This window comes from Mytilus trossulus, chromosome 8, assembly GCF_036588685.1.
Source record: "Mytilus trossulus isolate FHL-02 chromosome 8, PNRI_Mtr1.1.1.hap1, whole genome shotgun sequence".
Lineage (NCBI taxonomy): Eukaryota > Metazoa > Mollusca > Bivalvia > Mytilida > Mytilidae > Mytilus > Mytilus trossulus.
In genome coordinates, this window is record NC_086380.1 from 45,462,005 (window position 1) to 45,534,093 (window position 72,089).

The 72,089-nt window shown below is 31.9% G+C and overlaps 4 protein-coding genes across 10 annotated transcripts in view; 2 read left to right on the top strand and 2 right to left on the bottom strand.

Annotated features, from left to right (window-relative positions):
• Positions 1-549: 549 nt before the first annotated feature.
• Positions 550-9,814, top strand: LOC134681020 (uncharacterized). 2 transcript variants are annotated; one of them, XM_063540385.1, is made up of 4 exons: positions 550-625; positions 4,069-4,253; positions 5,267-5,647; positions 8,952-9,814. In XM_063540385.1, the coding sequence occupies exons 3-4, from the start codon at positions 5,282-5,284 to the stop codon at positions 9,648-9,650; spliced, it is 1,065 nt and encodes a 354-aa protein (XP_063396455.1). In that variant the 5' UTR covers positions 550-625; positions 4,069-4,253; positions 5,267-5,281; the 3' UTR covers positions 9,651-9,814. The 2 variants fall into 2 exon arrangements, with proteins under 2 accessions (XP_063396455.1, XP_063396454.1); XM_063540384.1 differs by lacking the exon at positions 550-625 and adding an exon at positions 3,393-3,513.
• Positions 9,815-19,544: 9,730 nt separating this feature from the next.
• Positions 19,545-26,213, top strand: LOC134681944 (uncharacterized). 2 transcript variants are annotated; one of them, XM_063541570.1, is made up of 2 exons: positions 19,545-19,635; positions 25,230-26,213. In XM_063541570.1, the coding sequence occupies exon 2, from the start codon at positions 25,238-25,240 to the stop codon at positions 26,078-26,080; it is 843 nt and encodes a 280-aa protein (XP_063397640.1). In that variant the 5' UTR covers positions 19,545-19,635; positions 25,230-25,237; the 3' UTR covers positions 26,081-26,213. The 2 variants fall into 2 exon arrangements, with proteins under 2 accessions (XP_063397640.1, XP_063397639.1); XM_063541569.1 differs by lacking the exon at positions 19,545-19,635 and adding an exon at positions 24,484-24,597.
• A 3,669-nt stretch (positions 26,214-29,882) lies between these two features.
• LOC134681021 (uncharacterized) lies at positions 29,883-40,284 on the bottom strand. Its single transcript, XM_063540386.1, has 2 exons — positions 40,122-40,284; positions 29,883-32,988 (listed from the first exon to the last, which is right to left on the bottom strand). Exon 2 carries the CDS (start codon positions 32,936-32,938, stop codon positions 31,556-31,558), a length of 1,383 nt encoding a protein of 460 aa, XP_063396456.1. The 5' UTR covers positions 32,939-32,988; positions 40,122-40,284; the 3' UTR covers positions 29,883-31,555.
• Positions 40,285-51,462: 11,178 nt separating this feature from the next.
• LOC134681945 (uncharacterized) overlaps positions 51,463-72,089 on the bottom strand; it is a 29,940-nt gene continuing 9,313 nt past the window's right edge. For 4 of the 5 annotated variants that reach the window (XM_063541571.1, XM_063541572.1, XM_063541573.1 and 1 more), the window contains exons 2-9: positions 71,691-71,842; positions 70,504-70,575; positions 69,441-69,482; positions 68,510-68,565; positions 65,155-65,233; positions 57,024-57,152; positions 55,231-55,308; positions 51,463-51,628 (exon numbers count right to left, since the gene is read on the bottom strand). In XM_063541571.1, coding sequence (XP_063397641.1) covers positions 51,506-51,628; positions 55,231-55,308; positions 57,024-57,152; positions 65,155-65,233; positions 68,510-68,565; positions 69,441-69,482; positions 70,504-70,575; positions 71,691-71,842 — 731 coding nt within the window. In that variant the 3' untranslated portion in view covers positions 51,463-51,505. The remainder of the gene's footprint in view (positions 51,629-55,230; positions 55,309-57,023; positions 57,153-65,154; positions 65,234-68,509; positions 68,566-69,440; positions 69,483-70,503; positions 70,576-71,690; positions 71,843-72,089) is intronic. The other variant, XM_063541577.1, reaches the window with a different exon arrangement.

Below are 72,089 nucleotides of genomic sequence, written 5' to 3' on the forward strand. Positions count from 1 at the left end.
TAGAGATTATGGGGGGGGGGGGTGTCAGATATACTAGCAGCTAACAGTTACAGGAGGACCCTTAAGGCTTTATAGCTGACAATGCGGTATGGGTTTTTGTTCATTAAATTATTGAATGCCGTTATGTGACCGGGTGTCTTTATTGAATCGTTATTTACTTCTGCTATTTCAGTGATATCCGGTGTAAATGGTCTCATTGACAACTTTGTCACATCTTCGAATTTGTATAGTACATTTTTTCCTCAACATGGTGAAATTTCGAAAATAAGAATACCGAATTCGAAAATGATCATTGATCATCATTGATGATACAGTAACTGATCATAACTGACATTCTAAAGATATCTTTAAGTTTCTTTTTGCCAATTCCTTCAGTCATGTCATTTATTGATGAGGGCGTCGAATATAAATTATAATTTGATTTATAATTTCAACCGAGACATATTGTATGCCTCAGATACAAAATTCTTAATTTAGGAGGAAAAAGTAGTGTCATTTCCGAAATAAATCGTGATATATCCGATACAAACCGACATTTAGACATGAAAAGTAAACTTCCGGTTTGTGCTCGTTCTGATTTTTTGGTGAATAGTGTGGAAAAGCTTAGTTGTTTTTGTTTATTTATGTAGGTACACATTTGGAAAAACTCATGGCAGTGCACATTGCACTTAAAAATAAATAAATAACAAATAACAAAAAAAAACCTAGAAAATAGCGAAATCAATAAAAGGCAAATGCGAATTAGGAAATGTATCCATAATTATAGGGACAGAAATATAATAGTCCCATTTCAGATCAATTTTAGACAATACAATATTTTATGAGCACAAACACATTTACATTAAATGGTTATGGCATACAACATTAAGACAATACATTGACAATAGTTAAATTGATTATAATTATATTAAAGTGACACAGGAACATATATATTAGATATACTGTTCCCAGAGTGACAGCTAGTGGTATTCACAAGGAAGAAAAGAAAACTATAATTATCAACAGCTAACACATTATTAATGTTCATGAACAATTACATAAAGAACACAAAATAAAATTCAATAAGGTTGCATATTAAAAGAAATATATCATAATAAAAAAAAAATATGATAAGGCATAAGAGTTACATGTACAACCTACAGCTAGGAAATAGGGAATTTTTTTTACATTGAGTGTATGGGAGCAACATTCATAGACAATCTGACTATAACCATGATAACAGCTAGCACTGAATGAAGAAATAACATAAATGTCTTTAGGGTATGAAATCCAGGTCCGTTCGCCCTGATTCATGTTCACCCTAGCACCTGTTCGCCCTGATACACCTGTTTGCCCAGAGTTCATTTTCCCTGATTTTTTTCTTTTTCCAATAGTTGTCTAGTCACATATTTTAAGTATTCTAACAATATACAGTCAGAGCTCAGACATAAACAAGTCCATTTTTTTTTTTTGACTTAAATAAGTCGAAACAGGTATTTATTATAAAAATGTAGTTTCAATTTTAGACTTATCTAAGTCAGAAAATGACAGACTTGTTTAGGTCTATTTATGTTGGTGAAAAAAACTTAATATTACTTTGTGGCCAAACTACACCATCTATGACAGCTATAGTCAAGCAAAAACCTGTATGAGAGTTCACAAGGACTTGAGCTATCTATATTTAATTATCTAATTGAACATCCTTACTAAACACAGATGTTTAAGTGTGATTCCAGGTGGTTGCATTGTAAGGTTAATTAACATTTTCTCCCATTTTTTAGACTCTCATTCATATTTTTCTTTAGAAGACAAAGCATTGGCTTTCAATGTTGTCATTATTTGATTTAGATGCATGACCTCCTGATAAATATGCGTGGGTCTTAAAGTTAACCAATTTTGATCACTCATCGACTTGTAGGAGTCAATATTTGCAACTTTTTTATTCTGGTTTCTTGTTTAACAATATTGGACTTATTCAAGTTGTATTTTGTCTTACATTAAAGGGAGATAAATCCTAAAACTTACAAATTTAGACCTCTATGAGTCAAAAGCAGATTCAGACTTATTTATGTCTGAGCTCTGACTGATATATATGTTAAAGTTTGTTGAAAAATTGACAGAATATTTATTATATCATTTTCCTTTTGATTTGCAGAGTAGAATACTTTGAATGCAATGTATTAATTTATCTCTATTTATATTTGTTAACAAAATAATTGTTTTCAGTCAATCACGAATGTATGTATTTCAACTGAGACTAGTCCCAGAGTATTATAATAGATGAACTTGAAAATCCGTTTCATGATTTACAGTTTGTATATCATTGTTTTAATTAATTTCAAGCTGAATATATCATCAAAACAAAACGATTGTTTTTATTATTAGTCATTGAACAATTAATGATCCTAATGATCCTTTTTTATAAAAGCCATAAACTTTTAGATATAAGAATATACATGTACAATGTATACCATAGAAATATCTGAATAAGTTTGTTTAACTACAATGCCCTGAATATTAATATTTTAAGTAGGGCTAACAGACTCTATGGGCGAACAAACTCAGGGCGAACGGACACTGGGCAAACATGTCATATGGGCGAACGTACCCAATACCGTACATGTAGTGATGTACATTGAGGTAGTCCAAATTATTATGAAGTCTTGGAAGTCTTTATCTTTTTGGCTTTGACGCCTTACTAACATGAATGAGGAGTCACAACAACAAAGTAAAATACAATGTAGTCTTTCAAGAAGTCATAATGTTTGGACTACATGTATTTACATATAGGTATAAAAGGTAACTGGAACCACACATATATTTTTATTTGGTCTAACTCTATGATTATGTATATATATATCAAAATAAAATCAGATAAAATTTATTTAAACTTTTGAAGTCAATAAAAAAAGCATACAACATGTACAATACAGAATCTACAGCATGTACAGAGCTTTTAAAACTGATATACTAAAAGTATGTAACAAACATAACAAATAGAGCTAGATAAACAATGTTACAACTTACATGTACATGAAGAACACAGTCTTGTACTTTTTTGTACATATACATGTCAGATTTACATTTTTTGACAAAACATTATGCTACTTTATTTTTTTCATATATATATGTTCCGGACCATATTAGTATTTGGACCATACATGTACGTGTATGGTCATGACCATATGCGTATACTCATATGGTCCGACCATACGCGTATGGTCGGACCATATGAGTATTATACTCGTTTGGTTATTAACGGGTCGGACCATTTGAGTATTTGGACCATATAGGTATTTTTCAAATGTATAATAGAAATAATACGTATTAATTTTACATTTCAAAAGCTACATAAACATTAAATATTGATGCCACAGTTGATCTTAGTTTTCATCGCTAATTGTATTTGTGTATGCTTTTGTATACTTAGAATGAATTTCACACGGTACCATACATGTAGCCTTTCTGCGATTGCTTGTTTTGGCTGTGTGCAGTGAATGTGATATCGACTTGGACAATTCCGATGTGTCTACGGTGTTTTTTTTAAAAACTCTAGATCTCCAATATCGTAAAATGAGTATCATAGATCAAATTAGATAAAGGCAGTAGCTATTTCATGGCTCATAAATGCTATTTTACGGGTCTTATAATTAAATTAAAATAGGAAGTATAGAAATAAAGAATAGAAAAAATAAAGAAACATACACTTTTAATATTTTACTTTTATATATATATTAAAAAATATCATGATCTTTAAAAAATAGCATAATCTTTGCCGGTGATGTCACCTACTTTAAACAATAAAATTCCTTTTACAATATGTACATTTGATTTTGACATCTTCTTATAATTGTACTTACAAAAAGTAAGTAATATTAACTGTGTGTGAAACTGGTTTTTTTTATAATTTTTTTTTAATATATAATGAAATGACATTTTAGTGACGTAACAACCAGAAGGGTCACACCTAATGAAGAGTTTAAAAGTATACTTGTTGATTACCCCGACCATACGCGTATGGTCCAGATACTCATATGGTCCGGAACATAAACATCATGTTCAAAATGTACATGTATGTTCATATTGTAGGCAATGCCAATGAACTGTGCGAATATGAAAGAGTAAATTGACTAAGTGGCAGTGTTTAGATCAACCTTGAAATGAAAGAAAAGAAGAAAACAAAAATGGACAGTTCTCTGTTTACTCCGAGTGGTCAGCTTCTATCCAAAAATCAAGGAACCAGATGATATATAGTACATTGTAGCATCAACTGGGTGAGTTAATACAGTACCTGTATGTATGTCATGTACATGTATATCATGTATATGAAAGTATGAAGATGTGTTAGGATTGGCAATGAGACAACTTTTCACCATATAAAATTGAACATTCTTATTCTGCATACTATTAGCATTAGGTTTAACAACAGGCATATAAAAAATGTTAATTTTATACTTTTTTTTATTCTTGTTTATTATGCTCAATAATGAATAAATGGATATGTTGGTTAAATATATTATTAATTGAAATTTTAAATGTAGCTTATAGTTAACCAACAGAGCAAAGACTGGTAATCATTGGTGAAGAGCAAGTATAAAAAAAAATCGAGACAGGGTGATATTCTGACTGTTGCCTTGCAAATAAAATATTTAGCAAATGAAAATCAAAACTAAGAGTGATGATTTAATACAATGCAAAAACATTTGTAGGTCAATGTAAGAAAAATATAAGCTTTTTTGTACGAGATTGAGAAACTGGGGAAGAATGAGGTTCTACCCAGCCTTTCCCCAGTTGGTGCCGAGTTCAAAAAAGTTTATATTTACATTGACCAAATATTGTTTTTATACTGCAAGTTAAATTAATACATTGATAGTTATTCAAATTGGAACTCAAATTTCAAACTTATTTTCATCCCTTAATGAACCCCTGACTGTTGAAAAAGTGTTCCATGATGTGTTGCATGATGAAACTGACATTGCACAAACTATACATGACAAATAGTTGCAGTATACATTGTACATGTAAATATGATATATTTACCACATACATTTGAGAAGCAATTGGTCAAACAAATTTTATTTAGTTTTATGTACATTTTGTCAGTATGTACATGTAGTTTTCATTTGTTATAATCAGCACTTTTATTTTGTATTAGTACAGATCTTTTGAAATCTTGCTAAACACATGAAATAATTTCAATTTTCCTTAACAATGTTTGAAGTAAGTAATTTTTTGACGTGTTTATATTTCTATACATGTTTGATCATTTTTATTTTATACTTTTCAGAGATGTAATGCACTGATGATGAACTGTTCAAAAATGACCATTTCCAAGCATACTGCACTGTGGATGGCGTCCTTCTCCACTGTTCTTCTTCTATTGCTGTGTCTGTTTTGGAATGATCCAGTATTGAAGAGTCAACAGTATATTGTGCCACCACCAAGACCTTATTATTTGCCAAAAAAATCTGAAAACGTGAATATAAACTTAAAATCATCTGGTTCTTATAAACTCACAGAAGAAAAAGAAGACATAACTGAAATACTAGATGGTGTTAAAAGTATGGAACACAAAAAGTCCCTGTTAGTTACACTGATCAACAATGCTTATCTCCCATTCACCTACAGCTGGCTATGTAACACTAAAGACATGAATATTCATAAGCAGGTAGTCATTATTTACATAATACATGATACATGTATTATCACAATTTATAAAAAAACGCATGTCGAATGGAAAAGTTACTACAACATCTATGATTGCAAATGATACAACCATCAACCAGAGTCCAAAAGACTATAGGTCTTGTCACTAGCACTTTAGAATAGAGCAAAACTCAAACTGTATGGTCAACTATTATATATAAAAGGCCCTGACATGACAAAAAGTTGAAATAATCTTTTTAACATTGGTTTGGTTTCCAATGATATTAAATGATTATAGAAAGATTTATTACATGTATGTCTAAAATCATTAACATTTATGTTTATCATACCCTCTATTTATTCTTTCTTATACATTTTTGTATATGATAATTTCAATGTAGAGATTTACAACTATTTAAAAGCTCTAAGATGACTTATTGATAACAAAAACATGATGTACATTGTATTGCGAGTGCATTGTCTATATGGACTTGTACATAGTAGATTTTGTACTTGCAATAAAACTACTCTGAAAAAAAAGATATGTTTCCATTTGAAGCTTTTCCATCTGAGTAAGTACTTAATTCATTTAATTAGCACTAGTTTATTGGGATTTCAAGTTTTATCTAATTTTTCAATGTTTTAGTTGCATACAGTACATGTATGAACATTTATGTTTTTCTGCTTCAATGTTTTCATTAAAACATTTCAAAATACACACTTTCACTTTCATAGAACTAATAAACATGTATATACAGTGTAAACTGCCTAATCCACGACCTGAGTATTCCAACATCCTGATTTAACCGACACATTTTCATAGTCCCAAGATATGCCTATCATTGCAGAAAAATCTGAGTATTCTGATAACCTGCTTAATCTGACATTTTTTTCTGGTCCCCTAGTGTGTCGGATAACACAGGTTATATAAACACTGTATGTAGATTATATCAAAATTTGTATTGTAAGACTCTCTTACAAATGTACATGTACCATACAAATCCTAGTTTAAATATACATGTATCAGCTTTACTTTATCTTAATGTACCTACTAGTTATTTTAACAGCAAAGCAAGAACTTAAAGTCTCTAGTCTTAGAAGCTACTGATACGAATTATAGCAATGTATTAAAGGCTGACTGTGTAGTTCATGAACATTTTTTATTACTTGATATTCTTAATCTTATTATCTCATAATGCTTTTGATTTTTACATGTTTCATGTACAGTTTTATTTGTTTACACTTTGCAATGATGAATTTTGACCCAGTAGATTGCATTTTAACAAATAAAATGTTTGCATCCCTTTTAGTTCCATTAGACTTGTTTTAGGTCTAGATTACTAGAATTTCTTTTGCAATACCCAATTTTGCAAAGGGTGATGTGTTTTTTAGCTCACCTGACCTGAAAGGTCAAGTGAGCTTTTCTCATCACTTGGCGTCCGTCGTGCGTCCGTCGTCCGTAAACTTTTACAAAAATCTTCTCCTCTGAAACTACTGGGCCAAATTTTACCAAACTTGGCCACAATCATCCTTGGGGTATCTAGTTTAAAAAATGTGTCCGGTGACCTCGCCATCCAACCAAGATGGCCGCCATGGCTAAAAATAGAACACAGGGGTAAAATGTATATTTTGGCTTTTATCTCTGAAACCAAAACATTTAGAGCAAATATGACATGGGATAAAATTGTTAATCAGGTCAAGATCTATCTGCCCTATGAATTTTCAGATGAATCAGACAATCGTTGTTAGGTTGCTGCCCCTGAATTGGTTATTTTAAGGAAATTTGGTAGTTTTTGGTTATTATCTTGAATACTATTATAGATAGAGATAAACTGTAAGCAGCAATAATGTTCAGCAAATTAAAACCTACAAATAAGTCAACTTGACCAAAATTGTCAGTCAACCCCTTAAGGAGTTATTGCCCTTTATAGTCAATTTTTAACAAATTTTCGTCAGTTTTTGTAACTTGTACAAAAATCTTCTTCTCTGAAACTACATGGCCAAATTTAAACCAAACTTGGCGATAATTATCATTGTGGTATATAGTTTGAAAAATGTGTCCGATGACACCGCCTATCAAACAAAATGGCCGACATGGCTAAATTTAGAACATAGTGGTAAAATGCAGTTTTTGATTTATATCTTTAAAACTAAGACATTTAGGGCAAATCTTTCAAGATTTAAATGTCCATCAGAATAAGATCTATCCCCTCGCAAATTTTCAGATGAATCTGACAACTCGTTATTGGGTTGCTGCCCTAAAATTGGTAATTTTAAGGAAATTTTGCAGTTTTTGGTTATTATCTTGAATACTATTATAGATAGAGATGAACTGTAAACAGCAATTTTGTTCAGCAAAGTAGGATCTACAAATAAGTCAACATGATCAAAATTGTAAGAGTACCCCTTAAGGAGTTATTGCCCTTTATAGTCAATTTTGAACAAATTTTCGTCATTTTTGTAACTTGTACAAAAATCTTCTTTTCTAAAACTATGGGCCATATTAAACTAAACGTGGCCACAATCATCACTATGGTATCTATTTAAAAAAAGTGTCTAATGACCCCACCTACCAACCAAGATGACCGACATCAGTAAATACAGTAACAGGTGAGCGACACAGGCTCTTGAGAGCCTCTAGTTTTATTTTGTGGTGTTCTTTTCAAGTATCAATCTTCATAACAATCATGCAATTTTTAAGTTGAGTCATTCACATAAAGAAAGCTCAATGATTTTTTTCTTTTTGAAATTCATCTACTTGCTGGGTGCATACTATGAATTATATAAAAAAAAAATTCAAACTACCTGTTTATCAATGAAAATTGATGCAAAGAAATGCATTACTTATTATGGAATTGTCTCCCTTCCATGAAATTTCAAAATGCATTCCATATAATCTTTAGATCTCTTTTGAAAATGTCAATTCTGAACATGATATAGAAAATAATTTCTCCTATATAAATGATTTTAAGGTTGATTGATCCTGAATTTGTTTTATTTATGTGGTGGATTATATTTGATTCTGACTATTTGACAGGAAATAACATACATGTATTTGAATTTAAAATTCTTGATATATAATAAATATGTACAGTATCCACAATATTGAATATGTGTATAAAGTTTTTTTTTAGCACATTTACTATCTATGTTAGATTTTTTTTTTAAATCTTTATTGAACTGTCACATATATCTTTCATAATTTTATTGACACGTAATGTGAGGAAGAGTAAAGATGTCTTGTTTATTCATAAACTAATGCATAAAAAATCAACTGTCAACTTCTTATTTTGATGATCTTTTTGAACTTCTTAAATGTATTTCAGGTTTTATTGATTACAACTGATGGTGAGTCCAAAGACCAACTGAATACATTATGGCCAGACGTCAAAGTGGTCGCTATTTCAGGGATGTCATCAAATGGAGATCAAACCTATAGCCATGCTGGCTATGTAAGACTTATGATCAGACGAACACAAATATTGTTGAAAATGTTGCAGAATAATATAGAGATATTCCTGTTTGAAGTTGATTGTTTGTGGATAAAAAATCCTGTCCCAATATTAGCGAACAATACAGGTTTTGACATTTTGGTAAACCCTGTTTCTAATAGACCTGGGATAGTGGCAGGCGGTTTTATATACATGTTTCCTACACGTGCAACAAAATATTTATGGAATGAGCTGAATAATAAACTGACAAAATTAGAACAGAGGATAAGGAATTTACCTCCGGGGAGAGGTATTTCTGAAGGTGAAAATGACCAAATATATCTATCAGATTTAGTCAAACGAAGAGTTGATGGTTTAAAATGTAAAACTTTGCCACTGACAGACTTTGCAGATGGTAAATGGTATACATTACCAAATAAAACAAAGACAGCATCAGATCCTTATGTAGTCAACAATAACTGGGTGAATGGTAACCAGAACAAAATTTCAAGAGCAAAAGCTTGGGGACATTGGTTTATCAGGAAAGATAACTCTTGTGATACAGAACAAGTGAAAACAATTGTTAAGCTTTGATGCAACTTTGATTTAAGTAGAATATACAGAAGAAAGTGTAATAATAGTTCAAACGTCATTTTTTAAAGAAATTTAAAAGAAATGTATCATCGTTTTTTACATATATATTTGTTTTGTAAGCAGAATTTTTCAAATACTTCAAAATTAGAGATGAAAAATAAGTAATTTTTACAATCAAGAAATCCATCTAGTCATTTACTTAATTATTTGTTCATCAAAATACATTTATCTTTTTTTTTTTTTTTTTTATATATTCTCTGTTTTTACTTTTTCAACAAGAAAATGTTTATCAGTATTATAATTGATTGTTGAGATTTTTTTCATTTAGAAAATAACACTTAAGTTTGGTAAACACTTTAAAACACAATACATGTACAATAACTACAATGTATTTAATTATGACTGTGATATTGAGAAATCTCAACAAAAAACATTTTTAAAGCTATGTTTTTACAAATTTATATGTGATTTGGTGGTAGACTTTTAACAAGAACATGTAAAAGTGTTGATATACATGTATATTATATATATATGTATCAATATACAGGACATGTTTATTCAGTACAATTTACTTAACTATATCACATTCTTCTGTTTTTAAATGATTTTATTTTGTATATATCTAAGAATTGAATTCTTTTGGTAAATTTATTGGGGTGAAAAAGCCTTGACTGAAGCACATTTTGCATGAATCGTGGATTGATTCATTCTGAAAATGTGCACATATAAAGAGCCTATTATTTGAACTTGTAATTATTTTTATTTATGGAATTTGCATAATTTCTAGTATTTTAAATTTTTAATAAATTTCCACATTTGTTTTGTACTTTAATGTTCTGTGCTGCGCACAACCCTTTTTATTACAAGAAGATAGTATGTTTTCAATAAAAATGTTCTGTGCCACGCACAACACTATCTATACAAAGTACATTGTATGGAAAGTGTTATGAACCGCTCAAAATATTAAAATACCAAATAAACATGTAATTTATCAAAAATTTCAAGCATAAGAAAATGTGCAAATTCCATAATTAAAAATAATTCCAAGTTTAAATAATAGCCTGTTACATGGTCAACACTTTTATAACCCAATAAAATTACTTCATATATTAGAAGTATTCAATACTTTATTTTTTTTACTGTTTAAGGATCATGAAAACAGGATTTCTATCCAGTTTTTCTTTCTTTACCTGTACACTTTATCAAGGGAGCTTGTGCCATAATAATTATAATTTTCCGCGTTTCAAAGTATAGAGGAAAATTATTGTACTAACGGTTCTTTCAATATATGTATGGACACGTGATATTAATTGTAGTAAATGTATTACGTGAATGGTCATTTTGGTGGGTTTTATTTCCATATCAGACCATTCTCTCGCCAACTTCGAACTGGTCAAGTTCAGATTTAATGTTGGTTCATTAATGTTTGATTTTTTCTTGTTTTTTGTACTATATATTGGTATTTTTGTTTGCTATTACACATTTTGATGGTATTTTGTTTATGTAAACATAAGCTAACTTTCAGTATTGTCCAAGTACAACTCTTGAGACGATCTTCTGAGCATTAGGGTTTGGACACAGGTTTCCATATCGACTTAGGTAACTTGGTTGTTGGTTTTTTCTGACCGGCGGGTTCGTTTATGACAGAGTCAATGTTTTCATTTCGTATTGAAAGCATTGTTTATACATATGTATATAGATATTATTTGCATAAATATTATGTTTGTTATGATAGATTATAATAAAATCCGGTGTCTTTCTAGTCTTGTGGGGGATCAGCAATTATAAATTGTGTTTGATATATGTATTGTTATATATAAGTATAGTGTGTACATACATTTCATTTTGAAATGAAGGTTAATTTCAGAATTACAAGAGATTGCTGTTGGCCAATCTAAATAACATATCATAATGAAACATACATGTACATGTAATCTAAATTATACTGGAATGTTGAAAAAAAGTAAGCGTAGATTCAAGTTTTGGTATTAAAACAGTTCTAGATGGTATATGCAAATGTATCATAATTATGCATGATTCATGAATATTTGAAACATTCCTAAAGCTATTTTAAAGAACTGAACACATTCCTGCTCACTATTAAACTTAGTTATTCCCATCCATGATTTTATGAGGCCATGTTCTGACAATATTATATTTCTGGACAAATTGTTGATTAACTGAACTATTGAACTATTGAAATGGCATATGTTACAGTTACAGGGGAAATTAAGGTCGCTGCTATCGTCAATTTGTTTTCTTTTTGCAACATCAAACTATAACAAATTTGGAAAAATGCATTTTGACCGATTTTATTCATAAGCTATAAAACAAGTACATTGACCTATCTTTTAAAAATTACATTTTTAACACTATGAAGATCATTTGTATAAAATTTTTACTAACAAATCACTGATAGATTATTTTCAAAAAATTTATATATATACAGGACATAATAGTGCAAAATGTACAATAACTTCTTGTTATATCGTTTGCTTGAGTGCAATTTTTTTCCATATTCAGTTGGAATATTTGTTTATATTTTAATTCTTTGATTAGTCATTCATTTTATTACATTGCCTTTAAAGCATGTAAAAAAGACACTGCAAGGAAAGATATCTTTTATCTGTGTATTTTTACTTTCATATTGATGCAACATTATTGCCTTGCAGAAGTGAAGTTACAGGATTTCTTTTTAAAACATGTGAAATTGTCAGTTTTTATTTGAGTGAAAAATCACAATATTCAATGCCAACCAATGTAAAAATTATTAATCATTATAAAATGAATAAATTTATAGGATGAACATAATACCAATCAGCATTAAATGTGTCACATGGGCAATTCAGGAAAATAATGTTTACATCTTTGTATAATGAAAAGTATTCAAAACTACTATTTACTGGCATGGTGATTGTGGTAGCTTGTGGTCACTATGTATTTAACTGTTATTCTGTTGACCTTGAACGACTGTGATAAATAAAAACAACAACAATATATTATATAGTGTAGATTAACAGTATTTTATTTGATTATTTTCCTGTTTTGTATTTCTCAGGGATCAGTTTAAATGTACAGTGTTAAAAATGAATTTTAGTGTAATGTCTTTTTATATAAATGTATATGTATATGTGTGTTTCTTTTCTTTAAAGGTCATTATCAAATTTACTATTTATATTCTATAGTCTCCCTCAATGTTTTCTCTGAAACCATTGTAACAACTGGACAAATTTCTTCCAAACTAGGTCTGAATGATCCTTATGACATCTATTATAAAGTCTTTTTAGCTCACCTGGCCCACAGGGCCAAGTGAGCTTTTCTCATCACTTGAGGTCCGTCGTCCGTAAACTTTTAGAAAAATCTTCTCTGAAACTACTGGGCCAAATTTAACCAAACTTAGCCAAAATCATCATTGGGGTATCTAGTTTAAAAATTGTGTCCAGTGACCCAGCATACCAACCAAGATGGCCGCCACGGCTAAAAATAGAACATAGGGGTAAAATGCAGTTTTTGGCTTATAACTCAAAAACCAAAGCGTTAAGAGCAAATCTGACGGTGTTAAATTGTTTATCAGGTCAAGATCTACCAGCAATGAAATTTTCAGATGAATCGGACAACCTGTTGTTATGTTGCTGCCCCTGAATTGATAATTTTAAGGAAATTTTGCTGTTTTGGGTTATAATCTTGAATATTATTATAGATAGAGATAAACTGTAAACAGCAAAAATGTTCAGCAAAGTAAGATCTACAAAAAAGTCAACATGACCAAAATGGTCAATTGATCCCCTAAGGAGTTATAGCCCTTTTTAGTCAATTTTTAACAATTTTCACGTTTTTAAAGTTTGTAAATTTTCACTTACATTTCCACTGAAGCTATTTCAAAGTTCATTATAGATAGAGATAATTGTAAGCAGCAAAAATGTTTAGAAAAGTAAGATCTACAAACACATGCCCATCACCAAAACACAATTTTGTCATAAATCCATCAGTCTCCTTTGTTTAATATTCACATAGACCAAGGTGAGTGACACAGGCTCTTTAGAGCCTCTAGTTTTGCCAATCAGACACTCAGTCAAGGATTTTAATAGGTAGAAAGTTTTGAATCTCTTTGACAGTTTGCATATACTGTGTGTATTGAATTGTGTTTCATGGCATAGTTCCATTATAAAGTCTCATTTTCATTTTTCCAGGTATGCATCCCCTCCTTTCTTTAGCTAGTAGTTACTGTTTTCACAAAGGTTAACATCATATTCAAAACATTTAATGCTGACAGTATAAAGAAACTGATGGTTTATTGTCTCGCCTTCAATAAAAGTTGCACAATGTTAACCATGGTATGCTTATCTGGTAACACTTAGACTATTTGCATTAAGCTGAAATATTTCAAAAGGTAGAACATGTAGATAATTCATACCTTGTATATAGATGCCTTTTGTTAGGAAGTTCCCGTTGTAATATGTTGATTGTTCTTGACCTTATTTTTAGCCCCTGCTAAAAAATGTATAGGTTATATTTGTCATGTAAATCCCAATTTTAATGAGTGAAGGATATTTAAATTTGGTATATGGGATACTTGCAAGGTCTACATGTTTGGACGTTTGTTGACCTTTACTTCATTTCATGGCTTAGGTGATTACAAGATTAGCTCTGTTTTACAGCAAGCCAAGGTATCGTTTTACAGGCCAACTGTGTGAAGGCAGTATAGCAAGTCAAGATACTTTAAGTAAAGCTCAACAACATTTTGTGTATGAAATGATAGTATTGAATGCCTACATGTCTGACTGGCAGGTTTCATCTAACATTGGCCTCAATATCGAGGTTCATTTAAATAATCTTCATTGGAACCTCGTTTACATTGTTTACTGGTAATTGTTAACGTTTTGTAATTTGGTCCTGACTGTTCTCAGGTTCCATATACAAAACATCAACTATATTTTTTAGCTCACCTGGCCCGATCACTTGGGGTCCGTCGTCCGTAAACTTTTAGAAAAATCTTCTCTGATACTACCTAGCCAAATTAAACCAAACATTGCCAAAATCATTATTAGGGTATCTAGTTTAAAAATTATAACTCAAAAACCAAAGCATTTAGAGCAAATTTGAATGAAGTAAAAATGTTTATCAGGTCAAAATCTATCTGCCCTGCAATTTTCAGATGAATCGGACAACCCGTTGTTGGGTTGCTGCCCCTGAAATAGTAATTTTGTGGAAATTTTGCTGTTTTTAGTTATTATCTGGAATATTATTATAGATAGAGAAAAACTGTAAACAGCAATAATGTTCAGCAAAGTAAGATTTACAAATAAGTCAACATGACTGAAATTGTCAGTTGACCCCTTTAGGAGGTATTGCCCTTTATAGTCAATTTTTAACAATCTTAGTAATCTTTTACAAAAAAACTTCTCCTCTGATACTACCTAGCCAAATTAAACCATACTTGGCCACAATCATCATTTGGGTATCTAGTTGTAAAAATGTGTGGCGTGACCCGGTCAAACAACCAAGATGGCCGCCACGGCTAAAAATAGAACATAGGGGTAAAATTCAGTTTTTGGCTTATAACTCAAAAACCATTTAGGATTTAAAGCAAATCTGACAAAGTAAAATTGTTTATTAGGTCAAAATCTATCTGCTCTAAAATTTTCAGATAAATTGGACAACCCATTGTTGGGTTGCTGCCCCTGAACTGGTAATTTTAAGGAAATTTTGCTGTTTTTGGTTATTATCTTGAACATTATTATAGATAGAGATAAACTTTAAAATACAGTAAATGTTGGCAAAGTAAGTTCTATATATAAGTCAATATGACCGAAATTATCAGTTGACCCCTTTAGGAGTTATTGCCCTTTATAGTCAAGTTTTAACCATTTTTTCGTAAATCTTAGTAATCTTTTACAAAAATCTTCTCTGAAACTTCTGGGCCAAGTTAATTATAGATAGAGATAATTGTAAGCAGCTAGAATGTTCAGTAAATTAAGATGTACAAACACATCACCATCACCAAAAAACAATTTTGTCATGAATCCATCTGCGTCCTTTGTTTAATATTCACATAGACCAAGGTGAGCGACACAGGCTCTTTAGAGCCTCTAGTTTGAATAGAATGAGTGTAAGGTGTACATATCTTCCTGGAAAGGTGATATGACCTTGACAACTTTTTTGTGGCTCATCGGTCAATGTTAACTTTACATGATTAAGTCGGCTACTGTAGGCAATAGGTTAAATATGGGTTGCGGATGAAACGATTATGAGGTGTACATGTCTATTTGACCTTGATCTCTTTTACATGGATAAAGTGCATGTGATACTTGTAGTCGAATATTTATCATCATAAAGACTCAATATAAAGTTGAGTAATGCAGAATTCAGATAAATATGATTTTCTTACATTCTTTTAGTAATGAAAGACGAGAATTACTTGTCAAAACTGGCCACGAAAAAACTAGGCAAATTGGGCACGAAGTTGTGAGAGCCGTGGTGTTGTGTTTAGTGCATCGGACTACTCACTCAAAGGTTTCTGGTTCAATTCCCGTTCCGGGATGAAAATTTCAGGGACTGGATTTTCGGTTCCCCTTGACACCATTTGCGAGTATGGTCTTGAAGTCACGATGATAGTCCGTCGCAAGGAGACGATAAATGGCTGACCTGTGTTATTAAAGAGAGAGCCATAGGTCTTGCACGTAAAAGACACCCTTGTAGATTTCGAAAAAGAGAAGGCTAATGCCGCTACAAGGCAGTACCCGCACCCGCAAAGTGGAAAGGGATTGATATAAGCTACAAAACTTGTTTCCCAATCCACTATAAATAAATATGTTCAAACTAAACGAAGTTGTGTAATCGGACACATGTATCATCTGTACAATAGTTTTAAACATCTCGAATAATTAAAGTTAAACCTGTGTGTTGCATGGCAGCAATGAAAGCTTGCTTAGACTCATAACTTGATCTTAAACATGTAATAATCTAAATAACATCAAAAAAGATAAAATTTAATTATTGAAACAGTCTGTCGACAAATCAGACTACAAATATATATTATGTAATAGGCATGGCTTTAATTGTGATATAATATCTTCTCTTGTTAAAAGTATTCATTTGTAATTCACTTTTACTGTAATACAGTTTTTTGCATCGCTTTCCTGCTAAAGGCACTATTTTAGAATTAATAAGGGAAAATGCTGTCACTAAAATGATTATCCCCTTTTTGAACCTATGTAGGAGGTAAGGGAGGTTTTGGTATTTCTGTATGTAATGTTTTTTTCTCTTGTTTTCTTTTGTTGAGTGACCTTCGTGTGAGTGTTCTAATTTAGAATGCAGCAGTCGATAAATTACAATTTTCATTCTAAGTTAACTTTATTCGTGAGATGTTATATGTATCAAAAATCAGAATAAATTAATTAAAAAGATTTGTATCGTCAAAATCTTTTTTTTCGATTTGAAAATGAATTAAGAATTAGATGTCTAATTTTATGTAATAAAGTCATATCTCAAATTAATCAAAATTCAATATTGTATGGTTAAATCTATTACACAAGGTAAATCCACATATTCACTACGATTTGAAGTAGTTATTTTGAAAGGACTTCCAATAAAATGTATGAAAAAGAATAATTTAAAACTCTTTTTGTTGTTTCAAATTTCAATAGAAAACTGAAACGCACGTTAAAGATTTAAATCAGTATAATTATTTTTGTTAGTTTTGTTATTTTTCTTAATTATCTTGCAAGTTTTTTAACCAATGTTTGACATGAAATTACAGTAACAGAATTTGTCTATAAGATTGCTCATTAACTGCAAGTATATTTTCGTGAGTATATGTTTTCTTTCATTTTTTTACGACATTAGCTTGCTTAACTTTCTGCTTTTTTTGTACATGGTGGACACGACATGTTATTCAGTTTAGTCAGTATGATATACAAATCTACATAAAATATACATCAACAGTGATAGTAAGTTAGTAATCATTTTCAACCAGGGTGTCGAGACCCAGATGGTCACTTGGACTTCTCTTATCCTGCAATAACACCCATGCAAAAGACTAGTGTCAGTTTATCTGTTGTTTGATCCATCAATAAGCAGCCACGACGTGTAAAAGGCACCTTATATCCGATTTATTGTGTAGAGAGTAGGACGATCATCTATTGGAACACTACTTGTGCTCGAGGGGTCCGTATGAGGTGTTGGAAGCACATTTACTGTCCCAATTCATTATTTTCAAGTTTTTTGTTTTCAAATTGACCCACTTCGTAGTATTTACGTATCATACTAATTATGAATTTAATTCTTTTCATCCTGAATAAGCATAAAATACTAGCCACTGGGCGTTAACAAAACAACAATCAACCAATTTAATATTCTCAGTCATTCTTTTGTTTAGTGTATTATTTTTTAAAGAACGAAGCTATGTCATAATATATTTTACGTTCGAGGGGAAATTTTTATATAGATTTTCAAAACTGTTATTAATTTAGTATCTAAGTGAAAATCAGCGAGACTTTGATGGGTATTAATTTCCGTTATTTTCTCCTCTTGAAAGATTGAACTTGTTTCAATCATTCGAAACATATAACCATCGAGCTCAGATTCGCAGGAGCATAATGTACAGTTGAAGTTTAAATCAGTTCCATACTGAACAGCCTCTTGTTTAGTCGTACTGTGAAAACGTACAGAGACTGATCTCTTTGTGTTCTCTAAGTAGATAATGAACTTTATAAGACAGTATAATTATTGACATAAAAAAAAACAAAAAACAAACAAAACATAAACTTAGTATACCTTATACATGTACTTAAACAGTATAACATTGGTTGTTTGTTTTTGTGGGGTCCGGTCTCATATGCGTATACTTGTTTTGCATTATATTTTTGGTGATTTACATACTATACATAAGCAACATGACGGGTGCTACATGTGGAGTAGGATCTGCTTACCCTTCCGGAGCATCTAATATCACCCCCGGTTTTTGACGGGGTTCGTTTTGCTCAATCTTTGGTTTTCTATGTTGTGTTTTGTGTAACGTTGTCTGTTTATCTGGTGTGTGTGGGTTGTTTTTTTTGCAATGGCGTTGCCAGTTTGTTTTCGACTTATGGATTTGCATGTCTTTATGGTATCCTTCGCCCCTTTTTTACAGTCACTGATGTCTCAGAAATTATCATATATACAATAGTTGACACAAATGAAATTGATGCTGGTGTTATATGGTTGTGAATGTAAAGTTCATGCAAAACACTAACATCCTAGCAAAGACGACCTTCAGCCAAACTTCTAACATGTTTTATTTGTTTCGATGCCCTTCACCTTTGTCATTTATTTGACCTTCCAACTGTGTTGATGTAAGCCCCACTTATTTGTCTTGTGTAGACGATTAAGATTTAAAGATTAAGGCACACACGATTAAGGCTTCCGAACCTCTCTAAAAGTTACAATTCAATGAAATAAGCATGTAACGTAAATTTGCCATCAAATTATGATTTTTATTTAATTAAATTCAGGATTTCGAATATTTAGTCACATCGTATCAAACAGGGAATATAACAAGTATAATCGAAGTATGTGAACCGAACCGATTAGCACCTTGGAGGTAGCAATTAATTCAAGCTGACATGAAGTACGCATTTTAAACAATAATTTATTCGAAAATAGTCGTATGGCCACTCTTTAGCTCTCAAGAACTACCTAGACAAGACATGCCTGAACTCTTTGCTGGTTCACTATTGTAATCTGTAAGACAACAATCTGACAGTTCAAAGAATTTTAAATCACTTAAAACTTTGAGATATAACCGATTCGACAGTGGATTTTTGTAAAATTCTAACTAAGCGAATAAAATCTCTTAAAAGCACCCTGTTAACACCTAAAATGTTTGCATTAGATAATAAATGTACTTCAAATATAGTTAGATACTAATAAGTTATCTTTTGTAACTACTTCATAGCTGAATGTTGTTATTGTGCACAATGATCAATTTCAAAATGTCTCCATCAAGGTAAGTTGGTTTGGGAAGTTTGTTACTTTTTATAATTTTATTACCATAAATTAATTCTCACTTTTTGCCATTTTATTGGATTTTCCATGTTTTTAGACACTACATAAAACTAAAAGAAAGAATTCTGAGGGGAAAATACCAAAATTTACAATATCTCTTATTAAAGTAAAAAAATAACAAACACCAACATATTAAATAAAATATTGACTAATTTAGACTGGAAGTACTCATATATAGTAAGTAGTGCACAAATTTCGGGGCAAACAGAATCATACTATTGACTCTCACAAAAATAACTTTGAGCAAGAACTCCATGTTAGGGATTGTTATTGCTGCAACTTTATTCAGTTATTTTTATAAGAACAAAATATCACCCTAAATAACAACTTTGTTATATTAGAAAAAAAATAAGTCAAAGTGATGTCAGTAGAACTATAGTTTACGAATTTTCAAATTGGGACTTTCTTTCCATCTCCAAAAAGTTGGTTGTCAAATTAAAAGTTGATTGACCGTGATCATGGTGATCAATAAACAAGATATTTCCTGATATATCTTAATTCAACTGTAACGCTATGCTGATTTTCACGAAAAGCATTTTTTCTCTAACACGGACAGACAGAAACCTTACACCAATCATAACACACCTCTGTCATGTATCATGATTCAAACGATGAAAGGATATCTCAACACATTTTCGACATGGTCCATTGTAATATTAGTTCATTGTCGGTTTCGTATTATCAGTCCAGTCAACTACTACGAAGTTAAAACTGACACTAATAATCTTTCTCCTATCTGATTTAATTCATTTAGCGATATTAACCAATCTGAATGAGAAGTTTTTACAGAAACATAATGACCTGTTCATTTGGCCATGCTTTCTAGAGATATTCAGTTGAAAAACTTTAGTTGCATTCAACCATCGCAGCAAAGGCACCTAATAATTAATGTAACATTTACTGTCGCAGAGAGATTTAGGGGGCACCCCTTTTAGAGGAAAGAAAATGGTTGATTATATAGGGATGACTATCATGGTCGAGCAATATAAAACAGAAGTATAAACAGCGGTCGAGAAATTTAACTCACAAGAAAAATGTGGATTATTCGCAAATGAGTGGATAATTTTCATCTCTTTTTGTGCGATACACATTTTTTTAAACAGAAATGTTTGTCACTTGTCCTTAAATTGCTTATTATGAGGTAACAAAATAATTTTAAATATTCGATCAAGTGTGTTCATTTGTTTGCATTATTCCGTTGTTTTAATCAAGTAACCTTTTTATTTTCTTTGTCATTTGAAAGGAAAATCTATTTGAAGTTGTTCAAATAATACCTAAGATTAAAAGGGTAAAGGAGGTCCTGAATAACTACCTATATTTAATCTACTGATCTGATCATCAGTTTAAATGATAATCTATGATCAATATTTTAATAAAGTGTCAATCCACGTCCCTTTCTCTGTAAATGCTGTCATGTTTTATTTACATTTAAAACTTACTTGGTATATCTTAGCCACTGTTTCTTGATAATACAGTACAGTTTGATTAATTCAGTCTTTCATACAATTGATATAGTTTTGAAAAACATGATAATTCGTAATCAAACGAAAGATGGACCAGTCTTGAATGGTTAGGTTTCAACCAATTGCGACTATTCAAAGGAGAACAATCTCAAACAAATGTCTGAAAAATAGGGAGGAAAATCCGAAAACATTGCTATGAAACATTTGCAAAACTAAACATATATGCAATCTTTCTTTGAAAAAAAACCAGTGATCTTAATACTAAAAACCGAATGAGTTTCCTCTTAAAAAACATTTTATAAAAAATGACTAAGTTTCTAAATCTTGGGAAAACAGTAGGTGGAGGTTACTTCACAAATTAGTCACCTGCATATTTTCTCACCCACAATAATACCAATTTATCTTCGAATAGAATGTTACATTGTCTTTGACTTTTAACGTTTGTTCGGAAGCAAGCTTTAACACGTATAAAATTCATCTTTCAAATACCTCCATCAAATATTCATCAAGCCTTCTGTAATTTCAAAACAGAAAAATAAGAATACCATTTTCCTCAACTTTTGATGACATGTGTTTGCAAATTATTGTTTTAGAATCCTGATGATTAACACCAATATTGATCTTTTAGGTGGATCGGGACTATTCGACTGCGCATAAGTTCACGCATGAATTACAATGCACACAAAAAGTATTTGTCGTAAATTTTATATTTTATTTTTAAATAATTACATTAGATGTATGTTTCATTATAACTAGAACACACCCGTGATATCGCGGGTCCGTGACTGAATTAAAAAAAGTATACATAACTATGCGCAAGCCTTATTTTAGTATAACTATTGTCATCTGATAAAGTCATGCTGATTATAAGATACACAGTTTTCTCTGCTTTCAAATCTTTCTGTTTGAACCCGTTGAACTGGAACTTATCAATTATTGATAATAGTAATTAATTGGAAAGAAAAGGTCCTGGAATGGAGTATTTTTTAATCAACAGCATTGTCCTATATTAGTTATAAATAAAATTGAATTATTTGATTCCCTGCTTTACGTCATGCCCGCTAACAAATTGAAAACTGTACCTATACGCCTTATTTTACGTCCAGATTTTTAGTATTCATGCCAAGAAATCCTCGCTAAAAATTCCGGTCGACCCTTACGGCAGTCATTAGTAGATAAAGATTTGATTTCATTCAAGAAATAAATTTATGACCTTCATGTACGTGTCGCTTAGAACACGGCCATATACCAAATGGTCAATATTAATCATCCATGTAATTTGCTCTATGGGGTGTTTGCAGAATTTCAACGGAGGCAATTTCTTGGCATGCTTCGTATTGCTATCTTAGAAAGTCTTACTGATTAAAATACTACAATAGGTAACAATTTGATAATTTAGTAGTGTCAACCCTGTGATTATGACCCATGTGTATAGCAAATTAATCCTGAATACACCGTTTGGTGGTGCGCCTGTCAGATGCGGAACGTACAGATAAGGTAATAGGTAACATGTGAATATAATTACTATTGGAATCGGTATAGGACTCGACCCGGAACTTCTTAATTATTGGCAATATTAATTACGTGGAAAACAAAATGGCCTGGTGTGGTGTAATTTTTAATCTATATCTTTGTACTATATTAGTTATGTATAAAGTTGAATTCTCTGATTCGTCGTTTTTACGTGATGACGGCTGACAAATTGGACCTCGTAATTTTAGTATTATAGATACGTTATTCTGATTGGCTAATTGCACATCACATGTTATTCCGTAAGCAGTTGCATGAGACAATAACATTTCATTCATGATGACACGAGGTCCCACAATAAAGTGCACAGGTGAATTTAAAAATTTAACTTCATGAAAATCGTGTTTTTATAATCCTAGCTAAAAAACGTAATTATAAGTATTAAATGCTTCTTTTTGTAACTTTATAGGGTTGTAAAAGCGTTGACCGTGCGTACATTTTTAGAATGAAGCGTTTCCGCGCTTCATACAAAATGTACTTCGGTCAACGCTTTTACACCCCAATAAATTTACAAAAAGAAGCATTTAATTCTTAAATAATTTGATTGATTAGAAATGTTAAATCATGGAAGTCATTTCACTAAAAAAATATTATCGTTATTATGTGTGTCTGTTAAAGGCTCAACATGACATTTCAACCATTTCACCATTTTCCCGCCAAAATTTGGATTTTAATGTAAAGTAATTTGTTTTCAGCCTTATCGGTAACCCATGCTCATTTATTTGCTCATTCTTTGAAGCTATATTTCAGCTTTTTATATTACAGTTTGGGATCAAGTGTCAGAACTTTTTTTTTTTATATATTCCGATAAAAATATGTCGACGATATTTTCCCTATTATTTCATTGAAAATTGGTCCGTTTTACATACCTATTTAAAAGTAAAATTTTGAGCTTCAATTGTCCGTGACCTCCTATTTTTTTTCGACCAATTTGATTCACTTTTTGTAAAAAATAAAATAACAAAAATACGACACTTCTGATAGAAACTTTGAATAAGCCCGAGCCACCTTAAGACCTTTTTCCGTTTGTTTGTCAGGGCTTTGTATAGCAGACTATACGCATGATATATATAGGATTTTCTCATTGTTTAAGGCCGTACAGTTGCTTACATTTACTGCATTTGAACTCTGGTGGATAGTTGTCTCATTGGCAATGATACCACATCATCGGCTGATGAACAAGGCAAAATAATGGGTTTCGTATATTATCAATGCACATTTTTGTATGCATTATACTGTGTCATCTTTATACTTCGAGCGGTATTACAGTATACAAATAAGAAGACGTGAAGTGATTGCCAATGAGACAACTATCCACTAAAGTTCAAATGAAGTGGATGTAAACAATTATATAAACATTGTGTCCGTTTAATTATTCTTGCGTTTCTGTGTTTTTGCAATCTTGAAAAAATTCTACGATATTCTATTTTCTCTTCCCGATTTTTAATCTATGAATAAAACTTATGCCCGGCTATACTACGGCTATATATATGGTCATATCCCCTGATTTCCGTATACTCGGCGACCAATTTTTTATTGTACTCATAGGCTGTCAATATTCAGTGTCTTAATAACAAATTAAGATTTAATGTAATTGATGATAGTTTCAAAAATACGTTTGTTATTTATTTAAACAACCCTTTGTACCTGGGGTCGTCAAAATAAAACAAATATATTTAACTTTATTGTTAGTCTTAAGTTTAAAGTCGTCATTTTATCCATCAAAATATTGATACACCTGTTTAGAAATACTATAAGCACTTGTATCATATTATCCAAAAATACTTTATAACTTAATTTATCCTTAATTTAATATTTTGTTCAAAATAGTTTGTTAGACGCCAATTTTGTGCAATTGGTTTGCCCGGTTATCAGCGGATGTAAATAAAGTAGATTTTTAGCTTCAAGTTGTAAGTTTTTATAATTATTATCATTTTCTGGAGGGTGAGGGTGGACTTTAAAAACCTACTTGACCGTCTTCTATAATTCCAGTACTCATCTTTATTTAAAATGTAACCTTTGTCAATAACTTAAAGCGTAAAAACAGAATCACAGAAATACTGAACTCCGAGGAAAATTAAAGACAGGAAAAATGCCAAATAAAAAAAGCACAAACTATCGGAATGGACAACAACAATCATATTCCTGACTTGGTACAGGCATTTTCTTGTGATGAAGTAAAAGCATTGACCTTACTTCTCTGTGTATATAAAGATGGTACCTGTTTTCTTCTTGTGAAGTATTCATCCGGATTTTTCTAAATGTATATGCATCTTTTTGCACCACAAGGTTTATGGGACCACTGAGATATGTCTACAGAAAACATATCATACCGTTCACTTTTTAATGAGAAATGTTTAAACGTCTCCTAGTGCTGCACAGTCAAACTGACATCTTCCCTTTAATGAGCATTAGTTTTACCATACCTGACGCGAGATAATCGAGATATCCAATTATAAAAGTTAATCTTACCAAACATTCTTAAGATTATTTAACAAAAAGGTATACTTTTTTCAAAATAAAATTAATCTTATAATTTCAGGGACCACGATGGAAAATGCAGCACAAAAATTTACCAGTCGCGAATATAGTGTACCAGTTCAAGCAGCCAACGAAATGGCAGAAAGAATAAGGTTCGGGGTTATATGTCGTTATGACGACCAATCAAGCAAATATCTAATGGAATACAATCGTGAAAAAACAAAAACATTTGAATCATTAAAAAGGATTTCTGAGAAAACGATAGATTTTGACCTAGACAATTTTAGAAGAGAAAGAAAACGCTTGCTCAAACCCCCGCCTCCACCGGATATATTAGTTCCAAAGAAGATACTTCAAGCTGTCCCAGCTAATTGTGTTCTTGATTTTGGACCTGGGAATTCAATTCTATACTATGGTGGTGAACATTTTAAAAAAGGAGTTATTGCCAGAAACTCCGTTATAACAAATCCACGCAAAAGGAATTTAAACAGACCAAGACCTTTCACTGCAATTCCAACAACAATAAGACAACCAAAATCAGCTGTTAATAGATCTGGCCGGAATACGTCACTTGGGATTGTGGGTAATTCTGGCAGACATTCCTCCCTTGATATCGTATCAGCTTCTGGTCGAAATCAATCCCAAATATTTCCTGCAGGATTACAAAGAACGGAATCTGTAATCGACAATAACAATGAAATTGACGATGAATCATCACACATTGAATACAACCATAAATCTAGTCATAAATGGCAAATGCCTAACAGATCTTTCAGACAACTTAGGAAACTGTATACTTACACAGAAGAACAAAAGCCAGATTTAACAGCTGAACGATTTAAAATTATGAAAAATAGGGAAAACGTCTACTTCAAATATTTAGATGATAAAGTTAAGGAGTTTCATGTTTGATTTCATAATAAGAAAAAAGAAAGAAGTGCTAATCATTTAAGTTGATTAATGATGATCCGGTGAAAACATTTGTATTTGTGATAATTTTTCTGCCATTGTTTTCTTTAAGAATAAAACATCTGTTGATTTTGAATATTTTAACTGTTGAAAACCTCGATAAAAAGCTGTTATCCTTATCACAATTATGTTTTAGTGTTTGTGTGATACAGGTATATCAGACCTATCAAGTCTCATAAGAAGTAAAAGGTTTACTTAGTTCAGGAATTTATCACGGTTGTCCTAATTTATACAATAGACAACTATAGAAACAAACACTCTCCTTAAGTTGAGCAACTTAAAATATTTACTTATTGTTGTATAGTATAGCCACACTGCATGTTGACATTGAAATTTTGGTTTTCCAACGGAGACAATACAATGTGGAGTTGTATCGTCCAAAGTCCAAAGAAACTATCAAAATTGTGAAAATTTATACAATTTAAGCAAACATCACAGACGCCGGTTCAATTTTAAAAATTCAAAACTCGGCGCAAAGACTACAATGATATGCCAAAATAAAAATTGTTTGCGATGTGAACTGACACAAATCTAAATTTCCAAAGGAGGTGGCAGTTGAGAATTTACAACTACTGCATGGATAGCAGTCCTCAAATAAAATAAAACAAACAAACAAAAATGCCCTTACAGATCCAAGTTGGTATAATATTTCAAATTTGACAACGGAAGGGCATTGCAACAGAAACTACATATTTAAGCCTCCCAAACAAATAGCAGTTTAACTTAATGATTAGCAAAATAAGTAAAATTTTATTTATTAAGGTAAAATAATTGAACGTGGCTACGTACTTGTACATCCATCCCAAATGAATGGAGCCTTGTAATTTAAATCTCCAAACTGTAAATCCAGCGAGGAAGCCCAATTACTGGAAACAAGCGATAGCAGGGGGAAATAAAGAAGAAAAAAATGATGACAGGAAAATGAGTGACTCATTCTCTGTTTTTTTTTCATTTATGACCTCTGTGGAAACTGTCCTTAACTTTCTAATCCAAAATCTTTCCCGAGTGACTCTGTCGACCTTCGACCAACCCTCGTTGTTGTCTATGATTGTGATGGTAATGTTTTTGAGATCATCTTGCGCGTGCCCAGGTGATCTCAAATGACGACTTCCGGGTAGTTCGGGCTTGCAAGTGTAGTCAATTCGATGACCATTCATGCGTTTGTTGAATGGCTGCTCTGTCTCGCCAACATAACTGCATGTCACATCGACACTGAAGGAAGTATTTGTAACATTCTGGGTTTTGCCAGTTACATTGCAAAATATAGTGTACACAGACCCAGTCGAGTGGCAAGTAAATGTTTGAGTATTTAGTATTTGTTGACTTGTTTGGGAACAAGTTTTGCAACTTATTTTAATCCCTTTCCACTTTGCGGGTACGAGTGCTGCCTTGTAGCGGCATAAGCCTGCTCTTTTTCAAAATCTACAAGGGTGTCTTTAACGTGCAAGAGATATGGCTCTCTCTTAACACGGGTCAGCCATTTATCGTCCTTTCCGACGGACTATAATCGTTTCCTCAAGACCATACTTGCAAAAGGTGTCGAGGGAGAGCCGAAACTTCAGTCCCTGAAATTTTCATCACAGATGGCAATCGAACCAGGAACCTTTGTGTTAGTAGTCCATCCTGCAGGTGAACAGCTTTTATTTGAGGAGACGTCAGCTCTTACAAATAAGTCTTTCCGAAAAGCTAATACAGGAGGATTCTGAAAGATCTTGGATAATTTATGGTGTTTGGCAATAATTTACCAATTTGCACGGATCAAACGTGAAAGGTTAGTAAAGGCTGAATTCTATGTTAGAACAAACGGGACTATTTTGCTGCGCTTCTTCTGTTTGTACTGTAATAGGTCATTGCGGTTGTTACTGTTAGCTCTTGCGAACCCCTTATATCAATATGTCCAAATTCTTATAACCTCGTTTTGTCAAAAATCCGCGAAGTTCCTGTAACCGTTTTATTATATATAGATATATATATATATGATAAGTTTTTGTTGTATCTGACATGTTGATATGTATATTCGCTGTCTTAATAAGCATAATAACTAATTGAGGCTTTGCAGAGACATGTTTTATATGATGTAAAATCAATACTGTAATACACAACGTTTTTTGTTTGCAAATACTAATAAAAAGATTGACAAATTGAAATATAGTAGAAAAAAGTGGCAAATGAGAGAAAAATCGAGCACATTAGTGGGCAATATGAAAAGAAGACGGATAGGCGAATTGAAATAACGAAGATGGAGGCATCCTTATTAAAATCCAAGTTGCTCAATGTAATCTTTCAAGTTAAAAGCACTTCGAGCACATGTATATTTCTATGTTGCCGATATAAAGCTCTTTTTTCTCTCTCCAGAAATGCAGATTTTTTTCACTAGACTGTAAAACTTGATATAAACACGAGAGATGTGGTATAATTAGAAATCAAAAGACGGAATGAACGTGGATGTAAGCAACAATAGGGCATCGTAGGGCATTGGACAATCAACAAAACCCATACATATGCAGTAAACGTCTCGACAAAATGTAATCAAAGTACTAAAGTACTGAACATCGGCTGACCACAAGTTCTTGTTGATGGTCCGACAAGCATTTGTTCTAGTAAATAAAATCCCATCTCTATACCTAAGAGTGAGGTTAATGTGCAGATATAATTGTTTTCTGAGACAAGTTAGGGCGTGGTGATAAATTAGTGACGGAGATTACATTGATCAACTAGGATTTTGATAAGGATGCCTTCATCGTCGTTATTTCAATTCGTCTATTTTTCAAATTGCCCAGGCATAAGATGCTCGATTATTCTCTTATAAACACTTCGAACACATATCTCTATTTTGCGCCTGCTCTTTTTTTTTTAGAAATGCAGATCTATTTTACTAGACTGTACAATTTGATATAAACACAAGAGATGTGGTAATGACTATTATTGAAATTACATTCGGCCAGAAATAAAACTCAAACTGAAAAAGTAACTAGTTTGACGATGTCAAAATGGAAAATATATGGGAAAGGTCAAGTTAATTGGACCATGTATAATACCATAAATTAAAAAACTCGATTAAATGGCAATTTATATAATTGTCAGTAATTATATTCCAAAAAATATTTACATACAGACAGAATTCTTTTGTTTCCAAAATAATGATGACGAGGAGGAAGAAGATGGAGGTGGAAGATTAAGATGATGACGACTAGGAGGTAAGGAGGTGGATAAGGAGGATGATGTCGAGGATCGGAATCAGGCAGAGGAGGAGGAGGAGGAAGGAGATGGTGGTGGAAGATGAAGATGATGACGACTAGGAGGTAAGGAGGTGGATAAGGAGGATGATGTCGAGGATCAGAATCAGGCAGAGGAGGAGGAGGAGGAAGGAGATGGTTGTTTAAGATGAAGATGATGACGACTAGGAGGTAAGGAGGTGGATTCGGAGGATGATGTCGAGGATCAGAATCAGGCAGAGGAGGAGGAGGAAGAAGAAGATCCACCATGTATAGGTCTATATGCTTGAGTACTCTTTTTAGAAATTTAAAAACTAATGTGTGATTTTTTTTCTGTGTTTTATTATGTTTGACTTTGTGCTTGTGTTTGTTAATTCAAAAAGTGTGATCTCTTCTAGTACGGTGTTATCCTTAAACTTTATTCCTGTTGATCTCTATTGTCTTGGATTAAATTCAGAAAAACAATTGTCAATGTTTAATTCATTGAAGCATCAATGAATTTTATTACTTTTTTAGATTTAGGTCAAAAACATAACAATATAATATTCTCAACAATATGACAATCATGCGCACCAACTAACAATACATGTACGATATACATTTTGTTTATACTTATATAATCGTTCGATTTTGACGATACCTATGTATAAAATCTAGATCAGAGATACAGTAACAAGTAATATAATAACAAATCAAATTGATATGACATTTTCTCCTCAAATAGCACAATTTGTAGAATTACACTTTTATATATATTACTGGAATACTATAGATAAAAATATTAACAAACCTCAAAACATTGTGCTTACCTTCGAAAAATCCTTGTAAGCATTTTGATTAGTTCGAGATAAAGTTGTTTTTTGATTAGTAAAGGATTAAGTTGGTTTTTTTTCTTTGTTCATATAGTAAAATCTGTAAATTAATAGAAAATAACATGTCTACACACTTCGGAAAACTAATGTTACATTTTATTTAAACACATTAAAAGAATCATATAAAGAGATAATGAAGGACAATGAATACTTTAGGACAATATCCACCAAACCAATGGCTTTATAGTCTTAGTCAAGTCCCATGCTTTCGATAAATTTCTATTCAAATAAGAAAAGAAAACAACATTTAAATATGTATGAATCAGAAGCGCTTTTCTGGTTTTACCTTCATCATGTGCGCTTAAAGCCAAAGATTTGTGAAAGCCAAGAATGGACAAGTACCGAAACATATTAAGAGTTATTTGAATAAAACGGACAGAAAATCCTAGTCTTATCCATACAAAAACAACTTTGAAGTTGAGATCTTAGATTCCTAATAACTATAGTATTATGAGTGACATACCTTATGATATAACGGACAAACTGTCACAGTGTCTGTGGTTAAAAACTAACTTGGTTTAAAGGGAGGTTAGTACCTTGACACCTAACATAATAATTCTGTTGACATTTTCTCTCGTTTAGCTATCTAGTATGAAAAAAGGCATCTGAAAATTTAATTACAATTTTCCCCCTCAAAAATTATTTCAAAAAGTTCGTACCTATATATTTTTCAAGAAGACAATGATGATGACATATACCTTAGGGAGCAACGTCAAAAGGGGGAGGGTATCGCGTTTTCCTTAGTCAGAAACTTTTTTCGCGCATTGATAATTTTTTTGGTCATCTGTCAAGCGACCAGAATATTTTTTTATCAAATTCGGGATCAGAATATTAAAAAAAAAAACCAACAAAAAACATACCCCACCCCCTGAAAGTTGAATGGTCGTTCCCTTATATATCGATTCAATTAGTATAGATATAAATAGCATTCGGGTTACGCTTGAAAAAGCTCTATGGATTTTAGTTTAGAGCCAAAAATTGCCATACGGAATCACGACAAAAAGTTATCATGCTCCTCTCTTGTCGCAAATTACTACATATAAATCTTAACAACAACAAATTGATAACTAGATCGATTTTAGTTTAGAGCGCCCAACAAATTTATTTAGTCAAGGATTAAAGTAACCGACATGCCATGATTTACTTCGCTATTTACATATTTTTTTCATGAAAAATTGAGCAACTAACCACGTTACCAGACTCATTTAAAATGTTTCTACACACTTCTATTTAAATACTGTTTAAACTATGTAACCTTTTGTATATCAATTTCAATGGTTTCATATTTGGTATGATGTTTGTTTTCCTGCTTCAATCTATAAACCAAACGTTTAACGTCTACCAAATATACAAGGAAAACTACCCTCTAATAATTTGAACAAACATTTACGCACTCTTTTGCTGAAAAATAAATACCACGTAGATGAAACAAATGCATTTGCATAAAATAAAAACTTTAAAAACAAAAATATATAAACTCTTGTCGCTATAGATTCCGATCTGGCGGTAGCATAAGGCACACTACATATTATTAAAGGAAGTGAACTCAATAAATATCCTGTAAACATGATAAAGCTATTCTTTGTGGCACTACGGACACTTATTCTGTCTCGTCTTAGCGTCTGATTTCTAAGAGCTGAATTGTTTTTCATCATTTGGAATCTCTGTAGGTCAGCGTTTGGTGAGATATCAGTAAAATCGATTCTAGAAGTCCTCGATTGTGTTGAAGCATTGCTAAGCGTGGCCTGTAGTGGTCGTTTGGAGTTCGCCATCGATTGAGCTAGGATGGGATTTTGTAAAGCGAATACCTCTTCAAATGTCACCATATTTTCATTTTTCTGGTAATGGACAACGGTTTCCTCACTGTCAGCGCACTGTATAGTATATACCTGGAGGGAACCATTTTGACTTGGTATGTTTGGCTCTATCTGATAATGGTTTTGGGGATCACATGTGTCTTCTGAAGATAAACTCATCGCCCTTGATATGGGCAAAATTTTGTTTGATGTCTTTGGTTTAATGATATTAAGTTCTTTTGATATCGTATAATAAGATGATAAAGTTGAAATTAAAGCAACCACATAAAAGAAGCAGATGATGACAGCCATACAAATTTTTCCTGGTTCTGGAAGATAATCCGATTCTTGGCATATGACAAATGATTTTTGAAAAGGCGTCAGTGTGATACACAACAATGAATCTTTATCCATGAAAGTAATCGTGAAGATTAAACTGAGTAAACACGTCAGAAACCAACTTATTGAAATAGATCTACGCACTATTCTTTTTCGTATGCGCAATGATAAAGTTGGTTTGCTAAGTGTTATATTCCTGTAGATCCCAATAGAAGCAAAAGTTGCAAAGTATTGCGTGGTACAATGCTGAGTAATGAAAAGTTGAATCGCAACAAAAAAGTTGTCATCATGATCTTGTACTCCAAATACTGAAAGTGTTGAAAATATCATACAAATACTCAGCAGTAGATTATTAAAGCTTATATTTACCAGATGGTAATTCGGCGGAGTTCTTAGTGTTGGTGAAAGACAAATGACAAGAATAAGAAGAGTGTTGGTAATCAAACCAATGAACAACCCCGCGGAGAGGTACACTGCACTTATAATCTGTGCTTCATATGATATTTCCCATTCTAATAACTTTGTTGAGTTTGAGTCTTCCATTAACATATTTCCTTCAGTTATGTTTTGGGAATCCATTTTCTAATCAAATCCATCTTCAACCACACCGCCGCTTGAGTTGGATGATTCTGTAAGAGAAACGTATGTATCTATTATAAAGTAAATTAGAAAATAAATAATAGACATATTTTATGTTGGTATGATCTATCCATTTTAGTCGTACCAATCTGAGTTGATTGCTTCTTGCTGGGAATATTTTTCATAAATGACGATTTTTGACTAATCTAAATAATATTTATACATGTTATCATCGTGAAAAAAATATTAATCAAAGTACTGAGGTTCTGAACATAGGATGACCGCAAGTTCTGGTGGATGTCCACGGTCACTTGTTTCGGTCGTGTCTGTTTACCTAAAATTTTAGGTATATATGACTAGTATCTGAGACAAGTTCCTGTGTGGATAATGGATAAATGTCAGGGAGTTCAACCTCACGGTAATAATTACTATTTTGTAGTGATATAATCATTTGTTATCAATATAATACAGCGTGTTAGCTGTTATACATTATATCAATACTTGTACAATGTTGTATGACGGTTATATAAATACATATAGCAGATCATCGTAATAACTCTACAGGCAAGTTTTCATCCTCGTCGGTGTGAACGTCCTCGAGATATTCTTCAGCATGTGGGGACACACTTTTTCACTATTCTTGATTTGATACACTGATAAATAAATTGCTCATGAAAAACTTTCTAAATATGTTCAGGAGTATTCATTGAAGGAATTTATAACGAGCGATAACGCATGTTATTTTGCACTTTATAATATCCGCGTATTTACATGAAATACGTTCGAATTAATCAGTCAAAAGCGCAAGACATTTTTGTGGCAACACAACACCAGTTAACATAGCAATTAAGGTAACATCCGATGTAAAAACAATAATAGATAGCTATAGGTAGATATTGTTAATAGGAAAATGTATGATAGATGAGTAGATATTGTAAATATAAAAAGTAATATAAAGCACAAGATTTACAAAAATGCTATTGGGTTGAAACGTCAATGAGTTGAAATGACATTTCTCGTCTGTAAAAATATCTTTGAGGAAATATTTATAGATTGCAACTGCTGACTTAAAAATAATTAACAATGTATACGTATGAACTGCTGAAAGAATTTTTAATAACTCAGCTCATAAATTAACTCCGTAAAAGAGTTTTTTCCCTAAACTAGTGATTTGTTTTTTAATTTCACAGATTTTTCCTTTTGTCTTTCAAACTATATAATTGCCTATTTTTTATATCCCTCTCTATGTTATATGAGGGGGGATAGGAGGGGTTCTGATCCCGAAATCCCGGGCTTAAAAACACGAAATCCCGAGGTCCCGAATTTAAATAATGTAAATCCCGACGTCCCGAAATTCGAAAACAATAATTCCCGGATCCCGAAAGGGTCAATCCCGAAATCCCGAGCTTAAAAACAGCTGATCCCGGAGTCCCGATAAAGGTCATATCCCCCCTCTTATATAGCTCGTCATGTTTCTACTATTAAACATCCTTGGTTTTTACAATATTTTGGTTAAGGCGTTCCTGATAATGGTCAATTTAGAAAAGTAATTTGGACGCACGGAATTAAATATCTGAATACCTTATTAATATCAATATTTCATGCATAACTTCATTTACGTTAGTTAGATTTTAGCCTCACAATTCCGATATTTCATGCATGGACAAACTATTCTAAGCGGTCGTTTGATTTTAAAATTGATTATTTTGTTTATAGTTATTTCCGTTATTTTACGTATAGCCAGATATTAGTAGCTGTTTAATACGTTAACAGTTTCTTAGAATTTTTTTTCTCTCGAAATACAGACAGTATCATTATTACAGTTTTCTTCAAAAATAAAACGTCAATAATTGTGGTATCCATGGTATCATACTTTGTTTGTATGAAGTCTGCTTGTTATAATTGAGTGAGTTAAATCTTATGTTTATAGATTCTATATAATCAATTACGGACACTTCATTACGGAGATATATCTCAGTTAAAACATGTTGCTTCATTTCGATCTAATATAGGATGCAACCATCTTCAGAATCCTAATGAGATTCTGTCTTTTCATATTTCCCTCCATTTTTTCTCTTTTCTTCTGCGTTTTTGTTTGCTCGCCTTCTTTACCAGATGCATCATTTTTATCAGTATGTGCGTCATTTCGTCCGTCCGTCTGTTCGTCTGTTCCGTAGCAGGTTATTTATTGTTGAGTGTAGTTAATTATGAAATTATAGTCATATAAAATTGAAAGTGAGTACAGATGGATGTGCATTATAATGTGTTTTTATAAATGTTTGCCATATTACGATTTAGATTAATGACCAAGCTATAAAAATAAGAAGATGTGGCATGTTTGACAATGAGACAACTCTTATCCAAAGACCAAATGACGTCGAAGTTAGCAAGTACATGTCACCGTGTGGCCAACAATACTGCATAGCAAGCAAGAAAAGGTTCCAAAATGACAAATATTAAACTATTCAATCGAGAAAACTAACAGCAAAATTCATGTTCACAACAGCAAAAAATCACTGAAAAGCAGCCCCCTAAATTTGGGGCAGATACATACACAATGTGTCGGTGTAAAGGGGGTTAACGTGTTTACACGCGCCCAACCCTAACTAAAACCTGGAATACAAAAATGTGATTGTTCAGCGTGGCATGGTTTCCTATTGACACATAGTAAAGTTATATTTTAAATAAAGGAACCTAGAATAAATATAAGAACGGATACCGTTGCATCACAATTTTTGTTTTCTCTGTTTGTTTTCATAATATCTTAACTGATTGTACATTCTAGTAATATTTTGCTTTGAATTTCTTTGCATTTATATCCTACATTTTAAAATCTGCCTGAGTTTAGATCCTCCATATTACATACGTTCTGAAATGCAGTTTAGCATGGGTCCTATCCAATATTATTAATAATTATATATGTTACTTTTCTCTGCACTTTTGAAAAATTCAATACCATGACATTAGTGTAAACTGTGCCGAGGTTGTCTATACTATGCTTCTGACACGAATAGAATATAAACATTGACACATAAATAAGGCTCCCCGTCGTGTCTACTGCATTCAAAATGTCGTTGATTTTACCCTTTTCACTTCAAAGGTAGAAATGAGGGAATACACGCTCTATGTCATACGAATACAATATATCCTGTATAATATTTCAACTATTTTAGTAGACGGAAAAAGTGAAATCACAAAAATACTGAACTTAGAGGAAAATCAATTCGGAAAATCCATAATCACATGGCATAATCAAATAACAAACGCATCAAAAACGAATGAACAAGAACTGTCATATTCCTGACTTGGTACAGGCATTTTCAAATGTAGAAAATGGTGGATTAAACCTGGTTCTAAAGCGCTAACCTTCTCACTTCAATCTGCAGCGCACAAAAGTATTATTGTAAACTTGTTACAAATGTAATTTGATTTTTCCATAGTGAAAATATAAGTGCTTAAGATCGTTGCATTCTATTTTTTTTTGCGTTCTAATGTGAATTGTATCGAACTTTTATTGTTGGAATCGCATGCACTCCCAAACACTCCAGTATTTTCAACTTGATAATGAGAATAAACAAAAAATAAACATTTCTTTTAAATAGCCAACATTAATTTAATGTATTGTCAAGTGTGTTGGTTCGTCCCGAACATGCATGAAATAATTGCCACTGGACGTAGCAACACAAGAACCAATCTATCAATCAATTTAGTTTGTTGGAGAACAAATATAGATATTAGAGTTCTTTAGTTGAGAAAGTAAACAATTATTGCATTTATACCCAACACAAAGCAATAAAGTTAGTTGTGTGTCGTTGTATACGATAGAATGAACATGAATTTGAATTTGACCAAGAAGCTTGAACAAACGATGGTTTAAATCTCCGATATGCTATTTTTCAGTTAGGGCATGCAGCCTATTACGCAGAATAGACGGGCGTAAAATGTATTCCAATGTTTTATTTCGAATGATAGTTGTTTTCTTTTGTCCAGTTTGATGCTTCATTATATAACTGTACACCTGTGTGTTGAAAGATTTTTTATTTTTTTTAGGCATTCAGATTAGGAACTTCCAACAATTTAAAAGTTAACGTATGACATTTTAACTATGAGGTTCTGGACGGGGATCTTCATTTCTGTATTATTTAATTTTTTATACTACGGCCATTTTTGTCTTTTCTTTAATCATTTTGTCCATTTATATTTAAAAAAAAATGAAAACAACACTAAATAAATTGCATGCGTCATAAGAGATTTTTTGGATTTGAAATTTCACAGTAACGATTTCAGTATAAAGCCGAATATTGAAATCCAAGGATGTATAGGAACCGAGACAGTTGAAGAGCTATATGACAAAAAGAAAAGAACATACAAACATCTTTTAAATCCATGCATTCATCTAAGGACAACATTGCATGAGGGAGTCGTAAACTTAGTTCCTTTATATAATATCTAAATTTATAAACACGCAGTTTCCGGAAGCCACGTTTGTTACGGATTATGCAAGTACCGAAGCACTGACTTGTGATAGTCCACTGACAGTGGTAACGATGCAATGGTATTCAAATGAAAACAACACTATATATATATAAAAAGCCAATGCGTTCGAAGTGCTATTCTAAATTTACCTTCATCAGGAACATCTAAGCCGAATATTTGAATCCAAGGATATATAAGAACTATTTATTTGTTAATTCTTCAATCATTTGCCCAATATTCTATAGTCTTTACCTATCTAGACTATTGAAAAAAAAATGGATTTTATCATATACATGTATTTATATAAAGATATATGATACAGCTGTTAGTGCAAAATGAAGACCGAAATCTGAAGACAAATTGTAACTACAATTGGTTTCCACAAACAAGAGAAAACTATGTTGTTGATTTCTTGAGATTTAGAATTGCTATACCAATGTTTATAAACAATAAATGTTACCAGAAGTCCATTACTGGTACCAGAATTCAGTAATGGACTTCTGGTGTTACTTAATTAATAAAATTTCACGTTCTGACATAATACATACATGACACCTTTGAACAGGTAAACCGGTAAGGTGAGGCAACTATAAAAGCTTCGTCCATTATAGATGTTTACATATACTTCATCCAATCGAATTGCGAAAGTTTCAACGACCATTCCATGTCAAAATAAGTGTTAGCGGTATTTTTGGTCGAAAGAAAAGAGAGAAAATGATCGATTTTTTGGTAAAATTCAATTTCATGTTAATACTACAAAACACAGAACATTTTTATTAGAATTTCAAAACCCTTTGTGTCTGCTTTGACATAGTGTTTCTACCTCTCACGAGGCAACACTATTATTTGACTATATACAGAAAATTCGAAATTTTAAAAGAATTCATCAATTAACACATTATACAGGAATATAATATAGCAGTTAATCTGGTCTGATAGATATATGTTACTCATTCTGATTGATTGGTTTTGGCATACAGGGCGTATTTAAGTGAACCATAGCATAGCAAACAAACAATCTCTAGCAAAATCTCAAACTCTGTAGTGGCCTTTCACGGAGGCTTGAAATAGATAATTATTCAAAACTCCAACAGAGCTTTACATTTGCTTATTATATGATATAGTTCACGAACTCATTATAATCCATATTAAATCGAGAGAATTCCCCTAAGAAAGATGTATTTATGGCGAATATGTATTTATAGTAACTATTTATGATTCAAGCAAAGTACGGGTATCTTTATGGACTGACTTAATTTAGTTTTTTATAATAGATTTATGTGTGCCGGGGGCGTTAAACTAAGAGATCAAAAGACATTCAGTTTCGACTGGTCGTTAGACTTGACTCGTCGAACGTTAGCTCGTGGACTATTTGTATTTGATCTGACAGGTGGTGATACATGTTGAGTTCATGTGTTTACGCTTTTTATATGAATAAAACATATATAAACTAAACCATAGAAGTTATCTATGACTAAAAATATAATTAAATGAACAAATAGATTTCTGGTTAGGAGACAGCAACCCGACGACATAAAAAACAAGGACTTTTAGAGGTTAAAATAAGTTTCAAACAATAAACGGTGTCTGTACGATATGTTAGGGTCGTGATCTCTATTGAATTGAATTGCACGGAATATTTTCCAAGTCGTATTTTGTATACAAACTGAATAGGTTTCTTGAAATATGAAAAAACAGAAGATATGGCCTTGCGACAGCAACCCATCAAACATAAATTTCTCAGTTGCGCATGATGTAAGTCATGTTTGCAGTGACGTCTCAATTTTACTTTTGATTATAAAAAAAATAGGTTATATATGATATAATAGTTCTCCACGTACAGCCTTCAACAATGTGAGAAACCCATATCGTAAACAGTCATCTTTAAACGCCCCCACCATGACATAAAGTGAAACAATTGAGAAAAACAAAATCGGAGAGCCGTGGCGTAGTGGTTAGTGCATCAGACTACTAACATTAGCGTTCCTTGTTCGATTCCCGTTTGGGATGAAAATATCAGGAACTCAATTTTCGGCTCTCCCTTGACACCATTTGCGAGTATGGTCTTGAGGAAACGATGATAGTCCGTCGGAAGGGGACGATAAATGGCTGACCCGTGTTAAGAGAGAGCCATACCTCTTGCACGTTAAAGACACCCTTGTAGATTTCGAAAAAGAGTAGGCTAATGCCGCTACAAGGCAGCACTCGCTTTCGCAAAGTGGAAAGGGATTAATATAAGTTGTAAAACTTGTTTTCCAATCCACTCTAAATAAATATATTTAAACTAATCGGTTTTTATCACTTTGGGAACGACAACTCAAATGCCAACACTATCCCGTGAAAAACAAGCAGGTTTGGCTGAAGGTATAAAACGCTTTATTTCTAATAATTAATAAGTTCTGACCTTATTTATTAAAAGGGTGAAGTGAATTAAGTTTCATCTGGTCTTTATATGCATCTCTATACCAACCATACCAATGTAGAATAGATCTACATTAAAGTGTGTGAGGACTGTTATGATCAAATGTATCATGGTGATTTTTAAGGCACTACTATGTTACAGTTTAAGTATTTAATTTACAAGCTTGTTATAAAAATATGATGAACTGATTTCTCTATTTACATCTTGTGACAATGTTGTTATCGATTCTCTTTACTTGGCAGAAAATCTTATCTCAATCACAAATCTATAAAAATAAAAATTTACCTGAGTAGTTAACTTCTTGCGTTTGTCACCAATTCTTAGACATTTTCGAAATTTTTTCAATCATCCCATTTTTCAATCTTCGTTTCTATAAATTTAATCCACTCCTACATATATACATTGCCGTATAAATATATTTCTACAATGTCTGTTGAAGCGACATAGAGAGTTTTACCTGGAATGAATTAATCAACAGGTGACATAGACGAAGTGTAATAGATGCCATGCGCTGATAATTAAACGTCACAGCGGTCGCCTTACATATGTACAGATAAACAACTATTGGTTTTAGTAATAATCAAATAAGTAAAATATGCTTGATTATTACATATAGTTAATCAATTAATCAGAAGATAATAGATGTGTTAATGGTTGTAAATTCAAAATTATAGGATTGTTAGCAAATTTGACAATAATCATAAGCTATACATAAACATACACTTACACCACATCTTCCTATATCTATTGTCAAGCACACATCTCTCAAACATTTAAGGAATGACTGCAATATTTTTTTCTGTCTATGAAGAAATAACATAAAAAAAATGGTGCACACTGAATAACGCGCGTAATGTTATTTCGAATAGATAGAAAATATATTATAGTCATAATTTCTTATAATTTAATTCTAAATTCCATATTAAACCGTAGAAAACCATGAATAAACGTTGATGACGTCACGGTCACATGACTAAATTATGTCTATGGGCTCATAACAAAATAATGTCAGCCAATCAAAAGACGTGTTACATCCAAAATTAAATTAGTAATAACTCATTCAAATTATGTAGTGTGTGTGTGTATTTATATATTATCTGATCTCCGCTGAGTACCAATATATAGAAAACTGTGATTGGTTTCACATTTCTGTTACTCGTTGTTTATATTTGGATGAAAACTAGCGTAAAATCTGTAGTTCGACAATGCTAGCTAGCAATTGACAAAAGAATTAGCAGACACAAATTTCCTCTATTTTGTCTTATTATTTTGTTTATATGGAAACAAATGTAAAGGCTATATATAACAGACTGCAATTCATATTCAATATATATCATAATATACACAAGAAACATACAATACACTAAAACAGTCCTAAACAAGTCAAGTTATTATTAAGATATAGTCTAAATCTATAGATAATTTATCAATGTGTACTTTATTTTCTTAATTACATAGATTGCTTTAGATAGCCTTCAACACTAGACAAAATATATCTTGGGATCTATAATCCATCTAAAACAGCTTTACATGTAAGTTTAGAGTTTGTCCATTCAGTCAAGCCGGTTATGATTTATTAGGATATAAATGGGGTTTAATTGCATTTATAAGGGTATTTCTAATATTATTGTTGATTTGGCAATTACGGAAATAGTGTACCTCATCACCTAAAATTTACAAACTTTACACACACTATTATGTTCACTTTTAATTTTATTTTCTACGACCTATTTATTTCCAAGTGATGGTCACTCAGAATGAATTTTGTTAAAAGTTGCAATATTAAAATTCAGTCATTCTGTTACAATCAGTTTAGCATTTTAAAAATGAGGAAGGTATATAAAAAAAAATCGTTTTTTATTTATACTTAATAACATCTTTTGAATGTGCGTTTTTGTTTAATATTATGTTGTTTAGATTTGTCAAATGGTGAACGTTATTCCTTTTTTACGACAGTATAATTAGCTCTCTTAGTGTATGATTTGATTGTCTGGTTGTGTACTTGTCTTATTTAGGGTTTAGTTACATCTTGTTTTATTCAAATTAGTTAATTCAATCCGTTGTCAGTTGATATCCATTACTATTAAAGCGTTTTGTGTTTCTGTGAATAATTAGCACAAAATAATTATGTAAGAAGGACAAAAAGTCAAAATCAGGCCATCTAACTTTTCCTTCAAACGTAGTAAATTGGAAAAAAAAAATATTTAGACTGCTATTGCTAATTTAAATGTGTACATCTTCACATGGAGTGCGAAATAATATTTAAGGAATGACTGTAATATCTGTTCTGTCTATGAAGAAATAACGTAAAAAATGTAGTACACACCAACAATTACGCGTAGCACCACATGTTTAAGTTATTTCGAATGGACAGAAAAAATGTTATAGTCATTTCCTAAAATTTAATTCGAAATTCCATTTGAAGCCGGAATGAATAACGAAAAAAACGTTGATGGCGTAACGGTCACATGACAAAATTATAGTTATGAGCTGATAGACACAACGCTATCAGCCAAACAGAAGACGCGTTACATCCAAAATTAATTTATTCAATTTTAATAAGTCCTATAATGCAAAATTATCAAACGTTAACGTAAGATTTACACACTCGAAGTCTGGAATTCATTACCGTTAAGTTTTCTTTGTGCTATCGATAAACCATTTCTTTTACCCCAGTAAACATAGAATTATTACAACATTGATTTCTCTTTTTTACCAGAAATGAAATGCATTCGTTCCCTATTGTTAATTTTCCACTTTTAGATGGTGATGTTCCTATGGCACCATCTTACGGTGTTTATATTTCAAAACTTGTTCGCTATGCCCGTGTCTGTTGTGACGTTTTTGATTTTAACGAACGCAACCTATGTATTACGGGTAATTTATTAAACCAGGGTTACCATATATTACTTAAAACATTTACTAAATTTTTCCATAGATATAAATATTTGGTTTTGAAGTTTGGTTGTACCTGTAGAAAACTTATTTCAAACGGGATAGCGCATCCTCAATTTTACGGATATGTTGTTAACCGTGCCTGGAAATTTAGAAATGATCCATGTAAACTTGTCGCTCCTTTAAATACACTTATTCTAAAAGGTTACATGTTTAACACTGTAATAAGATCATTGAATATTGTTTTTATTGGTATAAATTTTGTTTATGTTATCAGTAAATTAAAAGCTAACTAAATATTACTAGTATGTTATAAACATATACACATTCATGGATCTACAATCTGTCGATACCTGTAACTTGGCATTGCACAAGGTCATGTTTTTCTCTGACTGTTTATGACGTTTACACTAAATCCATTGGATGTTGGATGTGAAAGGATTGATAGTTTAGTCTCAAATGCATGATTTTTTTTATTAGTTGTTAGTGGCTTTGAACTAGTTGTCAGATAACTGCGAGTTATCTCAGATCTGTTCATTGTGTCTTTTTGTGTCGGGATGTATAAGTACCCGGCCACGTCCACTTGTATTTTTTGTCCTCGATGAGTTAAGCCTTTTTTAACTAATTTATATAGTTCGTTCTTATGTTGTACTGTTATACCACTATCCCAGGTTAGGGGGGGGGGGGGGATCCCGCTAACATGTTTAACCCCGCCACATTATTTATGTATGTGCCTGTCCCAAGTCAGTAGCCTGTAATTCAGTGGTTGTCGTTTGTTTATGTGTTACATATTTGTTTTCCGCTTCTCATCTCTTGCACATTGATTAAGACTTTGTATTCTTTTATATGTTAAATCATGTTCAATGTATTACTATGTGAGTGCTATGAATGATGTCAATTTAGTATACTTTTGGTGCTTTGTTTAGTGTAACTCAAAATTTAGTGCTTTGATTTAAAGAATGATTTTACATTAATATTTCAAATGACATTATTCACTTGTATTCACTTGTATATATTATTGTAAATGATTGGAATTACTTGATTTAAAGGGGCACTAGCTACGATATATATAAAAAAAAATAAAGTATGATTTTTTTTAGATCAATCATTAATCAAATTGGAATAATGAAATAATAATTTGCTTTTAGCAATCAATTTCCTTTAATTATGTTGAAATAAGCGATTAAACATAATTTTTGACTGATTCACTTGCAAGTGAAAACGTCATCATCATTCTAACCGGTATTCATGTGAACTTCAAGTTAACCCCTAGCTAGAGATTGACAACGCATGCATTGTACGTGTACTGGTTATTTAAAGAAAAAGAATGTCAACAATGAAAGTGAAACTACGGTAAATCATTTGATTGCTAATTCGATGCACATAAAATCATTCTTATATGGTTAAAAACAATGAGAAACATCTATTTTTAATCTATAAAATAAAATCAAACAGACCTATAAAATGCAATTGCACGTGTTGGTTTAATCTATTCGTATCTTTATTTTTGTTTACATCGCTTATATGGTCATCTGAGGTGAAATCGATAGTTAATTAGATGGCGTCTGGACTAAAATACACACGAAACGAACCTATATATTATCTACCCCATGCTCTGTAAACTGTTTATTTTAGACTTTTGATAGTTTGGATAAATGTTTTACTTTGTTATAAACCAAATACGAGAATTTGAGTCAAATCGGTTACAATGAATTTGACAGCTAGTGCCCCTTTAAATTATTCTTTTTCTTTATTGTCTACAAAAATTACCTGGATTTACCTTGATTCATTAGATATCATTAATTTAGTGTTGTTACAACATCATCCCACATTGTTTACACAAACATTCTGGGAACTCCTACATAAAATTTTGCTATTTTACCTATAAAATTCAAAATGTATAGGAATAGCCAGAATGAACCGTTGTTTTCCCCCAGTAATCTTTGACACATTATGTGTGAAAAGATAAATTAACCCGCGATGGCTGCCATGTAGTCTATCACATCAACTTTGTTGTTTGGGAGACAATTCAAAACAATTTTGTGGTGTAGAGAAGTTTTCAACAGCAAGGTTTCTGTCTCAATGTCTCAATTTTGACCGGAAGTGTTTATATACATGTATATTTACATGTTTATCAAACACAACAAAACACATGACAGACAAGCAAATACTAATTTTAATGCATATACCTTATATATATATAATTTAGCCATTGCATATTGTAGCTAAGACACCAAATAATTGTTTAGCAATGGCATATTGTCACGCTAAGACACTAAATAATAATTAAGCTATGGTATATTGGAGCTTTTTTTTGCACAGATAAAAAGTTTAGTCATTATATTGTTGCTCAGAAACCAAATAATAATTTAGCTATGGTATATTGGAGCTTACACACAGATAAAAACTTTAGTCATTATATTGTTGATCAGACACCATAAATGGGGATTAGAAATGTAGTGCACACTGAATAACCCGCGTAGCACCACATTTGAATGTTAGTTCGAATAGACAGATACAATATTACAGCTATTTCTTATAATTTAATTCTAAATTCTATTTAAGTACAGCTCTTTATAAGAACCAGGCAGTGTGCCATATACATGTGATACATGGGGGGTTTCAGATTTTATCTATAATTGGCCTAGCAGAAGCAATAAATGAAAAATGCTCAAAAAATAATTTTGAGTGGGAAAATATAAGTGGTTGCCATGGTAACGGACAAACAATTTTTTGGTTGTTATGCGTTGTAAAATCTTTCAAAAATCAGCTAAATCACCACATTTCAGAGCCTGATTATGAATAGAATAATGCATTTTTCATTAATTTTCATATGTAACATTGATAGAACTTTGTTTAAGCTTCATTTTAGTGAAGATTGTATGTCAACCAAATTTGTATTTTTTTTGTAAAATTTTGTGAAAAAATGCATATTTTCAACTTTTCTGAAATTGGGATTTTTGCTAAATATCAACATTTTCTATGGTGTTTTTCAGAAAAGTGCAAATGTGTACAGAATAGTTAGCACTGTAGTTATGAAGTTTGGATACTACTCTACCAAATTTAATAGAAAAATGTGTGGGATTTTTTTTAGTTTTATCACCATAGCAACCGATTTTTTCCTTGGAAACGGAGTTTTCATTTGCAGAATATTGCAGTTTAAGAGCTTAAATGTCCTGATTTTTTTATAACCGATAAGAAAAATACATAAAAGCTAACTCAAACTTTAAACTACAATCGTAAAGTGTTGTTGACATCATTTGTTACCACGAAAAGACATATTATCCATAGCAACATCCACTAAAAAACTGCATAAATAGAAATTTATGTAAAAAAGTATATAAATAAAGGGTTCAAATTGGAATATGACTTTATTCTTTGCTTAACTCACAGTCTTGTCTCGGATTTTTTCTTCAGATTGTTCAATAAATGTAATATGTCATGAAACAGGGGGGGGGGGGGGTCCTTGGAAAAAAGGGGGAGGGGGTAAGTTGATTTTTTTAAATACTTGAAAAGATGATTGCATTTCGTCGTCCGAAGAAACATTGGTTTTCGCACTTTACCTTTAGTGAAGGTTTATAGAAATCTATGAAATTTAAACACACGGGTATTTACCACAAAAAGAAGGTTGAGATTGATTTTGAGAGTTTTGGTCCCTATGTCCATTTAGACATTTTTCTTGGTTTTCACACAATAACTTCAGTATAAGTAAATAGAAATCTATAAAATTCAAACACAATGTTTAAGAACACAAAAGAAAGGTTAAAATTGGTTTGGGGAGTTTCGTTCCCAAAAGTTTATGAATTAGGGACCAAAAAGGGGCCAATTAAGCATTTTTCTTGGTTTTCGCACCATAACTTTAGTGTAAGTAAATAGAAATCTATGAAATTTTAAAACAAGGTTTATGACCACAAATGAAGGTTAGGATTGATTTTGGGAGTTTTGGTCCCAACAGTTTAGTAATTAGGGACCAAAAGGGTCAAAATTAAACTTTGTTTGATTTTATCAAAAATTTGAATAAATGGGGTTCTTTATTTAATATGCCGAATCTTAACTGTGAATGTAGATTCTTAATTTTTTGTCCCGTTTTCAAATTGGTCTACATTAAGGTCCAAAGGGTCCAAAATTGAACTTAGTTTGATTTTAACAAAAAATGAATTCTTGGGGTTTCTTTGATATGCTGAATCAAACCATGTATTCAGATTTTGGATATTGGACCATAATAGGTAAATATCCAATTTTTAAGTTTTTAAGTTCAAGTTCTTGGACCACATTCATTCTGTGTCAGAAAACTATGTTGTGTCAACTATTTAATCGCAATCCAAATTCAGAGCTGTATCAAGCTTGAATGTTGTGTCCATACTTGCCCCAACTGTTCAGGGTTCGAACTCTGCGGTCGTATAAAGCTGTGTCCTGTGGAGCATCTGGTTTAAGGTTGGCAGATGATGAACTTAACGGGATTGCAATAGCCGGGTCAACCTGGCTTATGGTGAGGCAAGATATATATGGCCCTAACAAATGTATGCAAAATTCGTAATTTCTTATGGCACACATCTGTCTGAGATGTTATTCCACCAGCATAAATCACAAAATTGACCCGTAACATATTATGAACAAACCAATAATAGAATCATTTGGTCAAAGCATTTCTAAACTGAAACTGAAGTGTGATGGACGGTTGGATATAGACGGACAGGCAAATTGAACACATTTTAAGTTGGTGGTGATTTAAAAACTAATAATAGGCAACGGGTGATAGCTAATATCGGAAGTCCAGTATAATGGCATCCTCTTAATATATACATGTAGCTATTTACATATCATTAATAACTGCTTTGTTGTACTACTATCCCGCAATTGAAATTCAGGATCTCCGAGATAGACAAAAAATAGAATACATAGACAAATAGAATACATAGACAAATAGAATACATCTGCTAAGTTGGAATTGTGCTAATCGCTGTAAAATAATCATGCAATTACCGGCAAAACTATCAAATGAGAATTATCAAGCAATATAATTGTATCAATAAGGAATCATTCCTTACTATGCGTCATTCTACATATATCTCATAAGTTCTAGATTACGATAACATAATATCTTGTTGTGTGTGTGTGTTTTGGGGAGGGGGATTCAGCTGAAGCACACTTCTTATCCTTCTGAAATCCCCCTCCTCTTAAGAAAGTAAACCGGTAAATAGAGGTAAACAAATTTTAGGATGAATCTTCAAAATAATGTTTTGCTATTCTCAACATTTTTTTAACCTTTACAGGAATTACGCCCTTATTTTCTGTATCTGTCTCTAGCTGTAACCTTTACAAAAGACTGCATTAATCCGAGATTTGGAATGGAACCACTTAGCTGAGAATGTCTGCATAAATACAAGATTAGGCCGTAGTTTTTTTATCTTTAGTTTTACGAACCCTCCTACCCTAATTTTTGCCAAATAGGAAAAAAAATAATTTTTAGTTCATAACTGCATGAAAGAATCTAAATTTATGCTCTTGGTGATTTAGTAAGTTGTTGCACATTGATTTTCAATTCAGACCTTGTCAAGAAAAAAAACCTAGTTGTTACACAAGTAGAAAATCTCCTGGTGAAATAAAAATTTTTTTTTTTGATATTGACGGTTGGTATTAAAAAAAAATCAGCAGCGGCAGTTTTTTTGTTGTTGTTTTTTTTCGTCCTCCTACCCATTGGTTTTGTCAAAAAAAATTGTAAAACTAAAAATATAATAACTAAGGCCTTAATAACAATAATAATTTGAATACAAATTCCACACATTCAATTAACTGCAACACTAGAAACAGCGTAGTACATACCAATCTTATTTTTCTTTATAATTATCAATGTTTTCTAGTCCCAACAAGTTGTAAACATTCATGAATACAAGACTGCAGTGTTCCATGTGGAATACAAAAAAGTAAATTTCCAATGTCCCACTCCTTGTGCACACTTTTGATCGATTCAAGGTACAAGGGCAAAAAACAAAAAATAAACACTTTCGTGTCGCAATTTTTTTATTTTTTTGGGGACGGGGAGGGGGGAGTTGTAGTAGGTTTAACCCATGTTCGTCAGTAAATTAATTGTCACAAAGTTGGTTTCTTTTTTATAATTTTTGTTTGCCTCAATCAAATCTTATGAAACATGTATACACAGAGATCAAGTTTGAATTTTATTGGTGTCACTGTTAACTGTATAATTTGCCTTATATGGCCTGGTTAACTTAAGAAATTTCTAAAAGTTAATATTTGATCTGAGGAGAACCTTTCTGGAGCCCTCTTTTCGTCATACATACACTACTATATTTTTTGACTTTCATGTAGATTTTTTTTTATCTTTTCGGAATAATGGCATGTAACGGTCTCATTAACAATTATACCACATCTTCTTTTTTAAATTAACAGAAAAGATAAAAAAAAATCTACAGGAAAGTCGAAAAATATAGTAGTGTATGTATGACGAAAAGAGGGCTCCAGACAGGTTCTCCTAAGATCAAATGGTAACTTTAAGAAATTTCTTTAGTTAACCAGGCCATATAGGTTATATGCTATTATTCCGACAGCCCATCACAAAAAGACGAAAAGTTGTTAAAAATTGGCTATAAAAGGCAATAACTCCTTAAGGGGTTGACTGAATTTTTTTGTCGTGATGACTATTCGTAGGTCTTACTATGCTGAACATTATTGCTGTTTACAGTTTATCTCTATCTATAATAGTATTCAAGATAATAACCAAAAACTGCAAAATTTCCTTAAAATTACCAATTTTAGGGCAGCAACCCTCGGATTCGTCTGAAAATTTCAGGGCAGATAGATCTTGACCTGATCAAATTTGTTGTAAATGCTTTGGTTTTAAAGTTATAAGCCAAAATATACATTTTACCCCTGTGTTCTACTTTTAGCTATGGCGGCCATCTTGGCTGGATGGTCAGGTCATCGGACACATTTTTTAATCTAGATACCCCAAGGATGATTGTTGTCAAGTTTGGTAGAATTTGGCCCAGTAGTTTCAGAGGAGAAAATTTTTGTAAAAGTTTACGGACGACGGACGCAAGACGACGGACGCCAAGTGATGAGAAAAGCTCACTTGACCTTTAAGGTCAGGTGAGCTAAAAAATTGTCTGTCTGTATTATTACGTTTAGATATAAAAACATGTTTTTAAAGAAATAAATCCGTATATATAACATCAGGCTTTGGTAGTTCGAATACTTTCTATAAACTCAATTCGAAATCTGTATATAAAATAAAACAAAACAGAATAATTCATTTTTCTAAATTAAAGGGTCTATAAAGAGCATATTATAAACAATCAGTGATGGTGCAAACTACTGATGAAAATTCGCCCAAATATGTCTTTGTTGAGTTTTGAATCTGAAAAAAGCATCACACAGTATAGCTGACTAATAAACCCCAAAACCAATTTTCAGAAATCATTGTATTTAATTGTAGTTCCTCAGAAAAATATGACGATTTTTTTTTTAACTTGGCTGTCATGTGAAAAGTGTTCGGTAAACAGGAAGTGGTTAAGTGATGAATCTGAAAACTTATCACACGATATAGCCGACTTCAATATTTAAAACCTTTCAGAAATCCTTGTGATGTAGTTCATGAAAATATTAAACGAAAATATTCATGGGACGGAGGGATGAACTGGATGGTTGGAAGGACGGACAGACAGGCAGAGGCAAAACAGTATAACCCACTTTTTTCAGAAAAGTTGAAAATATGCATTTTTTCACAAAATTTTACAAAAAAATTACAAATTTGGTTGACATGCAATCTTCACTAAAATGAAGCTTAAACCAAGTTCTATCAATGTTACATATGAAAATTAATGAAAAATGCACGATTTGATTCATAATCAGGCTCTGAATTGTGGTGATTAAGCTGATTTTTGAAAGATTTTACCATGCTTAAGAACCAAAAAATAGAGTGTCCGTTACCATGGCAACCACTCATATTTTCCCACTCAAAATTATTTTTTGAGCATTTTTCATTTATTGCTTCTAATAGACCAATTATAAAAAAAATCTGAAACCTTCATGTATCGCACTCTGCCTGGTTCTTACAAAGAGCTGTACTTAAAACCGGAGAAAACCATGAAAAGTCGTTGATGACGTCACGGTCACATGACTTAATTATGTCTATAAATTGATAAACAAATCGACGTCAGCCAATCAGAAGACTGTTGCATCCAAAATCAAATTTTTCCCAAATATATTGAAACTTTTGTTTTACCAAAGAGTTATGACTGGTATACACGCTAGCTATGCCAGGTAAGTTGCTAAAGTTATCCTAGAACTTTTTCGCATACAAAGTTCAGTGTTGAAATGCTGGATTTCGTGGAGCTCAGAAATCCAATACAGTAAACACGATGTCAACCTAGTGTTAAAGCTGAATTATATAATTTTATAATTTTCATGTAAGTGTCTCAGAGCCTAAATCAAAATTGTGCTTCAATTTCCAGCCATTATATAAAAGTAAGGAGATCTGGTATGATTACCAATGGTGCAACTTTCCACCAGAGTTCAAACGACATGGATTTAGGCAATTAATTATCACTGTACAGTCTTTTACATTGTCTATCATCTTAGTTATACATGTAAGGAACATTTAACTAACTTGGCAAAACAACTGATTAAGTAAAAAAGCAAACGAAAGTCTACCATAAAGGGTCTTAAATTTATGTCATTCATAAATAAGGGACAAAAAAAATGACGAAAGAATAAAGAAAGATCAAGGAATATCCTCAAACTTTTTAATAAGTAAATCAGCAAAACTCTATCCCGAATATCTGGTTTAAGTCTGCAATGTAACTGTCCAAGCTTTTCCGGTAGCCAAACGTGTACTGGCCTTCTTTGTTAGTACTTTCAGGTCCTTTGTTATACCTTTTCTGTAAAAGATAAAATATATGTTCAAAAAAGGATCTCTTCAGGTCGTGAATACTCGCAAGTTATATGTCATCGTATAAAGAAAAAGTAAAAAAACAAAAATATCGAGTCCAAGGAAAGTCCGTTATCAAGTTGAAAAAAAAATCAAAGCCTTAAACACATTAAACGAATGGAAAACAACTGTCATATTCCTGACTATTAGTAGCTCTTTCATTTTTTAATTACTACTACTTATGAAAAAAAAACTATATTTGCCGTGTTCATTTGATATTAAAAGGTTTTAACTAGAATCAAATGGCCCTGAACCTGTTAAAAGGATGCATTTCTTTATAAAGAAACACAGATAAAACAACACTACTGTTCCCCTTTGATTTGAATTATGTGAAACACATTACTCTCTTATCAACACCAATAACAATGAACCTATACAACCTTGTTTGAAAACACTAGCGTCCTACCTGCTTCGGAACTAATTGGACGATTGTAATACAATAGAGGAACCAATGTGCTACATACAATTCTTTAGCAACAGCAAAAGCCAGAAGCATTTCACACAGGAAGTTATATTGTGACTTAGTTTTATCAAGTCTTAGATCAAATCCGTGAACATTCTCATGAAAATGTTCTCGATGTTTAAGGATAATAACTCATAATTGAAGATTTTAATTACAACATCATTTAGTAAATGTTGTATTGCTGATAATTATGGCTGTGTATATTATTTCTTTCTATCTGTTATATAATTTTCGAAATGACATTGATTACAAAAAGAACCCGCTTAATTTGAAAAGTAATTATTTTGAGGACAATGACTTCTATAGGAAGCCGAGCTATACTAACTCAAGTTTGTTCTCCTAATTGTATACACATTTTAATTATTGCTGATGGTTTTTGTTGTTCACAGTTCCTTTTTCAAATTATAGTTTTCAGGATGATAATAAACTTCGGAAAACATAGGCACCGTAAAAATTATCATAAAAGGACAATAACTTCGATATGTTACCAGTCAAGTGTATTTATTTATTTATAGATCTTGTTTTACTAATATTTGGCTAATTGTAATAATTTCTCTATTTCTATATTGTTTTAAGATAATTGCGATAAGATACCAACATTGGTGAACATTATTGCCTTTTAAGGTAAATTACTCCTTTACGCAGTCATTTCTCAATTTCGGTCACGTTTTTTTTCATACATGCATAACAATTACTTTTGCAAAGTAATGAATTACTCATACATTTGTAAATGCTATTATTTATTAAAAAATAATCAAACATTTTAAAAAAACAACATGAAGTCACAAAAGATTCTAGTATGTGCAATAACTGTTCTGTATTCAAATTAAATATAAGTATCAAGTAAAACGTTTATTCAATACAACTTTTACATTCAAACATAATTAGGGTTTCAATGTTTAAATTAGTGTTTTCACTAAAAAGTAATTTCAGAGATGAAGTTTAATTTTTACTTTAACTGATGTTAACTTCACAATTATAAATATGCCGTATACATTTGTTTTGTCAATTTCAATCAAAACTATTTACTGAGTATTTCTTTCCCGAGAACATAGAGCTTTATTTATGACCAAGTGTCAAAATGGTGAAAGGATTGTTTGTAAAACAAACTTATTAGTGTTTTATGATACTGGTCAGTTCGGCACGGGACGTTTGCGCTTTTTCATAGGACATTTGCGCTTTTTTATTTGGACACTTGCGCTTTTTTATTTGGACACTTGCGCTTCAAAACATAGGACATTTGCGCTTTTTTTAAAAGGACATTTGCGCTTTTTACATATGACATTTGCACCTTTGAAATATTTGGTTGTTATGACTTCCCTCCTATTGTCCGGGGTTAGGTCCGACAGGATTGTAATAGCTTCAGAATTCCAAATCAACACAATAAATACAAGGGGAATATAGTTCCCATTTTTAAATACATGACTCAGTCGGGTATAAAGCTGGTATAAAAAATTTGGGCAACAATTAAATGTTCCGTCCGTTTGTGAGTGAATATGATAATGTTCATTTTTCTGACTTAAAATATTAGTATTCCCATTGTCCGTTTTAATTCTAGCATTACACTTTTTCACGGTACAATTCCATGAAAGGTCTTCACTTTTGAGAGTTTGTTCAAATGATATGAAAATCCATTATGACATGACATTTTTTATCTTTAAATAAATTAAAAGTCTCTATAACTTAAACTCTATGTCTAAGACTTTGTTAATGTGAACTAACTAATGCCAAATATAAGATGATTTTATTTACGTAATTCTTACATCTCACTAAAATTACAGGTATACGACTATAGGTAAAAAGCGCAAATGTCCGGTAAATGCAATACAGGTGAATCAAAATTTAAAGCGCAAATGTCCATAGTGCTTGAAGTGCAAATGTCCTATAGATTTACAGGTAAAAAAGCCCAAACGTCCTGTGCCCGGTCAGTTTTCTGTTATTCAATCATGACAAGGTTTACGTATTCATTGATGTTTTGACAAATCAAAATATCAATATCCAAATGATTATGTTCTTAATTAATCCAGAAACCTTAAATTCTACTTGTCTAAATCTCCAACTAAATCTGTGAAGGATATATAGTATGTCAATAAGTAATACCATGTAATGCAATATAATGCATGCAATTATACAACTTTTTTCTCAGGTAATGCATTAAATTACAAATTCATGTAATACAAAAATTGCTGCAATGCACATTACATGCAATTGCTTGGGAAAATGTAATGCATTAATATGCATTACAATTACAAATTTGCAGTACCCCACACACTTTTTTTTTAAATGAAAGTAAAAAAAACACGTTATATTAAGCATCCCAATAAATTGAACATGTCCAATTTGCAAGGACCGCGCACCTTGCGTACACAAATTTGATCATTGTATCTATGATGAGTTGAATTATGATGACACATTTACATCTCATGTTTCAATATTATCTAACATAACAAATTTTAAAAGACGGCAAATCAATAAGACCAGATAACTTATGAATAAACTAAAATACTATAGTAGGCCAGTGTTTTACCATATGTCAAACTCGTAAAACCATCGTTTGAATTCTTGTATACATTGAAAGCGCTAAATCTTACACTCAGTTCCCGTGGATAGCATCAGCTCAGTAGTCAGTATTTCGGTACCGATCTAAATTGTGACAATTAACTTTCATAAATTTTATTAATTTTGAAAGTATCAAGAACCTAAGGTTTAAAATCCTTTAGTCAAAGTTGACGTTGGATGGATTTTACTATTTTTAAGGTCCTGTTTTGTGACATCACTCCTCAACTGCTTGTGTTCTTAAACACGTAGATCCTTGGTTTTTCAAATAATCGGCTTTAAGCGTTTCTGATGAAGGTAAATCCAAATAAACTCTGTTTCCATTTTTATACCAATGAAATAATAAGGATATTATCCAGCACCGCTCGAATATAGCTATCTTATGGTATAATCAAAGACAATCAACCTCTTATTTAAATATTTTTACCAATTTAAGACTAAATTTTGTTAATATTTTTTGTTCTGAAAAACAATGCGTAATATAGAGTTAAACATAGAACACGATAAAATATGCTCTTATGGATATACTTTACCTTAGAAAATTTTACAATCTGTTTAATATCTACAGCATTCATTTGTAGAACACTTCTCCATGCAACGACAGCAATTGGCTAAAGAAGTGGAAAAATAACAAAATATTGTTAAGAGGTGCCATTGGTTTATTAAAATTTTTATAATTTTTACGCTGGTAAATCTTTTTGCATCCCAAAAGCAATACATTTGATATGTGTGAAGCCTGAATCAATTTAATTGTTATCATTTAGCGATTGGGATCATCAATTTTAAACTTGCAAATGTGACAATGTTTTTAGGAATTTGTGGTCCTCAATACTCTGCAACTTTTTTTGGCCTTTTTAACTTTTTTTTATTAGAGCGATATTGATGAGTCTTTTGTAGACGAAACGTGCGTCTGGCAAAAATACAAAATACAATCCTGGTATCTATGACGAGTTTATTGAAAACTAGATATCATTGAGATGGGAGCCATCTCTGTGGGCCCCGCTGTCAATAACGTGGGGTAAATAAGTTGTATGGATAATCTGATATGAAGCATTATTTGAAATTATTACATAGTCTCATGTGTGATTTTAATCTAAGATTTTAAGTTAAAACTGATAAATATTCTTATCTTACTTTCATTGTATAATCTGATAATAGTGATATGACTGCATGATGTGAACTCATTGTTGACTACCCTTAGGTGACTTCTGGATATATGGATTGATGTTTGAACAATATATTTAAAGGTGCTGCCCAATTGATATTTGTCACATATTTTTAGAATTATGCCTTCAATATATTATGACCCACCAAGTATAAAGTATGAAATATTTACGGTTCTCTAGAGGTAGAGCAGACACAATTTGTTAAGAACAACGAACGGATGGACAGACCGACAGACTGACATTAGACCTAGAATGCATACATTATGACACATTCTCTGGTGTTGGTTAATATATATGTTAAGTTGAAAATGTTTGTCAGGTATAAAGTATGAAATAATAACAGCTGTCCTCTCAAAATATAGTGTGGATCAAATTTGTTAGCGATGGACAGACCAACAGACAGACAGACCTTTGACCTAGGAAGTGGTACATACATCGTGACACACCCTCTGGTGTTGGTTAAAATTGATGTCAAGTATAATATTTGAAATCATAACGGTTCTCAAGATATAGAGCGGACACAATCTTCACCACAGGACACAGGGTTGTCAACTGAAACCAAAGTTTTTTTGACGTTGACCTTTGACCTAGGAAGTTGTACATACATCATGACACGCCCTCTGGTGGTGGTTAAAATGGATGTCAAGTATAAACTTTGAAATCATAACGGTTATCTAGATATGGAGCGGACACGATCTTCACCACAGGACACGGGGTTGTCAACTGAAACCAAAGTTTTTTACCTTGACCTTTGACCTAGGAAGTTGTACATATATCATGACACACCCTCTGGTTGTTAAAATGGATGTCAAGTATAAACTTTGAAATCATAATGGTTATCTAGATATGGAGCGGACATGATCTTCACCACAAGACACGGGGTTGTCAACTGAAACCAAAGTTTTTGACCTTGACCTTTGACCTAGGAAGTTGTACATACAACATGACACACCCTCTGGTGTTGGTTAATAATCATGTTAAGTATTAAGTATGAAATCATAATGGTTCTCTAGATATGGAGCGGACACGAAAGTGTTACGGACAGACGGACTGATCACTATAAGGCGATCCGCCTAAAGGCGGGGCTCTAATTACGAGTCTAATTTCTGATAAAATTTTATTGGAATATGTTTTCAAAATATGTAAAACTTTACACTTACCATGTCTCTAGGTAAGGAATAAGGCGTCATTACATACTTCTTAACTTTGGCTTTCTTCACTGCTTTTCTCAGTAGTTTAATTTGACTACTCTCCAGGCATGGATTATACAAGAAAATTATACCTCCGTGCTGAAATAAATCAAACATATATATCATATTATTTAAACATTGATGTCAAATATAAGTGTAAGGAAATCAGTTTCATATACATTGATATACACATAGCAGAATGAAATAAGTTCCATATATATATACCTTTTTAAAGGGGAAAAAAATCCCTGAATACCAAAGGAACAAAGCTGTTAGCGCTACATTTCATCTTGATAGTGTCTGAAACTACAGACTAGTGTATGGTCTTCAACAATAAAAATAAACTGCATTGTAAGTTATACAAGTATTGGAAAAAGACAATGAAACAAAAACGACATGATTTAATGTTGCAATACTGACTAGTGACTAGAAATATCACGTGTCACACGTACATCAATGTCTTTATGCATCTTCAACAATGGATAATCTGCAACAGTATAAAAAGGAGAAGACTGCATGACAAAATCTCTTTTGTCGATTTTATTTTGCTAAATATTTTTGCTGGTTAAGATTTTCTCTTCCTTCTGAAGTTTTCCCCAAAGAAACCGTCATTTAAAAAGTAAAATATTACAAATACCGAACTTCAAGGAAACATTTAAATGGGAAAATCCCTTACTAAAGGCAAAATCACAACAAAACTTTCATATTTCTGACTTGGTACAGGCATTTCCTCATGTAGAAAATGGTGGAACAAAACTGGTTTTATAGCTTGCTAAACCTCTCACTTGTATGAGCGTCGCATGCAATTCCGTTATATGGACACCAATGTGTGAACAAAACAAACACTCCTTAAATAAATCTGCTACTTATAACAATTAGGCAAAATTGGATTTATTTGTAGATCTCGTCATATTAATCACTTTAATTTGCAATTTAGGATGTCTGTATTGATTTCAAAAGTGCATTTGATACAGTTTGGAGAGCTGGACTTTGGCAAAAGATGCTACAATATAATATTCAAGGCAAAATATTGAGAGTTATACATAATATGTATCAGAATATCCAGACATGTATTAGAATGGGAAAGGATATTTCTGCATATTTTAGTTGTAATATAGGAGTGAAACAAGGGGAGAATTTATCGCCCTTTCTGTTTTCTCTCTTTTTGAATGATCTGGAGAAATTTTTACTAGATAATGATGTTAAAGACCTTGAAAATATATCTGATAAATGCAAAGAAACCTTATTATGTTATGTAAAAATATTTATAATATTATATGCAGATGACACAGTTATTTTATCTGAGTCAGAGGAGGATCTGCAACATGCATTGAAAGTTTTTGAGCAATATTGTAATGAGTGGAAACTCACAGTTAATACAAGTAAAACAAAAATTGTAATTTTCAGCAAAAAGAAATTCAAGGTTAAAGCAGATTTTGAAATCTATGGTAAAAATATTGATGTATTAGACTCATATACTTATCTGGGTATTGTATTTAATTATAACGGCTCTTTTTGTTCAGCTAGAAAGAAATTATTGGAACAGTCCAATAAAGCATTGTATGCACTATATAGAAAGATTAGAAATATTGCAATACCCGTAGATATACAGCTTAAGCTTTTTGATTGTCTTATCTTACCTATAATGATTTACTCTAGTGAAGTATGGGGATTTGAAAATAAGCAGGGATTGGAACGGATGCACTTGCAGTTTTGTAACAATATTCTGCACGTGAGGAAAAGTACGCCAAATTTTATGGTTTACGGGGAACTGGGTCGTTATCCCATTGATATTACTATTAAGCTACGTATGGTTATGTTTTGGAATGATATGCTCTCAAGTGAGAATAAATTATCTAATACATTATATAGACTTACGATACAACTTCACCAGAGTAAACCCACACATTTTAAATGGGTTACGTACATTAAATCCATTTTTGATGAATGTGGTCTTACTTTTATATGGAATGATCAAATACCTATGAATAGAGAAATATTGAAATCTCTTGTCAAACAAAAACTTGTTGATCAGTTTATACAACAATGGTTTTCTGTAATTAACAATTCTTCTAGAGGAGAATTCTATGGTAAATTCAAAAGTATATTTGAATTAGAACCCTATCTACTTCGATTGGGAAATACTGATAGATTGTATATGGCTAAATTTAGATGCTCAAATCTTAAATTCCCAATTGAAACGGGAAGATGGAAAAATATTTTAAAAGAAAATAGGATATGTCATCTATGTAATCAAAATATTGGCGACGAATATCACTATTTGTGTGTTTGTTCACATCCTAGTATATCACTTCTTAGACAAAATCTTGTACCTAATTATTACCTACAATATCCCTCAAGGCAAAAATTGATCGGTTTACTCTCATTTTGCAACATAAAGGTGTATAGGAAAGTATGTACTTTCCTTAGAAAGATTACTTATTTTTTGTAGATGCAATTTTTATACATTTATATATATGTATGTACTCACAATCACTGATAAATAAGAAAGAATTCTGTACATTTGTAATCCTTTAAACTCAATAGGTAATATATAAAATGTATATACGTCTCAATGTCATGAAAATCACGTGCTATTATCGTACACTACTCTGCTGTCGATTAATATGTATACTTTATTATGTTTTGACCTCTTGTACACGTTCGTGTCTGAGGAAATAAAATATTTTGTCTTGTCTCTTGTCTTGTATATGTCGGGATTGGTTTTAAGATATTTGACGAGTATAACAGCGCCAAAAAAAATGGTTAACATCGTCTTTAAAAGACAATAACATCTATCAGAATACGTCTGACAGTTTGATGTAATGAACAGTAGGTATATCTCAACATTCTGAACATTTCTGCCACGCCTTTCAATTTATTGCGGTTTTCTAGTCTTCTAGACAAAAATTGTATTTTTACCCCTATGTTTTATATGTCGTGTCTACTATGTAAGTTAGTAATCGGGGTAATGAGACACATTTATTAATTCAGATACTCCAATGATGATGATGATGATTTAGTTTGGTTTATTTTGTCTCTGTAGTTTCAGATGAGAGGATTTTTGTAAAATTGAACAGACGTTGACAGATGACAACGGACCCGCTGATGAAACATACCCACTTGAGCAATTGACCGACAGTGTTTTCGAGTTAACCTTTAACATGTTTGTTCATGTTTAATCGCATTTAATGGTGTAACAATTAAAATAACATTAATATGAAATATGAAAATCATTAATAACGGACTTAACTCTTACCGATCGAAAAAAAAGAGAGACACAAACGCTATACTGATCTTCGATTTCTGAGTTACTGAAAGATCTGAAAGTCTATTTTAAAAGATTAGTTATCAACGTTTTTCAATTTATGTATCAACCAGTAGAATTCAAATAAATTAATTAGAAAGAAATCATACAGAATCGTGGAAAGAATTACCTTGCGCTTACGCTATGATATCATGAAAAAAATATCAAGTATACATGTCATAGATATTCTTTCGAATGTATGACCTTGTGTATTGGTAAAATAAGTATTTCAAGTTTATATGGCGATTGCAGTATTTTGTGAAAGGCAGTTAATCCGAAATGTAATTCAAACTCGTTCTGTAACTCATAAGTTTACCAAAAGAAATACACTATTAGCTCAATATACACAAGCATAACATCGATATCTTTACAAATGTTGGATATACGAAGGAGGGAATTTGTTAGGTAGGTACATGTAAGTAATAAATCGGACTTGCTGTTGTTAATGCAAGTAATAGAAACTGGTATAGCTTCTTCCATTATATCTGTCGTCAGTTAAGTCATATGAAACGAGTTTTTGGTGAATATAATATTTAGAAAATCTTTGAACCAAGGGATACATATTTACTAAACAGATTCATATGTTCGAATTTATTTCACATTCATCCCGAATCTATTATGTATTATGTATGAAAGCAATGGTAATACACCGGTATTCAAACGTCATACATCGATTTAGAAAAAGCAAAACCGGGTTATAAGCTTAGACCGAGGGAAACGCATCAATTATATGAGGAAAACGAAGGAACACTGAAGTGCAACTACAAACCAACATACATAAAAACAATACATAAAACGAACTACTTGATAACAATTGCCAGTCATGACTAGGTACAGGACAGTATAATCGACAAAAAATTAAATCGTGGATAGTTGGTCGAAAACCTTGACTGTTAATTAACGTTCGGGTTTTCATGGCGCAAAGTTCTTTTGAGGTTAATTCTATATTTTCCATGCGTTCCCATTTGTTATTTCAACCTTTTATTCGCTGTTGTTAAATGATTTGGTGTGTCAAAATTTCTTTCACAATCAGTTTTTATTTTCTTCAGTTATCATTTTACTTTTTCAATCACGGTTTTCTTTTAGGCGAACAAGACTAATAAGAAAGCAATATGAGTACGAGAAGACAAGAGAATTCATTTGTTATTTATGAACGATCATATGACTTTCAGTACGTAAAGTTGATCAAAAGGTAGATCCTATTTTCAGATATCTTTTATCTCAGATGAACCTTTTCTACAAATAGTTTACTGTGGTATAGAATTCCCTATATCACTTATCCGCGTGTCTACTTTCAAGTAACAACAACTTTAAGTAATATATAACATCACGTATTAAATTGATAACAGACAATATCCAAAACAAATTGCAAAATGATACTAAGAATATCTATTAAAAGTAAATTCTTTTTATATGTGATATTATTAAATGATATGAGCAAATAAGCCCTAATAAGGATAAATCAGCATGTGCAATACTGAAAACGTTCCACTGTCGATATAGATCAAGATCTAATATTGCTCTTCGAACAGGGCCAATAACGAAAAAATAACCAGGGCTAATTGCCCTAGGGCTAATACAGGACGTTCACTTCCGGTTTTCAATTTTCTTACGCCATTACTCAACTTTGGAAGTATCGTTATGCATAACAACATTTGTATAATATTATTTTTTAAATGAAAATCATAATAAAACAGGTTAAATGATATGTTTTGTAACGTCTTAAAAGTTTTCAAACGGAAAAAAAAACCAGGGCAATGCAGAAAAAAGCGGGGGGAAAAGCCGTTTTGGCCCATGGGCAAATACCGGACGTTCACTTCCGGTTTTTAATTTTCTTATAATCATTTAATAAAAGTGTAATGAACAACTGGCTGTTTCAGTATTGGCGCTGGTATAGATTCTCAGATCTTGAGGCAAATACAGCAAACCTTGGCCTTGAATCTATTCCAGTGCCAATACAGAAACAGCCAGTAAATAATATTAGCTCACATAGGCCTTTGATTCAGATTTTAAGTATATGTAGAATTTACAATATGTACCTCCAATTGTCTTTATTAGTTGTATTTGGGAAACTTAAACTATTTGTTGAATGAATAAATGCAACATGGTTTTCTATATATCGTTATCACTCTGCTTGGAAAAAATAGGAGAGATGATTATACTTCAAGTCTAAACCTCCTGATTGCACTTGTGCTAGTTCCCAATTCACATATAATCCTGCTGGCCACGTTATTACCGGTGACCTTAACATTGTTAATAACACTTCTCTACGAAACGTGTTATCGAAAGGTCCGAAATATCGTGAGCCTAAATCCATCAATTGGAAACACAACTTTAAAATTTTGATGGATTCAGTCGAGGATTATGCCAGGCAATGGGCTAAGCGCGAGAAGGAAGACGTAGATACTCTATCCGAATGGATTAAGGCAGTGAGGTCGTTAATACAAATCAGAATTAAGAAACTGAATGGGTCCATCAATGCCCATGCTACGTCAATCTTCAAAGATCCAAATGTTGCTAAACACCTATCTGACCTCCATGATGAATATGTTGTTGTCCCCGCAGACAAAGCCCCAAATAACATCGTTTTTATCTGTAAAAGTCATTACATTAATTGCTTGATAAACGAATTAGGTATAGACAATTCACCTGGAAACCCAACATATACCCTCACGACACTTACCAAAGAGGAAATCCTGGATAATCATAGGTCTGTTCTTTGTTCCTTTGGTATTTCAACCAAAGATGAAGAACTGGGTCTTCCATCACTGTATTGGATACCTAAACTACATAAGTGTCCTTACAAACAACGGTATATTGCTGGGTCTTCCAAGTGCTCCACGAAACCCCTTTCTAAATTATTAACATCCATTTTATCAGCAATCAAAGACGGGCTTCAAAGTTATTGTGAAACTGCCTATTCTAGAGGTGGCGTGAATCAGATGTGGATACTTAAAAATTCCAAAGATCTTTTAGAGTACATACAATCTAACTCTCTTTCATCTTGTAACAGTATTAAAACATTTGACTTTTCTACTCTTTACACAAGTATTCCACATTCCAAACTAAAAGACAAATTAAAAGAGTTGGTATTACTTTGCTTCATAAAAAAGAATGGCCAACGTAGATACAAGTATCTTGTCTTAGGGAGGGATAAATCAAACTTTGTAAAGAACCATTCTGATTCAAACAAAAAATTCTCTGAAACCGATATTATCAAGATGCTTGATTTCTTGATTGACAACATATTTGTTACGTTCGGAGGACGTGTTTTTCAACAGACTATCGGCATCCCAATGGGAACAAACTGTGCCCCTCTACTTGCTGACTTGTTTCTTTATTATTATGAGGCTGACTTCATGCAGGAACTTCTTAGGAAGAAAGATAAGAAGTTAGCAATATCCTTTAACTCTACTTTCCGCTATATAGATGACGTTCTTTCACTAAACAATTCAAAATTTGGTGACTATGTGGATCGCATCTATCCCATCGAATTGGAGATAAAGGATACTACAGATACAGTTAAGTCGGCTTCATATCTTGACTTACATCTAGAAATTGACAATGAGGGTCGATTGAAGACAAAACTTTACGACAAAAGAGATGATTTCAGCTTTCCAATTGTGAACTTTCCATTTCTAAGTAGCAACATTCCAGCAGCACCTGCATACGGGGTATATATCTCCCAATTGATACGATATTCCCGTGCTTGCATTTCCTATCATGATTTTCTTGATAGAGGGTTACTGCTCTCAAGGAAGCTATTAAACCAAGAGTTCCAAATGGTGAAGTTGAAATCATCCCTTCGTAAATTTTACGGACGCCATCACGAGTTGGTTGACCGTTATGGAATAACCGTTTCACAAATGATATCGGATATGTTCCTTACGTCGTAACTACAATCCCCTTCCCTTTCATGAATTTGACCTACCGAATTAGACTATTTACAGGATTTGTAATCAAATAAGCAACACGACGGGTGCCGCATGTGGAGCAGGATCTGCTTACCCTTCCGGAGCACCTGAGATCACCCCTAGTTTTTTGTGGGGTTCGTGTTGTTTATTCTTTAGTTTTCTATGTTGTGTCATGTGTACTATTGTTTTTCTGTTTGTCTTTTTCATTTTTAGCCATGGCGTTGTCAGTTTGTTTTAGATTTACGAGTTTGACTGTCCCTTTGGTGTCTTTCGTCCCTCTTTTATACGCAGATATCTTTCTCAGGTCGTTTTGAAAAGAGGTACAAATCATCGAGATTCGAAAACCAAGACAAAATATATTCAACGTAAGGCTCTCCTGAGGTAGGCTGCAAACTCGATCTCTTATATCTTGAATTGTTTAGAGAAGAAAATCGGAAGATACACTGTATCAAACGGATGTTCAAACTCATCAGTCGAAACACACTGACAATACCATGGCGAAAAAACAACTGTTTACAAAACGCAACATAGATATCGAAAGACTAAGCAACACGAATCATAAGAAATAAAAACGGTCATGATATAAGAAACACCGATAGGATACGCAGATATGGACCAATTGTATCGTAAATTTGGTGATAAATGCAAAATGCTGATGTCAAACTTAGTATTCAAGGTAATGATCAATGATAATTCGAACAACTATTTTATTATTTTAAAAAAGATATTCCATTACAGTCAACCAAACACATTTATTAAGGGATTTTAACAGAGATGCTATATGCATTTTGTTTGTTGATTTTTTTCAAATGAGCGTCCAAATGTTATATATTTTGATTATTTATCCAACCATTGTATAATTCTGTAGATTTACACTCACCTCAGCGTTATGTAGCCATCTTTGAGGCGGACAATATGCATATTCACCATACTTTGCCCAAAGTGGACGGTGATCGCCACTGAAACAACGAAAGGCACAAAAATAGAATGAAAACAAGTATTACAAATTGTGTATATTTTTATCAACACGATTGCCCTTCATTAGTTATATATAAAGTTGATTTCTTTGATTTGTCGTTTTTACGTCATGTTGGCGTAGTCATTTCACCCCGTTCTTTACGTAGTATGAATAATATAGAAATCTTTTAAAATAAAGGAATGTACCCCTATTGTAAATATCTATGTATTTGTCAGTTTTAACCTTAATATATAAAAAAGAAAATGTGGTATGATTGCCAATGAATTAACTGTCCACACGAGACCAAAATGACAAAGACATTAACAACTATAGGCCTTCAACAATTAGCAAAGCCCTTAACCCATAGTCAGCTTTAAAAGGCCCCGATAAGACAATGTAAAACAATTCAAGCGAGAAAACTAACGGCCTTATTTATATAAAAAAAAATGAACGAAAAACAAATATGTAACACATAAACAAACGACAACCACTGAATTACAGGCTCCTTTTCTAAAATGTGTGTCCTGGTATCTATGTGGAGTTTATTTACAACTACTGGGTCGATGCCACTGCGGATAGAGGTTTCCATCCCACCCCACATCCACCTCCAGGGTATCACCAGCAAAGTAGTTAACACTTATATGTTAACATTAATTATTATTGATACTCTTAATTATAATCAAGTGTTTACCAAATTTCGAATTTTTAGAAATACTGAGGATTTAATACCCTAGGGGTATTTAGCAAAATGTTTTTGAATTTAGGGTCAGAAATGCACTTCAAATTCCTACTTTATTTGACCTTGTTAATTTGTTCAAGTGTCGCCCATGCATGAATCATTTATGGACGAAACTCGCGTCAGACGTATACAGTTTAAGCTATATGGTAATTTCTATAAATTCCCAGTTTAGAAATTTGAAATAATTAGGATTTTCTTATCCCGGGCATAGATTACCTTATCCATACTTGGAACACCTTTTTGGAATTTTGGGTCCGCAATGCTCTTCAACTTCATACATGTTTGACTTTCTAACAATTTTGATCTGAGCGTCACTGACGAAATGCGCGTTTGGTGTATCAAATTATAAGCCTGGAGTTTTGGAAGCGAGTAAAGTCGTATGTTAGTAATCTGTAAGTTGCCGATTGTGTCCTTTTATCGATTACTTAGAAGTACATATTGTAAGAGTGTATACTTAGAACACAGGTGATGCGTGCATAGCAACCGTGCTCAATTTGTCAACGTTTTCCCTGAACTTTTGGGAGTTCTTGTGACTTCTACATTTTTCGGTTTTTTTTTTTAATCGGTTTTGATATTGAACATTGGTAAACTCATGTTGCCTTAATTTAGAATTATCAATATCTAATTGAGTAAATTTTTACAATGTTTACATTGCTGAGATGTTGGATAAATATTAAAAAAGAGAATATTTAAATTTGGTTAAGTAATGGAAATCTCAGATGGTTTCCGATATTGGTTCTTTTTAAACATGCAAAACCAGTAGGAGTATGGATTCATAATTAGAAAAACATGACATTGATGCACAAAAAGCGATTTGTTAAATGCACTCTATGGAAAAGGTTATGAAAAAATAAACATTGTATATAAACGAACCAGTTATATTTTTGATACGATTGTCACTTTTCTATTCCTGAAAAATATATCCTTCCTTAATTAAAAAACAGTATGCGTTTCATTATCAAAATATCTTGTGACAATCATGTATATAGACTTAGGGGCTATTGTTAGAACATGTTTATCGTCATAAATAGTATCGAATTGCAATGTATATTGGAAGCGTAAACAAAAGATCTGTATTTTAATTAGATTGCTATAACAGTTTATTTTTGCATTTAATCAGCAAGACAACAAGATATCATCTAAAGATGATACAACCAAGCATCTTGTTCAGGAAAAAACGTTCTTGAAAATAGCAGGAAACAGTGGAATACAAGTAATTGCAATCAGCAAGCCTTGATGATATCCATACTAGTCAAGGTTTTGAAGCCTTTATCAATACCCTATTCAGACTAACGTCGTGCCATTGATATCAATCACGGTTACGAAGGCTTTATAAAAAAAAAACTAATCTATATTAATTGACGTCACATGAAATTTACTAAATTTAATCATCGGTACAAGGCCATCATTCGTAAATATAATTCAACATGCAGACATCTTATACGTTCAGGTGTTTTACATCCCATCTTTTATGGTAATATATTTTACAGAGGACAAACATGTCAGTATTCACCTCAAAAGATAACAAAACTTGTAAACAGACTTATTAAGAAGGGATATAGTTTCGATACTGTTGTCAGGTCATTAAAGATTGCATATTTTGGCTTTAATATTGATTCACTTATAAGGCCTTTGCATTGGAATTAAACACATTTAATTTAAAACGTTGTTGACATGACACAGGTTATGTTATATTATTATGTCTGTTGTTATTTTAGTATTATTGTCAGTTTGCATATATATGTATAGAGGTAGGGTTGAGATCACAAAAACATGTTTAACCCCGCCGCTTTTTTGCATCTGTCCAAAGTCAGGAGCATCTGGCCTTGTTAGGATGATTTTAATTTTAGTGTCTTTCTTGTGTATAATTCGGAGTTTATTATGACGTCCATTATCACTAAACTGGTATACTTATTTGTTTGGGGGAGGGCAAGCTGGTGCGGGAGTTTCTCGCTGCATTGAAGACCCATTTGTTGCCTTCGGCTGTTGTCTATGGTCGGGTTCTTGTCTCTTTGGCATATTCCCCATTTCCATTCTCAATTTTATCTACTTTTTAAAAAGATTCATTTTAAAGTGTACTGTATATAAAATGCCTTTTTCTATATAAAAAATTGTATCAACCCTTAACCAATATAATAACTGTTTGGATTAAATTGGTGTCTCGGATATTGAAAAAATCCTATGATATTATCTATCGTGTTGTATCTTGTTCAGGTGTAAATTTTATTGAGTGTAAATAAAGATTTACATAGTGACAATAACACGACACTAATTCACAAAAAAAAATTAAAAGTTTCTTAATTAATGATGGAACGAATTATAAAAAAAAAAAAAAGATTTCTTTGTCGTAGAAGTCGTAATAAAACATAAAACCATGTTCTTATAACGATAAAAGTGAATACGTAGAATAATTAGAACCAATAAATAATGTATTAAGATTACATTCAATGAAATTGCAAGAGATTCTATTACTCAGTCATGTAAATCAATGCAAAATAAACGAATAAACAACCTGCATCACACTATGAAACAACGTACCTGGATGGTATAGTTCGGTTGTAAACAATTTTTTTGTTCATGCACATATGCATCGCCTGAAAGATAAAACTGTTCTAATGATTACAGGAGAATCCATATACTTTACTCAAGACGTTAAAACTGTGTAATAACGCAAAGTCAATTTGATTAAGCAATACTATGATTTATTTCCATTTTATTTCATACATTTTTTTATTTGTCCGTTTACTTACGAGCCGTCTTTAATTTTCGATGTCGACTTTAATTATTTTGCGTTTAACAACAATATGTATTAGATCCTGTATTAGTAAATAAAATTTGTAAGAAATATGGGCAACATTTTTTTTTTTTTATCTTTTAGCAACTATGTTCTTCAACCTTGTGGTTTTTGTTATGTCTTTCAACTTTGATTCAAAGTATGTTAGGCATTCTACACCTAGTTTATTTGAAAAGTTTTTACACATTAAATTTCGTTAAATTGGAAATTTCTAAATGTTTTTAAAGATACCAGTATTGAACTTTGTTCTATCCTGAGATGTATTAATTCAGCATTTTTATCTCATGTTACATTATTAACAATTCCATGAATTTTAACCGCTGACCTTATATCTTAAAGACTAAAAATAAATAATATATAAATTAACTTAGAAATTACTATTTCGAAAATAGTCAACTTATAGTAAAAACAAGAATTTCTTGTGAAGGGTTGTCTAATTGGCAATCCCACCACATCTTTTTCTTTTATTTTAACTCATAAATAAGATCAAGTTTCTTTAAATTAACAATTGGCTTAAATTAAAATATGGAGCAGATACTTAAACTTTGATAGTCTACATAAGTTTTTATCGATGTTACACTTGCTTTATTGATCCTTTACTTTTACTTTTCATCAAACACATGTTGATATTTTATTGTATTGTGGTACGAGGCGCATATAAAACTGTTAACTTACTCCATAGTCAGGTTGAGATAAATCCAATTTAACTGTAGGTTTCTAAAATAAATAGAATGCTTTTATTTTCAAAATGATAGATAAAAAATACTAAAGATACTAGTAACATGTGACACACGTTGAATAAACGTACGCTATTCCATTCAGGTTTCCTGCAGTCTCTCTCCTATTTTTCACCAATTAAAGATTATAACTATTGGATCGGCTCAGAACCTTAATATGCTTTAATGAATTATAATTCAAGAGTTAGTTGCATAGGTTGCTATGTGACGTTGTTTTTTTAAACGTTAATGTTGTGTTAAAAATAATAAAACATGTTAGCAAAATTTGTATATGATTTTTTCTCAATGTAGATTATTTTTTTTCTTTATTTTATTAAACTAGTTTTACTTCATTTTTACTTCATTTTTACTTTTAACAATATACTCATCTACAGCTTCAGTTAAGTATCCCTTAAATTAGTTGTTGGATATCTAGAGGAAAATATTTAATAATGTATATCTATAAAGTTAGTTTAATGTAAATTTTGAGTAGAATTTGAACCATTACTTTTTGTTAAACATCAGAATTTGATGAGGTCCCTTCCTAGCATTAAATGTCATTTACCAAATCTACAAAACAACTGTAAGATTTCGTCTTACAATTAAATTCATGATATTCTTATGAGAAGTGCGGTCGGATTATTTTCTGAAATTAGATAAGTTTAAATGGGAGAAATGCCTTAATCTTTAATCCATATCTAGGTATTGTTTGCTACTGTTTCATATTAAACTTAGAAAAAAACGTGTGTACGAGCTACTTAAATCAGCAGTTGTTTGTCAGAAGTCCAAGATATTTTTGTCAAATATAAAACCCTGCATCATATAAGTAGTGAGATCTTTTGAAGTGCCATTTATAAAAATTTAACATTTTGATAGGTCTAAATAAAATTAACATATGGTAATAACATGTATATTGTTGAGGACTATATAGGTTGATTAAAATATCTGATGTGTTGTATTATGCGTTGTTTGACCCTCGTCTCATATCCATTTCCCCATTGTACGCACAAAAATCTACGTACTCTAGTTCCTTTTACTGTTGGTCCAGAACAAATGAAATCATTACAGCCGATGTCTATGTAATTATTAGGCCACTGAAAAATACAAGCAAAATCAATGTATTTTAATTATGAAGACGTCTCCGGTGCATTAAAATACAAGAACAAGCAACGAATTATTATTATTTATTATCATTGTCAAAAGACAAAGAATAATGTTGATACACTTCCTGTTATTTTAATTTGATTATTCCATGTGTCCTATTTTATGTTGACTTAATAATATAAACGAATTAAAAGTGGTTTTTTTTTAGACTTTCGGTCGTTTAATTTCTTCCTTTTTTGTTACAATACATGTATACAAGTGTGTGTATGTATCATAATTTTGTACTTCATGACTCCATACATTTGCGTCAATTATCAAATATATGTAACACACTGTTATGACATTTGTATTTTCTGTGCTTGACATGATATACTGAAACTTGTCTATCATTTATGACTATATTGTTTATTTTCGAGCTTACTATATCATTGATGTTTACCACCGTTTCATGTTTGATCATTATATTGAATGGATTCTTAAGTAAAACACATTAATCTTCATTTAGTCAAACATTTACCGTTTGTAAATCAACTTTTCTTTTTTCTCTTGAGAGTTAATTATCTTTGATTTTATATAACAATGATTCGTGTCTATTAATTGCATTCTATATCCCTTCAGATCTAACACCTGATGTTCATTCTTTAATGTCATACGCATATCATTGGGTGTGTCACTTGAAAGAAATATATCAATAAAGGTTGAATTTAGTACAAGATATGGTCACATATTCTTCTCATATCTGAACAAAAATGTAGGTTGAAAATGAGTTTTCATTGATTAGGAGTGTGGGATGTGAAATCACGCAGTTGCATTCAATACAAATAAGGATGTTAAATTCGATGCATCGTGTAGGGAGAATGACCATCTACATGGTGTACTCTTTGATCGTTTAGTAAGTGGCCTGTTGCATTAAAGCTTTAGTCCTATACAACAATTTTTTTAAACAATTTGTATTCTTCATTGCCCGCCTTTCGTCATGAAGGACTGATTGTGCATATCCTACTGACATGATTTATTTTCCAATTATCAGCGTGTTATCATATATATAATGAGTATATATATAGCATCACACATTAATGTTAGTATAGTCTTGTATAATATATACCTCAGCGTCATCACAACTATGGTTGGGTTCGCCCATCTTTATCCTTCCTTTGCTGTCATGTTTTATACCCATACTTAAAGATGATGTTAATGTCATCCATACCAAAAACTTGAACATTGCGACCAAGAAGAAGGTTAACAAATCTGAAAATACTAGAAATTCAAGATGTAAAATAAGTGGATGTTTATTTGATATACTGGAGGGTACAACATGATCATCGAAATAAATAGTTTGACCTGGTAATGACTGCAAAAAACGTTCAACAAAAAAGGATGAAAAATCAGGACTGTGGAGGAAACAGCTGTACAGACATGTAAAAAAATAATTTTAGTCTGAAATAACAACAGGTGATTATAAATGTCCCGTCCGAACGAATAGTTATCAAAGATACCAGGATTA

Excerpts from the sequence above, each read along its gene's own strand:
- LOC134681020 (XM_063540385.1), top strand. The coding sequence starts at position 5,282 with ATGATGAACTGTTCAAAAATGACCATTTCCAAGCATACTGCACTGTGG. Across the intron at positions 5,648-8,951 it reads ACATGAATATTCATAAGCAG|GTTTTATTGATTACAACTGA; the intron begins GTAGTCATTATT and ends AATGTATTTCAG.
- LOC134681944 (XM_063541570.1), top strand. The coding sequence starts at position 25,238 with ATGGAAAATGCAGCACAAAAATTTACCAGTCGCGAATATAGTGTACCA.
- LOC134681021 (XM_063540386.1), bottom strand. The coding sequence starts at position 32,938 with ATGGATTCCCAAAACATAACTGAAGGAAATATGTTAATGGAAGACTCA.